Here is a 72,089-nt window from a genome sequence, read left to right as displayed (position 1 = left end):
CTTTCAGAAGAATTTTGTGCCCTCTTTTGAAGCATATTATGATTATAAAGCCACTAATATTATAATAAGCTTATTGCAAATGGCCAATCTTTCTGTTTCACACTTTATCGCACTGAAATCACACTGAAGCATACTAATGAAGATAGAACATATCCAAGAATATCTTCAAACACAACTTCATATAATGGCCACAAAAACAAGAGTCTTCTCACAGTAGTCTGACTTGAGGTTATCCTTTTACGTTTTAGTGGGATACGAATAGAGCGAGAGAGAAAAACAAAGTTATATAAGTTAAAATGTATGTCCAAAGGCTCTAGACCATCCCTCATCTTTACTCGTCTATTTAGCGACGATAATACATAGTACTTAAGAGCATAGTAGTTAGTATCTTACGATTCACGATACGTATCTTACGAAACGATACGGTTTCACCTTCCCACGATACGAATCGTGTGAAGAATCTTTTTCGTCCCTGAATCTTAGTTGTATCATGCGATTCGCACAAAGAATCGCTGAATCCCGAAACGAAACGATTCCGTATTGTGTGAATCAGTGTGGATTTTAAAAAATAAGTAAATAAAAAAAGATAGACATAATTTGTTTAATAACATGTATGCACCATGGAGGTTGTTTTGGTGAAATTGTGTGGTATATATATATATACATATATATAATTTATATAATTTATTGTATCTTGCATGTATACATATCTTATATATTTAAGTATATATTAAATTTTTTAATGTTTATGAATCTTACGATTCACGATACGAAACGATTTACGATTCATAATATCAGCTCTCCGATACACTACTTGTATCTCGATTCTACTACCATGCTTAAGAGCATGATCCCATATATCGGCATTGCTAGTATATCTGTAACCTCACGTATATATACTCAGACCCTAAACCATTATTTATTTTTAGATTACTATGTCTCAATACATATCTTTAAGTAATAATATAAATTTGATAGAATAAAATATATTATAGTATAGTAACCTACTCATCTGAAAATTGTATTATGAACATCTTACCCTTCACCACTTTCTTTCTTCTTGCGTTGAATTCCAAAACGAGTAAACTATAATTAAAATCCATCTTAAAAATATTACCAAAAGAAATCTTTAATCATGCACATTTTAAAATTTAATAAATTTTGTTCATGTTATTTTTAATTTAATGTGTATTCTTTTTAATTTTTTTCATTTTAACAAATTGTTAATTAATATTATTATTTTAATCTAAAATATTATTATTTTCATCCATGTTAATTTTAATCTCAAATATTATTATTATTTTAATATTTATATTATTAATATTATTATTTTAATATTTATATTATTAATATTAATAATACTTTTTATTATAAATATATTTATATTTTAAGGTATATAAGTATTTTTTATTAAAAATATATTTAATATTTTTATTTTTATTATGAATATATTAAATATTTTTTGATATCTACAGTTTATTTGAAATAAAATTAAGTAATTTAAATTATTTTCTATTAAAATTGAATTCTATTATTTATATTTTTAGAATTTAAATATTTAAATGGATTTTGTATTTTCATTAATAAATCAAAATCTAGATTATTAGAATATATAATTGAATTCTATTATTTATACATTTAAATTTAAATGCACAGGAGCCCTATGTGGCTTTCTCTTCTCCCGTTGCACTTTCTCTTCATCCATGAGAAGCACCAAAAAAGCTTTATCTTCTTTTTTCCACACACCTTCCCCCTCTCCATCCCTTGAAACAAATGTGGGGTGCACCCCTCAATCCAAACGCACACTTAGACTTCATCAAACATAACTAAGTCATTCGACTATACTCACTAATAAATGTTACAAATCACAATAATTCATTGTTGTAACCTTAGAGAACCCCATATATCATAGTGAATGATCATCTTCAGGGGAGGCATTACATTCTTCCTTTTGTTCGCTTTCTTCCAATCGCGCCCCCTGCAATCCACTCGTGGAATGAGTGCTGCCTTTCGCACATAAGGTGGGCTCCGTCAAAGGCCCTGAGCCACACCCACCCGCATCAACCTGCACGTGGCTTGGACTGGGGTCCCGCTCCTTGCCAAGTTGGGCCTCCCTTATCTCTTCTTGGCCCAGCCCATAACGGTTAAACGTAACGTCCAAATTGGATTCAATTTCCACCACGACTTTGGCCAGGTCAACAAAGTCATGGCTGCTTTTGCAGGCGTGAGCGTAGGCTTTGACAGAGAGTGCCCCTAAATCAAAGTCTGCTACAGCCGTCTGACCCATGCATTCCTCTTCCGTGATAGGAGGATAACTTTTCCCCTGGCTATCCCTGCTACCTATATGTGTTACCTTAAAAAACAAATTTGTCATATGTGCTCCCACTTTACCACCTGCCTCTGACTGGCCGTCGTCCTCCACTCATTTTGACCGGGAACACTATCCTCCCCATTGCCTGAGTTCCTCCTCACAGCTCTTGACCGATAGCATAGAATCTTCAACATAAGTTTCTGATGACGAAATGCTATCAGACGAGTCATAGAGGCTACATTTACAGGTTCCACCATACCCAGTTGGGGGCTCCTCTTCCATGACAATGTTGTACTTAAAGTTGTTAAACCTCATATTATTCATCCATGTGCAGCTGCGGCTCTGGAGAATGCGTACCTGTAATCTTGCGAATTCTAGGTTTTCCCACGATAACGTAGCCACATCAATTGACACCAGTGATGCCTCCTCCCCCACCACCTTTTCGAAGCAGTCTTTGTTCCACAAGGAGATAGGTAGACCATAACACCTGGTCCACACAACTCTGTGATCCGCTACAATGGTTTCCGTCCATGTTTGAGTGCTGACAAAGACACTATCGAACCAATCTTTATTGTGCAGGATCAGAGCTTCCATAGCCACCCCTTCCTTTGGGGTTAACAATACTAAGTTATCCCCCATGTACCTCGCACGTACCATATTCATACCCCCTTTCACTAACTTTTCTCCCAGCTGATCAAACCAGATACCTTCCTTGAGCTGTCCAACTACACTTCTTTTCATCCAGGGCAGGGCATGCTGTTGCACTCTATCTACTGCCCCTCTCCTTAACAACCCCTTTAACAGCTTCAGCGTAGGATTTTTGTCTTTTCTTCTCCACCCATACTTCTTTCATATTCTTCTTCCCATGTGACCGTTGGTCCTTCTGCTTCGCCTCCCTGTTCTCCTTCTTACTCCCCGACGCGTGGTTCCTCAGATCCCTCCTATCATAATTTTTAGGTTCCAGCTAATTCCTACGGTACTTCGGTACATTCACAAAGAGCTTCATAGTTCCAACATAGATTTGATCTAACTCGTTCTCCAGACGCCTCACATTTCTCACTGCAAAGAATCTCACAAAGCCAAACCTTCTCCCCCATCTGTTAGGTTTTCAAGCAATAAAGACTTTTTTCACCCTGGCCCATCTCTGGAAAACCTTAAACATGTCTACTTCTCCATAATCGTTTGGGAAATTAGAAAAAAAGAACGTTGTGAAGTCCTGTGATGAACCGTGTCTCCATGCCATCTCGAGCCCGTTCTCATGGATATCATTACCTGGTTTGAAATCAATATTTAAAGTTGAAGGGCATGAGTGATAATTTCTATGAAACAGCTCAGTTGAAGGAATGCGAATATGTTATTCCGTTAAAGCTTCCAGGCCTAGACCATTGCATTCTCTTTGGTGATAGGAGTCATAATTCATTGTGTGTAGGCTCTAGAAAAAACCTCTTTGAAACATGCTTTCATTCTGAGCCTAACGCATCTTCGATTCCTCCCCTTGCCATTGCTGCTTGTATTGAAACAAGAAACCAGTAGTGCAAGGTAATATTTTTCACATCCTTTTTTATTTTATTTTAATTCTTTACTCACATAATTATTTTATTTTTATCACTCCTTTTTTATTTTACTGTAATTCTATACTCACATAATTATTTTATTTTTCTCACTCCACTTATGACAATTCACCTAAACAATTGCACCAACACTTTGATCAAAATCAGAAACCAAAAAAATTAAAACCAGAAAGCAAAAGAAATCAAAATCAGAAACTAGTAGCATATCTGTTAATCTTTACAATAAAGTTGTGTGAAACTACTGTTTATTTTTGGATTTTAATACTTTCCATCAGTTGGTCCTATTCCCCTGTATTTCCAGTTATCATCGGTGGTTGCTCTTCCCGCCGAAATTTCCGGTTTCTATCAGGGGTTCCCCGCCTAAATTTCCAGTTTCTATATGTAGTTGTTCCCTTCAGTTCCTATCTGTGGTTGTTGTTCCTTTTTTTTCTTAGCAGATCTCACGAGCTTCCTTAGGTAAAGGAATTTTACTTTATAAACCACCAGAGAAAACAACAAAATAATACCTGTAAATTGCGAAACTATAAATATGAAAATAGTACAATAAATAAACATTAACTCTCGAAATGAAGTCATACCTATTAGGGAAAGCCTCTAGTTATTTCGAGAGTTAATGTTTATTTATTGTACTATTTTCATATTTATAGTTTCGCAATTTACAGGTATTATTTTGTTGTTTTCTGTGGTGGTTTATAAAGTGCATCACTGCATGGAAAAATTCCTTTACCTAAGGAAGAGATCGGTTAAGAAAAAAAAAAAAGAACAACAACCACAGATGGGAACCGAAGGGGAACAACAACTACATATAGAAACTGGAAATTCCGACGAGGAACAACCAAACCGGAAATTTCGGCGGGGAAGAGCAACCACCCATGATAACTGGAAATACAGGGGAATAGAACCAACTGATGAAAAGTATTGAAATCCAAAAATAAACAGTAGTTTCACACAATTGTAAAGATTAACAGATATGCTACTGGTTTCTGATTTTGATTTCTTTTGGTTTCTGGTTTTAATTTTTTTTTGTTTTAATTATGTGAGTATAGAATTACAATAAACTAAAAAAAGGAGTGATAAAAATAAAATAATTATGTAAGTAAAGAATTAAAATAAAAAAGGAGTGTGAAAAATATTACCTTGCACTACTGGTTTCTCGTTCCAATACAAGCAGCAGCAACCTGCCATGCCTTGATTTAGTCTTGATTTAGTCTTGATTTAGTATTGTATAATCACACCTTCTTTAATTTAGTCTTTATTTGTAAACTTTCTTACGTATATTGTTTTGAAAAATGCATGAATAATTCACTCCACATGTTTTTGATCGGGTGACCTTTGATGTTAGACAGATAAAAAAATCTTAAACCTTTATCACAAAAACTATTTCCAGAGTCAATGACAACAAATCCATTATCATTGGAGAAGGAACTGGCTTTATTTCAAACAATTTGAACTTTAATATTATTGTTGTTCCTTCTCTAAAATATAATTTATTGTCAGACTCTCAAAACTCTATTATCTATTGTACTCTTCTTCTGGTGTAACTCTTGTGTTTTTAAGAACATTCAAACGAGGATGTAAGTTTAGGCACTATAATACCTATAATGTTGTATCCATACATGCAAAAATTTAGGTAAATATCTATACAGGATCAGATCTATTGCAAGAAACTTTTATTCATACCCATCAAATTCGAGTTTGATTATCATCCATATTTCCATTCCACTCTTTCATTCCTAAGCACAAATTGGGTTTTCTTGATATCGCTAAACTACGTAACCAGAGTAACAATATCTCCACATCTACTTATTTTTAGTCTGTAAAAATATTGACGATAATGAATAAACAAGCATCAGTATCATCAAAACTGAAATAAATCAGGTCCCAAAAACAAGACCAAACAGAACAAACATATTCCGAATTTGCTAGATATATATCTCACTGTTCACTGTAGGGGCAAAGCAACATTCGGTAATCAATGCCCTGACCAATCTGTTTTTGACTAGATGTTCAAATGTTGAAATTCGAACTACAGGTTGAAGGAGTAATTATCCATTTACCATTAACCCTAAAAAAGGGAGCTAGACCAAATCTGAGCATGACAGCTTGAACGTACCAACAACATTCATTAGATTTTGGGTCCAGTTGGAGCTTCCAATTTCATGGTCACGTGTTTTAAGCAGAGAAATAAACCACACTCAACCCATGCATTAAATCATCCTAGAAGTCATAGTCTATGTCAGAGATTACATAGTCCATTACTCCATCTGCATAACCTCCCTAAATCATCAGCATTCCACAACATCTTAATTCCCAATTTTACATAACTCATTCTAGAAAATAGATGTCAATATAAAACCATTCCCTAATCTTCAGTTAATTACTTACAACTTTTGAATTAGTCATATCACAGAATGATACCAGAGCTAGTTCCATGAGCAAATGGTCTCGTTCTTAGAAAAACTAAAATTCATTTTCTCTCGATACTTTACCACCGCTAATTATTTCCATTCTGTAAGTAAGCGCATAATTCACGTACGAAAACGAAAAAGAAGTGAGGATAGGGAAATTCACGAGTTCAGACAAATTCAGACTAGTAGAATAGAATTCAATCAATGAGTTAAAATTAAACACTAATCGAAGAATTTGAATAGAATGAATCAACCGAAGAAACCTGTTTGGCGCCAAACAGCATTTCGAACCTGACGCAGGTCTCTCCCTTTCAGCGTTCTCCCTATCCCTTCCATAACAGAATAAGCGAGCATCGGCGATTGCGCTGAGTTCCGCGCCACGAATTCGTGCGGCGGCACTATCTCGTCTTCTTCGTCCTCCTCGTCGTCATCGTCGAAGTCGAAGTGCCTCCGCCGCCCCTGCGCCGACAGGATCGGGACGTTCACCGGCGCGGACTGGTGGAACTTGACGGAGGACGGTTGCGCCGGGGGCGGAGGCCGCGGGATGACGGGAATGACGCGCGAGGAGGAGGAGGAAGAGGAAGCGGAGGATATGGAGGAGATTGAGGCCTTGTGGCAGTGCTGCGAAACGTTACGGAGGTTGTGAGAGGTTTCGTTCTCGGGGAGCGCGGCGAGTATGCCTTGAGAGTGGTGGTTGTGGTTCTGGTGGTGATGGAGGAGGTGGTGGTTGGGAGTGGGGCAGGCAGAGGAGGACGTTGAAGAGGAAGGAGTGGAGGCGCTGTGGTGGTTTGAATCGGTGTGGAAGTCGCCGTTGAAGAAAACGACGTCGTCTTCATGGAGCTCATCGTTGGTGGCGACGAATGGAGAGTGCGGCGGCGCGTAAGACGGAACGCCGAGGTAGCGCTCTGTGGCGGAGGGCTTTCTGATCGGAAGACGGTTCGGGGCGAATGGATCCATGCCGGTTCGGTTCGGAAAGGTGAGAGAAACGGAAAGAAAATAGGAATAACAGAGCGGTGAGGTGAACGGTGACGAGAGTGAAGGGGCTAATGGCTAGGCTTTTTCGTTCCTTTCTAACAAAAATTATTTTTCTTACATATTAAAATCATTTGGTAACTGAAATGGACGGTTAAGATTTTTTTAATATAGAAAAGGAGTTACCCTCAATAATTTTATTCCACATACATATGAATTGATCTACAACGTGTGTTAAATATTCAATTCAAATGCAGAAGTCATGACAATAAGTAGAGATTTTTAATGCGTTCCATTTGGTAAGAAATGTGATAATTGTGAATGTATTTTGAAATATTTTTAATAGTATAAAATATAAAATTACAAATTTATCCTTTGTATTTTTAGAAATTATAAGTTATTTTTATGTAGATTTTAGTTAAATAAAATAGTGTACAATTAAAAGTATAAATAATTAGATATTTTTGTGTTATATTAAAATTTTATTTTATTATTTATTTTATGAATTAATATTATTTAATTTTACTAATAATATAATTAAATATTTGTGTTTGTTAAATTCATGTATTTAGAGAATTTTAATATTATTTATGATTTTTTTATTTATATTATAATATATTATATATTAAGTATATATATTTTATTTATATAAAATATTAATATTAATTATTATTTTCATTATTATTATTGTTATTATAAAAAAATAATATATTTTAAAAGTAAATAAATATTTAAAATTTGAATAACATATTTTTTTATTTTTAAAAATATTATGATATATGAATTAATAACATAAAAAATGATATTTTATATTTAATTTGTCATGCATAAACACGGATTGAACCCAACTAATACACAAACAAAAGTATAATTTTTAAAAAAAAATTATACACCTAGAAAAGAGCACAAGAAGTTGATGGATGAAGATGTGTATGAAGAATTCATATGTGTGTGACCACAAAACACCCATATGAAACTAAAAAACCAAACAAAAATCATTTAAAAACCTGAAAGTGAAAAATCTAGAAAAAGAAACGGTTTTCTTAAAATATAACGATAATCGATTATCCGCAATTTTTAACAACATAATCGATTATATTTTGCTTTAAAAAATAATCATAATCTATTATCTACACATTTATAACATCATAATCGATTATGCTTCTATTAACACACAAAACTTGAAACACAAAGAAGGTAATCGATTATGAATTGTTTTTTTATGTGTTAATTGATTGGTTGAGATGTCCAACAGAAACCACATGGTTGTTACTTTTGATATGTTGTCTAAAATATCTACGTTCAAACAAACAACCAAAAAATATTTGAAGCAATTCATTTAGAGCAATAACACGTGGAAGTAACACTTTTCCACCCGAACAACACATTAGGTGAATCGTAGTAAAACAATAATGAATACACTACAAGAAAATAGTGATTTAGTCATCAAATCTAGCTACCAAAAACCATTGGTCGCAATTTATGATTGAAATAACCACGGATCACTCTTTAATGTCAAATGTGCGATTGAAAGTGATCAAATGAAGTATTAATGATATTAGCTAATTTTGTAACCGAAAATGAAAGTAATAAAAATTTCGATCGCTAAAGTGGTGATTATATTGAATAAATTGAAAAATATTTATATCCACGATCGAATTAACGAGCAAAATTGCTTATATAGTAGTAACTCACTAAAGAAAAATGCTAAGTTATGTCATCAAATTAGCGACCAAATCTATTTATTTTTCAACGATTGATTTTCTTTCTATAGTTAAAAAGAATTGCTTATTTATGTAACCGAATTAGTTAATAAATTAATATCTATATTTTTTTTATTTAACTATGCGTATATTAAGATAAACAATATAATAATTATATTTTAAACATATAATTGTATTTGAATAATATAATTGAAATTAAAATCTGTAAAACGTAACGTGAAATAGAAAATTCTTTATTCGGTTTGCGAGAAGGGAATTTTGGTTTCCTGCTTCCATCTTCCATCATTATGCGAAAAAATCCCAAATATTAGTTTCCATCTTTCATCTTTCAACCGTTTTTTTACAATAATAGGTGAAGTTCAAAGGTTAGTATATACATTTTTGTTTGATTATGTTTCCCCAAATAACGAAACTTTAACCTACATTTTTCTCTTTTCTTCTCCATCATTGCCAACTTCTCCTTCTTCTGCAGTCTGTGCACATCATCTCCAACAACATCGTCCTCGGTCGAATCCGCACTACAGAATGGTGATTTCCTCTTTCTTCCACTCGGAGCCCTCCTTTTGAAGGTATTATCCACGTTCTATGTGTTCTGCATGTTCTCCGCATACTCTGCGTTCACAACTGTGTTTTGAAGTATGAACCCTAAGGCTAGCCACACAATCTGCTTATCTCTGTTTCCTCATTTCCATTAGTAGTGATCAATTCTCACTCCACTCAACTTTTTATCTAACTCTCTTGCAATTAAAGTCATTCCATCTACCGTTGCTAATGTTAAATTAAATTGAAGCCAATGTTGGATAACTGGTGCACTAATTATGTAAATTAATTTTTATAAAGTGACTTACATGACATAGAATTTGGACTTTGGGTCTGAATGTGATTTAATAATAATAATAAAATAAATGACTCATTGGTTAACGTGAGAAATATATATGATGATACCTAATGAAAACCGACATCCAATATGTGATGAAGATTGAGAATTAAGAGCAATAGGGTTTTGTCTCTGCAAATAAAAGTTGTTACACTATTAATTATCAAGAAGATGTGTGACAATAACGGAATTGCCAAGAGATAGATTGAGAATAAAAGACTTCAAGAAACTGCACACGTAGGATCTCTCATGGATCAAGGTAAGTGCCTATCTCTTTCTTAATTGTATGAAAAGCATGTGAAAATCATAGACTGATAAGATTTATATGTGAACATTATTGTATGCGTTCATTCATGTTTAAATTTACATGTGGTATCAAAGCCTCGTTGCTCATTTTATGATTCTCCAATGTTTTTTCAAAAATCTTAAAAACCCTAATTTTAAAATATCCCCAATTTAAAAACCCTAATTAAAATTAGGTTTATGGATCATAGTATCCATTCCTCAATAACAAAACCCTAATCTTACTGCACACAACGCCATTAACGGCGTTAACACCCTGTACACAAACCCATTATCGGAGTCACTGTCGATGTAGAACCGCAAGCCACCGTCGCTCATGTAATCTTCATCGTCGCTCGTACATCTCCGTCGCTAGTAATGCTTGCAGCGACGAAACGGTTGGCCACGACCTGGTTCGGCGTCAAGGATCCAGATCGAACCCAGGCGTGGCAGTTCGTTGGTTGGCGCGGTGGTTTTTGCGCCCTTTGGCACGCCAAGGTTGAAGAAGGAGAGCGCGGTGGCGTCGGGGTTGGAAAGGGAGAGCAACGGCGTCGTGCGGTGATTGTTTGGTGGTGCGGTGGTCGTCTCCCTGAACAAGATCCAACACCTTTTGTTCGTGCGGCACGCGGTGGTTCATGGCTAGCGACGCGCAGTGGTTCGTGGTTGGCGGCGGTGGTGGCTGTGATTATGTTTTAGGGTTTTAGCAAGAGGGGAAAAGAAACCGTGTTTGAATTATTTCCTGCACCTTAAGATTCAAGTTAATTTAATTTAGATTAAATTATAATATAATGTTGAATCCAATTTATGAATCGCATGTGTGAATTCCCTGCACCTTACATCATTAATTAGCTGCATCTTTGATTGTGAATAATATGTGTGGTAGCAATTTGGTTCCAATTTTTTGAATTCAACCTTACGTCATCATTTGTTTAAAATTAATTTTTATTTTGTTATAATGTAATTCAATTTGCATTAAATTAAAGGTTAATTAATTGATTGAAAGTGTGGAATGGAAAATTATTTTTTTCGCTTTATGGATTAAACTTTAAATTGATATTATTTGTGGAATTATTTGTATGATAGATTTGTTAATCACCAAAGTGATCAAATCTTTATGTTTTATTTATTTCCAAATTACTTATGATTTTTTATTTCAATTACTTATAGAATGGATGTTAAATTGTTTATTTATAAATTGAAAATCATTATTATAAGGCATTTTGGATCACCCAAAGGTTGATTAGTTGTCCTTATAATTAATGGATATGATTGTTGGTAGTGAGTATGTGTTATTAGTTTTGCTTGTATATCCAAAGATAACAAGTATTTCTAGTTAATGCATATACCTTGCCAGATAATGTTAATATTACTAGCATCATTATGTTTTGTGTATCAATGTATCTCCCAAAGGAAAACATTAATATGCATAGGATGTTTTCTGAATCTGTATTATATGTTTAGTTTATGACTCAAAGTATTAATGTTTAGTATGTGTAATCGAGTATCTGTTCATGTATCTTTATGCGAATGAGCATAGCCAGAAATATCAAGTTCGTTCTTCCCAAAACTGATAATGCAAAAGAATTTATGAAATTTGAGGAAGAACGCTCCCAAACTACTGATAAGTCTCTTGCTGGGACATTAATGAGTACATTAACCACCATGAAATTTGATGCTTCTCGTACTATGCACGAACTTGTCATTGAAATGACTAATATTGCGGCAAGACTTAAGTCTCTTGGAATGGCAGTGGATGAGAATTTTCTCGTGCAGTTCATCTTGAACTTTTTACCGTCTGAGTATGGTCATTTCCATATGAACTATAACACCATGAAAGATAAGTGGAATATGCATGAATTGCATAGCATGTTAGTTCAGGAAGAGACTAGACGTAAGAGTCAAGGAAACCACTTCATACATTATATGAACAATCAAATAGCTGGAAAGAAAGTCTTCAAGAAACATGGAAAGGGTAAAGAACCACTGAAGATAAATGAGCCATTTACTAAGCTCCAAAAGAAAAATGACAAATGTCATTTCTGCAAGAAATCTAGACATTTCCAAAAGGATTGCCTGAAATGTAAGGCTTGGTTCAAAAAGAATGGTAAGCATAATGCTTATTATGTATGTTTTGAATCAAACTTAATTGAAGTTCCACATAATTCTTGGTGGATTGATTCTGGATGCACAACTCATGTTTCTAATATGATGTAGGGATTCCTTTCAACCCGAACCATAAAGCCAAATGAAAAGGTTGTCTTCATGGGAAATAGAGAAAAGGTTCCAATGGAAGTTGTCGGGACTAATCGTTTAATTCTCGAAACTGGATTTTATTTAGACTTGATGAATACTTTTTATGTACCTAGTATATCTAGGAATTTAGTTTCATTGTCTAAACTTGATGTTGTCGGATACTCTTTTAAATTTGGGAATGGTTGTTTCAGTTTATATCAGTGTACCTATTTGATTGGATCTGGTACTCTTTATGAAGGATTATATAGATTGAATCTCGATAATTTATATGCTGAAACTCTTATGATCTCGCATCTTAATGTTGACATTAAACGTAGTTTAGTGAATGAATGTTCTGCTTTCTTGTGACACAAACGTTTGGAACATATTTCCAAAGAAATGATGGAGAGATTAGTAAATAATGAAATACTTCCAAGTTTAGATTTTATTGATCTAAATGTGTGTGTGGATTGTATTAAAGGAAAACAAACAAAACACACAAAGAAGGGAGCCACAAGAAGTACTCAGCTTCTTGAAATTATACACGTTGATATTTGTGGACCTTTTGATGTAAATTCTTTCAATAAAGAAAGGTATTTTATCACCTTTATTGATGATTTTTCACATTATGGTTATGTCTATTTACTGCATGAAAAATCGCAAACAGTGAATACCTTGGAAGTTTATATAAATGAAGTGGAAAGACAATTAGACAGAAAGGTGAAAATTGTCAAGTCAGATAGAGGTGGTGAATATTATGGAAAGTATGATGAAAGTGGACAACACCCTGGTCTGTTCGCTAAGTTCCTTGAGAGACGTGGTATTTGTGCTCAATACACAATGCCTCGTTAAAGAAGAAGTTAAAAAACATAAAGTGTCAATAAAACATATTAGCACTGTCTTATGATTGTTGACCCTTTAACAAAAGGGTTACCGCCCAAAACATTTACTGGTCATGTTGTAAATATGTGCATTATGTCTACTAGTGAATGATGAATGTTGTTATTAATGCTTATTTGACACTCTGAGCTCATTGATAAATAAAGTTTCTGAAATTTATGTTTTCTACTTTATGTATATGCATGTAAATTATGTTGTTATTGATGAAAAATGACATTATGTTTGAACCTATTATGGATTTCACATTATAAAGTCATATTAAGGAAAAAAAATGATATAGTAGTACATGAAAGGAAATGTGTTGATTGAAATGACATGTAACCGCCATGACTCTTATTATTTATGTATCCTTGGCTTTGTGGTTCGGGTTGAAAAGAATCCCTGCATCATATTAGAAACATGAGTTGTGCATCCAGAATCAATCCACCAAGAATTATGTGGAACTTCAGTTAAGTTTGATTCAAAACATACATAATAAGCATTATGCTTACCATTCTTTTTGAACCAAGCCTTACATTTCAGGCAATCCTTTTGGAAATGTCTAGATTTCTTGCAGAAATGACATTTGTCATTTTTCTTTTGGAGCTTAGTAAATGGCTCATTTATCTTCAGTGGTTCTTTACCATTTCCATGTTTCTTGAATACTTTCTTTCCAACTCCCTGATTGTTCACATAATGTATGGAGTGGTTTCCTTGACTCTTAAGTCTAGTCTCTTCCTGAACTAACATGCTATGCAATTCATCCATATTCCACTTATCTTTCATGGTGTTATAGTTCATCTGGAAAGGACCATACTCAGATGATAAAGAGTTCAAGATGAACTGCACGAGAAAATTCTCATCCACTGTCATTCTAAGAGACTTAAGTCTTGCCGCAATATTAGTCATTTCAATGACATGTTCGTAAATAGTATGAGAAGCATCAAATTTCATGGTGGTTAATGTACTCATTAATGTCCCAGCAAGAGACTTATCAGCTTTTTGGGAGCGCTCTTTCACAAATTTCATAAATTCTTTTGCATTCTCGGTTTTGGGAAGAGCGGACTTAATATTGTTTGCTATGCTCATTCGCATAAATATCAGGCTAAGTCTGTTTGACTTTTCCCAAGCCCTATAATGAGCTTTCTCCTCATTGCTACTATCATCAGTAATGGTAGTAGGTTTCTCAATTTGAATGGCCAAATCAAGATCCAATACACCTAAGTGAAATTGGACTTGTTCACTCCAATCAAAAAAATATAGACCATTAAATACTGGAACAGACGTAACTTACGGATGTAAGGCTACAGGAATAGATACTGCAATCACACGTACTTAACATTAATATTTCGAGTCATAAACTAAACATACACTACAGATTCGTAAAACATTTTATGCATACTAATGTTCTCCTCTGGTAGATACATTAATACACAAAACATAATGATGCTAATAATATTAACATTATTTGGCAAGATATATGCATCAACTAGAAATACTTGTTATCTTTGGACATACAAGCAAAACTTATAACACATACTCGCTACCAACAATCATATCCATTAATTATAAGGACAACTAATCAACCTTTGGGTGATCCAAAATGCCTTATAGTAATGAATTTCAATTTACCCATAAATAAATAATTTAGCATCCATTCTATAGGTAATTGAAATGAAAATCATCTGTAATTTGGAATTAAGTAAAACATAAAGATTTGATAACTTTGGTGATTAACAAATCTATCATACAAATAATTCCACAAATTATATCATTAATTGAAATAAAATTCATCATTTATTTGGAATTAAATAAAACTTAAAGATTTGATCATTTTAGTGATTACAAATCTATCATACAAATAATTCCAATATTTCAATTTAAAGTTTAATACATAAAGTAGAAAAAATAATTTTAAACAAATGATGACGTAAGGTTGAATTCTAAAAATTGGAACCAAATTGCTACCACACATATTATTCACAATCAAAGGTGCAGCTAATTAATGATGTAAGGTGCAAATAATAATTCATACATGAATCTCATTAATTGAATTCAACATAATATTATAATTTAATATAAAAATAAATTAACTTGAATCTTAAGGTGCAGGAAAGACACAACCACGGTTTCTTTTCCCTTTCTTGTAAAAACCCTAAAACATCAATCACAACCACCACCGCCCTGTACCATGCAGTAGTTGCCAGCCACGAACCGTCACGCGCCACTAGCCATGAACCACCGTGTGCCGCACGAACAGCAAGTGTTGGATTCTGTTCAGGGAGACAACCACCGCGCCACCAAATGATCACTGCCCGACGTCATTGCTCTCCCTCTCCAACCCGAACGCCACCGCGCTCTCCTTCTTCAACCCCGACGTCGTCCACACCGCCAAAGGGCGCATGAACCACCGCGCCAACCAACGAACTGCCACGCCTAGGTTCAATCTTGATCCTTGACGCCGAACCAGGTCGCGGCCAATCGCGTCGTCGTTGCAAGCAATACCAGTGGCGGAGATGGACGAGCGACGGCGGAGAATACACGAGCGATGGTGGCTTGTGGTTTCGCGACGACAACAACTCCGATAATGGGTTCGTGCACAGGATTTTAACGTCGTTAATGGCGTTGGGTGCAGGAAGATTAGGGTTCTGTCAGTGAGGAATGGATACTATGATCTATAAACCCTAATTTTAAATTAGGGTTCTCAAATTGGGAATATTTTAAAATTAAGGTTCTTTAAGATTTTTGAAATAACATTGGAGAATCATAAAATGAGCAACTAGGCTCTGATACCACATGAAAATTAAAACATGAATGAATGCATACAATAATGTTCACATACAGATCTTATCATATTATGACACATGTTTTACATACAATAGAGAGATGATAGAGACTTACCTTGATTCATGAGAGATCCTACATGAGCAATTTCTATACCTCCTTTATTCTCAATTTATGTCTTGACAATTCCGTTATTGTCACACACCTTCTTGATAGTTAACCGTGAGACAACTTTTATTTGCAGAGACAGAACCATATTGCTCTTAATTACCAATTTTCATTATGTATCATTATATATATATATATATATATATATATATATCATTCGAGCCCATCCAAAATGTCTTATTAGGGAGATTATTTTTTTCTTAATTCCTTTTATTTCTCCATTTTGTTCATGTTTGAGAAGGCAATACCTAATAACTTCGGAGTTTTTTTTTTAATGTTTTTCCTGTCTTGTAATTTAGCTTTAATACCCATTTATATTACTTTTATGCTCCATTACTCTTTACTCTTTTTCCATAAGCATAAGTTTTCAAGCTGTGCAAATTTTATGAATTATTTTGTTTAATTTTGAATGTTTGTCATTTTTGCCGATCTTCAATGTTTCATCATATTTCTATGGGTTTTGAGTGTATATGTTCTTACAAAAAGGGACCAAGAACACTCGAACTAAAACAAGATGGCCTTTTACACAAATCTTCTGATTTCGGGCTATACTCTCGGGTTTCTATTGGGCTGGATTACTTCTTGGGCTGGACTCTCAACTGGGCTAGGCTCGCGGTTGTTCCTCTCGGCTGCTTCTCTCGGCTATTCATCTCGGCTGTTCTTCTCGGCTGCACCACTCGGCTACTCCTCTCGGTTGGTATTCATCACAGGTGGGGGGATGTACCTGCAAGTCGCTCCGATGCCAAAGTCAGAAACAATGTAATGGTTTTTCAGATAAAATCACTCTTACCTTTTTCTTGTGCTAACCTCCTATTTATAGAGTTTCGTTGATGGGCCTTCTACAGTATTTTTGGACTTTCTTATCACACCTTTTTATTACTTTTACACCCCCTTGTGCAAGTTCCTTATTTAAATTGGGCTTTATTATGATTTTTATTATCCTTTCAGGTTTCGGTCCAGACCTTTCGGTTCTAATTTATTGGACATGTAGTTCTCGGCCTATACCTCTCGGTTTTAGGCTACCAGTACACTGGCCCCCGAGACAAAAATAATTGATTTAGATTGAAATGATTTGTGTCTTAATATAATATAATAGTTTTGAGTGTTGATTTGATTTGGTATTTAATGCCTTGGTTTTCGTAATTTACTTTTCTGAGAATACATGATTTGACATGAGATGTCCATTTTAACCGTTAGATCATATATATTTTTGAATAATTTTGTGCGATCATAACGTTTCAAATTCTAGGGTTTGCGTGGGTTATAAATAGGTTCCTTTCTGAGTCTTTTTGTGATTGTGAAACTTATCGCTATTAACAGAAGCTCATTTTTCATCTTCAGTTGATTCTGGAAAGGTAATGTCTCTTTCAAGCTTTTCTGCTAGTGATGATTGTTCGAGCGCGGGTGGTGAATCAACTGGGCGAGTGGTTCGGGAAGAGGATCATCCAGACTCAAAGTCTTCATCTGCTACCCCTTCTTGCATGAATGATTCTAATGGAGCTCCTACTGTTGATGTTCCTCAAGAAGTCGATTTTATGTTGCCTCGGAAAAACCTTCGTCCAGGTTATCAGTGGGTTAACCCTAGGGTTCGGGAATATTTTTCGAAGTATCGTTCTGCTACCGAACTTCGTAGTTTTCTTTCTCATTCTCAGATTTATTATTCTGATATTGAAAACGATATTATTTCCTTTCGGCGTGTTGGGGATGTTGATAATGTTTGCCATGGCCGAGAAGATGATAGTTATGAATTTTTCTATTTTTATGCTTGCTTTTTTAGAGACCTTCATATTCGATTGCCTTTGAACAACTTTCAAATAGGCGTTCTTAATTTTCTTAATGTTGCCCCTACTCAGCTTCACCCTAATGGTTGGGCTGCCATGCAAGCTTTTAGTATTTTGTGTAAATTACTGTCGCTTTCTCCTAGTCCAGCTTCGTTCCTGTATTATTATAGTTCTCGGCCTGGTAAACGACCAGGATGGCTTTCTCTTATTAGTAAATCCAACGTTTGCTTCCTTAAACCTTTTACATCATCTTATAAGGATTTTAAGGGAGGTTTTTTCAAAATTCTAATAGAGCCGATAGGGAAAGAGTATTTTTTCAATGGAGAGTCTCCAAAATTTCCTCTTTACTGGACAAGAGATCCGGTGAAGTTTAATTCAATATCTTTTCACTCAATGGGGGCGGCCGATCGTCATGTTATTGAAGTTTTCAGTCACCTCTCGTACCAAGTTCCCACTCGCGCCTTGCTACAATTGTACACTTCGTCCCATCCACGAGAAGATCTTATTGGTAGGTGGTTGTTCTTGATGTACTTGTTTGATAGGATGTGTTTTTTAACTTTGCTAAGTTTTTTATTGATTTTCAGCTTTGATGGCAAGCACAAATCCGAAAGCTCGGTCTTATTTTTCGAAGCTGCTAAACAAAGTAGGTGATGTAACTCCTCGGCGGGAAAATGTGGTGAATCCTGTTGTTGAAACGGAAGAAGCGGAGCGTGTTGCACCTGTTGAAATGGTTGAAGTTGCGCATCATGTTGATGTGGCTGGGCCTTCGAAAAAATCAAAGAAACGAGATAGAAGCAGCAAGAGATCACACTCTTCTTCCCGGCGTCATCGTCGTGTTGAGAATGTGTCATCGGAACCACTTTCTGAAACTATTTTTTGTGCATCAACTAAGTATGCGAAGTTTGTCCAAACTTCTTTTAATGAATCGTCTTACAATATGTTGAAAAATATGGATGCTGCTTCATTGGCTGATTCGATTATTGAATTGTCGAGTAGAAGTTTGTTGATTGGAAAAATGATGAAGGAGAAAAATGGAAATTGTGTGTCTTTATCTGAATTTGAGAAATTGAGGATTGACCTTGCTGAATACAAGGAGAAAACGAGCTCTTTGTTCGAGCAACTAGAAGAAATGAAGAAACAAAAAGGTGAACAAGAAGTTGCAAAGGAAGAGTTTAAAAAAGAAATTGTTGAATTGAAGAATGAAAGCTCGAGGTCAAGTGAAGAAAACGCTCAACTCCGTAAAGAGAATCAACTGCTGAATGAGAAGGTGTTAGCGTTATTGTCTACAAACGAAGCCGACAAAAATGCCATCAAACTCATGGATGAAGAGATAAGTCAGCTGAGGACCAACGTTTTTGAAGCCGAAAGCTTTATATTTGAACAACATCAACTTGGTTTTGAGAAAGCACTTCAACAAGCCAAATATTTTTATAAGATTCCACTTGATGAAGGCAAGTTTGATGTTAAAAAGGATTTTTACAAGGGTGAATTGGTGCCGGCTAACGAAATCCCAGACACAGATGCTGAAGATGTCAATATTGAGAGCTAGAAAGGCGTAGGTGTGCTTGCCGAAAGTAGATTTATTTTGAACTACAAATCCATGTATGGATGCTTTTTGATATGCTAATCCATGTGGGGGGATTCATTTTGTTAAATGTACTGTCTTTTTGAAAGCTTTAATACATATAAAGTTTGTTAGATTGTCAACTGTTATATTGTTTTGCATTATTGGTCGTATTCTACATAATTGTCACCTACCGAGTTAATTGTACTATTTTTAATGCAATGATGTTTTGTTCATACGCCGAGTACCTGTCGGTTTTATCCGAAAGTGGCTTCAAAATAACGGATTCTTTGCGGATTTTGTAATCTATGAACGCATGAAATCAACTTTATGTAAAATATCATAATGGGTATTGATTCATAATTTATTAGTGGTTTTATCCAATTTATTATCAACAAAAGTATGGTATGCGAGTGAATTTTTTATTGGAAATGGAAGCGTCCGAGATCACAAGTTTTTATGAATATGCGAATTTTCGGGTGGATTTTCTCTTAGAGTGAAATCATCTAAAGCCGAAAGTTTTATGAATACGTTTCTTTTCGGGTGGGTTTTCACTTAGTGAAATCATCCAGGACCGAAAGCTTTATGAATGTTTCTTTTCGGGTGGGTTTTCACTTAGAGTGAAATCATCCAAAGCCGAAAGATTTATGAATACGTTTCTTTTCGGGTGGGTTTTCACTTAGTGAAATCATCCAAGACCGAAAGTTATGAATACGTTTCTTTTCGGGTGGGTTTTCACTTAGAGTGAAATCATCCAAGACCGAAAGATTTATGAATACGTTTCTTTTCGGGTGGGTTTTCACTTAGAGTGAAATCATCCAAGACCGAAAGATTTATGAATGTTTCTTTTCGGGTGGGTTTTCACTTAGAGTAAAATCATCCAAGACCGAAAGATATGAATACGTTTCTTTTCGGGTGGGTTTTCACTTAGAGTGAAATCATCCAAGACCGAAAGATATGTAAATGAACGACACATTGTTAATGGATAATGCTTCTTCATTGATGGATAGATATATATACAGCCTTCTTTGTACATCTTCGAATTTCAACTAAAATAAAACTTTAAATGACTTGTATTCCATGTTCTCGGTACTATTTTTTCTTCTAGAGTTTCTAATCTGTATGCTCCATTTTGCAAATTTTCGAGTATCCTGAATGGACCTTCCCAATTAGAGGCCAATTTTCCGTGTCGCGGATCTTTTCGTGCATCAGTTCGCATTCTCCATACTAAGTCCCCCTCCTTAAAATCTCTGAATTTTACTTTCGCATTGAACCTTTTCATTGCTCTTCTTTTTACTGCTGCCTCTTTTATCTTTGCTCGTTCTCTAAGTTCTTCAATGAGATCAAGGTCGGTTCTCAAGCATTCATTGTTAATATTCCAGTCTTCTATCTGCCTTCGTAACGTTGGTTCATTCACTTCTACAGGTAACATTGCATCCGTCCCATATGTGAGGTTGAATGGTGTTTCACCAGTTGAAGTTTGTGGTGTACATCTATATGCCCATAAGATCTCTGGTAACTTCTCTGCCCACAAACCTTTGGCATTTCCTAACCTCTTCTTCAATTGTCCCAAAATAACTGTTTGCAGCCTCCGCTTGTCCATTCGTCTGCGGATGTTCAACTGAAGTGCTTGTTGACTTAATTCCCAAATCTGCATAAAATTCCATAAGTTTTTTGTCAATGAATTGTCGGCCATTATCAGTTATTATGGTGTGTGGGATTCCAAATCGACATATTATATTTTTCCATATAAATGTTTGAACTTGCTGAGTTGTTATCTTAGTCAGTGCTTCTGCTTCTATCCATTTCGTAAAGTAATCTACAGCGACTATCATGAATTTAGTTTGTCCTCGGCCAAGTGGAAATGGACCGAGTATATCAATTCCCCATTTTGCAAAGGGCCATGGAGAAGTAATTCCTTGTAACGCCTGTGCTGGTATATGGTTCAAACTTCCAAATTCTTGACACTTCTTGCATGTTTTAACATATATTTCACAATCTTCTCGGAGTGTTGGCCAATAATATCCAGCTCTGCAAACTTTTGTTGCCATTGTTCGGGCTCCACAATGTAAGCCACATATTCCTTCATGAAGTTCTTTCACTACATACTGAGCTTGCTCTTTTGAGAGACATTTCAACAAAGGTATCGAATATCCACGTTTATAGAGTTCATCTCTAATTAACACAAAACTAGCTATTTTTTTGGTCATTTTTGTATCCAATTGAACACCTTGCTCTTGATTCTTTATGGCTTCCAAATATGTTTCTATCCATTCATCTGTTGTTGTGGTGACGTTGCAACATTCCTCGAAACCGACTGTCGGGTGACTGAGGGTTTGTTGTATAACCGAATTGTGTTGGAGTTGCCGCTGCTGACTTGCCAATTTGGATAATGAATCTGCTTTCATGTTTAGCTCTCTCGGAATATATTTTATTTCAGCTTGTTTGAAACATTGCATGACATTTAATACCTTATGATAATATTGCATCAATAATGGATCTTTTACCTGATAATCTCCTCGTACCTGTCCCACTGAGAGCTGAGAATCACTTTTGCAAATGACGTTTTCAACTCCCATGTCTCTCGCCAGTAGTAGTCCTGCAATAAGAGCTTCGTATTCGGCCTGGTTGTTGGATGTTCTGAACTCGAATCTCAATGCCATCTCTATTTGGAAGTTGTCTGGTCCTTCAAGTACTATCCCTGCTCCGCTTCCTTTTTTGCTTGATGCGCCATCTACATACAATATCCACTGCTCCTGCTGTGCTGTTGTCGGCATCTGGATGATGAAATCTGCAAGGGCTTGAGCTTTGATTGGTCCTCTCGGTTCATACTTGATTCCATATTCGGAAAGCTCCATTGACCATGTCACCATCCTACCTGCAAGTTCTGGTTTTCTCAAGATTTTTGATATTGGATAATCTGTCCTCACAATTATCTGATGATTCTGAAAGTATGGCCGAAGACGTCTTGCGGCGTACACCAAGGTTAAGGCGACTTTTTCTACTTTGGGATATCTGGTTTCAGCATTTTGGAGGGATCTACTTACAAAGTATATTGGTTTCTGGTCTGGATTCTCTTGGATTAACGCTGCTCCTATGGCTTCATTGGAAGTTGCTAAGTAAACTATGATGGGTTGGGTCAACTCAGGTTTGATTAGGATTGGTGGTTCAGCTACCATGCTTTTGATTTTAGAGAAGGCTTGCTCACATTTTTCATTCCACTCAAAGGTTTCAGATTTTTTTAACAGGCTTATTATCGGTTTAGTTTTTTCGGCTAAGATCGGTAAAAACCTTGACAATGAATTTAGCTTCCCTACTAGCCTCTGCACCTCTTTCAGGTTTTTCGGGTTCCCCATCTTCATAATTGCTTCACATTTATCAGGATTAGCCTCAATCCCTCTGTTGGTCAACATAAAACCTAGAAATTTTCCACCTTTGACGCCGAATACACATTTTTCTGGGTTGAGACGTATATTGTACTCTCTTATGCGTGAAAACACCTCCTCAAGATCTCCCAAATGTTTCTCCACTTTCTCTGACTTCACAACCATATCGTCCACATATACTTCCATGTTTCTTCCAATTTGATCTTTGAACACCTTATCCATCAATCTCTGATACGTTGCTCCGGCATTCTTTAAGCCGAAAGGCATGACTTTGTAACAATAATTTGCCGTATCTGTGGTAAAAGCTGTTTTGGGCACATCTGGCTCATACATCTGTATTTGGTTATACCCTGAATAAGCATCAAGAAAACTCATCATTTCTTGTCCAGACGCCCCATCTACCAATCGGTCAATGTTGGGCAATGGATATGTATCTTTCGGACAAGCCTTATTTAAGTCTGTATAATCTGTACACATTCTCCACTTTCCATTCGGTTTTTTGACGAGCACCACATTGGACAACCATGTCGTATATTGAGCTTCCTTAATGAAACCGGTTTGCATTAACTTCTCAGTTTCTTCCATTGCTGCCTTTCTTCTCTCTTCACCCAACTTTCTTCGTTTCTGAGATATCGGTCTTGCTTCTCGGCATACCGACAACTTATGACAAATTACCTTTGGATCAATTCCAGGTATATCAGACGGTGCCCAAGCGAACAAGTCTTTGTTGTCGCGTAACAATGTGACAAGTTTGTTTAACAATTCTTCGGGCAAACTTCCACTTATATAAGTGCATTGCTTCTCATCTCGGCCTAATACCACGGCTGTAGTCTCTTCTTTCGGTTCCAACCTTTCATCATTTAATCTCGGGTCCAAATCCGCCATTGCCACCATTCTTTCGGTATCTTTGTGTGTTTTTAAATTCATCTTTAGACCGGCTGCATAACATTCTCGAGCATCTCTTTGATTAACATAAACTGTTGCTATCTCCTCCTTTTCTGTTGGAAATTTCATTGCTAGATGCGGCGTTGAAACTATTGCTCCCAACTTATTCAAAGAAGAACGTCCTAACAACACATTATACGACGTAGAAGCATCCACCACCAAATATCTGATTTTAATCTTTTTAGTCTTACTTCCTCTTCCGAACATAGTCATCAAATCCACATACCCTTTCGTGCTGACTCTCTCCCCTAAAAAACCAATGATTTGTTCTCGGAAAGGTACAATGTCTTCTTCTTTCAGATGCAGTCTTTTGAAAGTATCCCAAAACAGAATATCAACTGAGCTGCCTTGATCAACCAAGGTTTTCATGACGGCATATTCGGCTATTTCAACTGTTATCACCATAGGATCGTCGTGATCGGGATCAATTTCTTGGAAATCTTCATCTGTAAAAAGCATTGGTGGCAAAGTTCTTCTTTTAAAAATGTGGTTAATGGTCCTTATACTTCTCCAATGTTGTTTCCTTGCTGATGATGATTCTTTTCCAGAGAAACCACCTGAAATAGTGTTTATAAACCCCCTGACAGGTCTCCCCAAGCTTCGTTCCCTACTTCTCCTTACTGATTGTGTGTTTTGATAAACCCTGTCATTTCTTCCTTCTGATCTTCCACCTCTTCTATCATCTCTTTTTTCTATTCTTTTTTCTCTTTCAAATCTGTCTGCCCTTCTTCCCCCTGTTTCAATTCCTTTCAATCTTCTCTCCGGACTGGTCCTCAGTCTAACATTTCCTCCTTGAACAAAACGCTTCAACTGCCCAGCCTGAATCAATTCTTCTATTCTATCTTTCAACCCGACACACTCCTCTGTATGGTGGCCGTGATTTTTATGATATTCACAATGTTTGGTGTGGTCGGCCCTTTCCGGTGTTCGCACTTTTCTAGTTGGTGGTATTATCTCTGCCGCCATGGCTTCTTCTAAGACTCTTGTTCTGTTTGTATTTAAGGGTGTGTATTGCTGGAACTTTCGGCTTCTGAATTCTTCCCTGGCTCTTCTAGCCATAGGTCCACTTTCTTTTTCTATCACCTTTTTTTCACCTCCATCCATCCTTGCCTGGTTCCGGAACTCTCTCAGTTCTTCCATTTGCATGAACTTTGACGCTCGTTGTCTTAGCTCATCTAAACTAGTCGCAGGTTTCTTGCAGAGACTATCAGCAAACGGTCCCGGCTTTAATGATGTTATCATATGATGCATGGTAACCTCTGGGCTGAGGTTTCGAATTCCCAGGGCAACCTTCCCAAAGCGTTCCATGAACATTCTTAACGACTCTCCCTTTTCTTGCCTTATATTCACCAAAGCAATTGAAGTTAAACAATGAGGACGACTAGTTGCGAACTGAGCTCCAAACTTTTCCACCAATGTATCAAAACAATCTATGCTCAATGGCGGAAGGCGTGTGAACCAACTTAACGCTGTCCCTTTTAAGGTTGTAGGGAACACTCTGCACATAATAGCATCGTTCCACGTATATAGACTGATCTGCGTGGTGTATACCGCAACATGTTCATCAGGGTCTGTGCTTCCGTCATACTTGTCAATAGTTAAACTTCTCCAATTGTCAGGCAATGGAGTATCAACTATAACATCACAGAAGGGATGTTTTCTTGAAGATGTTCCTGCAAAAACTTCAGAATCTCCAAGGAATCTTCTTTTCGTTTGGGAACTTTCATTATGATAAATCCTCTCATTGACTTGTGTTCTTGGCTGAACAGTTTCAAATGATGCATTCAAAACTGTCTCCTCTTGTAGTTTTCTCCTCATGCGTGCATTTTCGGCTCTTAACATACTCAGCTCTTCTTCATTACTCTTTTTTAACGTCTCGAACTCTTTTTGCAGCTGCACCAACATTGTCATTGGCATACTGACGTTATCTACTTGCTCTTCGTCTTGTCCTTCTCTCTGATCCATCTTGTCTCCTACCTTTCCTTCTAACTAGTTCTCGGCCCCACGGTGGGCGCCAAAATGTTCTTACAAAAAGGGACCAAGAACACTCGAACTAAAACAAGATGGCCTTTTACACAAATCTTCTGATTTCGGGCTATACTCTCGGGTTTCTATTGGGCTGGATTACTTCTTGGGCTGGACTCTCAACTGGGCTAGGCTCGCGGTTGTTCCTCTCGGCTGCTTCTCTCGGCTATTCATCTCGGCTGTTCTTCTCGGCTGCACCACTCGGCTACTCCTCTCGGTTGGTATTCATCACAGGTGGGGGGATGTACCTGCAAGTCGCTCCGATGCCAAAGTCAGAAACAATGTAATGGTTTTTCAGATAAAATCACTCTTACCTTTTTCTTGTGCTAACCTCCTATTTATAGAGTTTCGTTGATGGGCCTTCTACAGTATTTTTGGACTTTCTTATCACACCTTTTTATTACTTTTACACCCCCTTGTGCAAGTTCCTTATTTAAATTGAGCTTTATTATGATTTTTATTATCCTTTCAGGTTTCGGTCCAGACCTTTCGGTTCTAATTTATTGGACATGTAGTTCTCGGCCTATACCTCTCGGTTTTAGGCTACCAGTACCTTTTTAACAATTTTTATTTGTTGACCTTAATGAATAGGATATGATTCCGAATATATATATATATATATATATATATATATATATTACCTTCTTTGAGTAATTATCTTGCTATAATTCCCAATCAACGTAGTATCACTGCAATAAAAATGCTTTAAACTTGGTAATCATAAAAAAAGCCTAGTTAATTGACTTTATGGTTGCATTATTTAGTTTTCTATTTCTTTAGGTGTGAGGCTGTAACTATAAAGAATTTGACATTCTAATGGTAAGTTTTCGTTCAAGATTTATTATGCTCTACCAATTTATACTTCAACTTAATCACCAATCATTTGCCAAAGAGTTAACATTCTTAGCCTGAGGTCGTTATTCCTATAAGCATAATAAATTTGACTTTTTGTGATCACTTTTGTAATATATTTGATTCTTTTAATTTGTTTACAATACTTTGAATTTTGTAATATGATTTACCTTTACTTTCTATACTACTATTTCCTACATAATATATGGAAGATCATTAATATTTAGTTATATTGAATTTTGATTATTTATAAGAAGGTTTGTAAAATATTTATAAACAGGTAAAAACACAATTTAAAATATAAAATATTAGTGCATATAAAATTAGCAACCAAAATATTAATTATTAAAGTGATATTTTTAAGTATGTAATTTATGTTGGTTAAATATTATAATTATTTTAATTAATAAAATGATTTCAATATTATTATTGACGTTATAATATGACATTTGTATTGGTCATTATTATAATAAATTATGAAATATAATATTTTAGTTGTAACTATCGTAATTCGAATATTATATATTATAATATTTAATTAAAAAAAATTCATAATTTAAAAAAACATGTTTTAATAATTACTAATAAAATAATTAAATAATACACAAACTTATAATAAGAAAACACATTCATTCCATGTGAAAGTATCAAAGTTCACATCTATATGTAAAATATATCGCTTAAATTTAAACATTATATCATTACAAACAATGGTATATATACTTTTACTGTAAGATATATCTACCTTCATACACAAAATATCTGGGAAGATATAACTATTTTATTAAATTTTATAAATAGTAGTTTGATGACTATTTTACAGCAAGTGTACCGTGTCAAAAGTAATAAATTTGTTTCTAAGAATAGATATCGAACCCACAAGGAATAATTGAATTTTCAAGTATAATATTTATTAAATAGAAAACAATATTATAAAGTTTGTTGTGTATGAAATTGCAAGAATTAAATAAAGCAAATTAAAGAGTTGTTTGATTCAATTGGAAAAATTGGGATTGAGGATCATCCTTCTCACTTTTTTTGTATTTTGAAAAACATAATAATATTCTATTGTTGATTGATATTGATGTCCATATAAAATCAATTTATATTGATTCTTCGCATATTTATACAAACTCCTATTGTTACGAGCAGATGTTGATAGTAATTAACATTTCAAATTTATTCCTAACATTCAAATATGTTAGGAATAAAATGACAATATCAATCATCAACCAAGAACATAATATTATGTTTAAATATAACATCAATACATAAGAGTTTGAACACATTACTCCTAACCCGAAAGGATGGAATTAGTCACTCATGTTGGTCATTACAAGCATGGAAAGCAAGAAAAGAAGATCCAGGATGTTTCTCCTTGGCGGCTACCTCCTCTAGGGTTTTCTATTACCTTCTATTCTCTCAATAATGTCTAGAGTTATGCCTCACGCCTCATAACCTAGTTGGGCTTGGACTAAGTGACTTCTCGCTTGGGCGAGTTTGGGGTCGCTTGGGCGAGTTGGACGAGAAAAAGCCCAACTTCTCTGGAGTGATCTTGCTTGGGAGATTTCATCTGGAGTGATCTAGCTTAGGTGAGTTTGGGCAACTTTTAAGCATTCTAACTTTTCCTTTTCATCTTGTATATTCTCCTTTAGCCCTTTCATCTTCATTTTCCCCTAGAATCCTGAAACTAACACAGATTTGGGAATAAATTGTTTTTATTCATATTATAATCACAAAATATGCATAAGTGTTTGTCTTTTAATATGAAAAATTACTAAAATATGACACTTACTCAATTCATGGTTTGTTGAAATTGTAATTAATAATCAATATGAATTGATTGTTTGAATACCATTTGTATATGCAATTGTGGCAGCTACAATAAAGAGTAGATTTAACACATCTCCCTTTAAGAACTACTGCAACAAACTTTGTAGTTTTCCCCCTCATGTTCTTGGACCCAATTCCAAACTATCCAATTAAAAATTAACTATGAATTGACTAGCTATCATATTGCCTTATAAAACTAGTGACTCATTTTTGTTTGACTTGCGAGACAGGCACAAGAGGGGATTTGAATATTGGGTCCAAAATTTGTTGAAGTATGAGGCACTCCCCTATTTTGCTACTTTATTCGTTCTTGACAACATCAACATGTAAGAATCTTTCCTAGTTTTTAGATTTTGATGTCCTTTTTGAACAAATTAGAAAATGCAAGAGAACAGAGTGTAAATGCATAATTATAAAAAGCAACATCATACTAAAATTGGAAAAGTAAACTATACCTGAAAAGGAAGATAAATAAAATGTAAAGTTAGAGTCTAGAATGAGAAGTATGAATGCAGAATTATAAAGGGGAAATGAATGGAAAAACATAAATAATGCAGTGAAAGTGTAAAATGCAGGGAATGGAAAAACATAAATAATGTAGTGAAGATGTAAAATGATTGAAAATCAGTTAGGTTGTGATTAGATTTTAATATCAAAAACAAAAAAACTAAATTGGAAATTGGAAATGACTGAGTTGAAAAGCAACGAAAACAAATCTCAAAACAATAAAAGAAATTAAAGAATGTAATGTAGTGCACTGCTTGAAATTGTAAACTACACAACGGGAAAGGTAAAACTATAACTAGAAGAATTGAAACTAAATGAGAACAAAATTGCAACATTAATACAACCAAACTAATAGAAAAATTTTCATCCTTAAAGGCAAAGAAATCATTCGGTCCATACATTCAAAGTAAGCAAATTCTAATGAAGAATTGAATACTAAAAGTAAATCACGTTGAACAGATTGTGTTTCATCAGTTCGCACTATTCAACTGATTTTGTAAAATTCATTAAAAATAGTTAAAATTTCTTTTAGTGTAAACCAGATAGAGGAGTTCTCACATTACATAAAATAGTGATATATTTTGAGTTGCCAAAATTTAGTAGGAAAAAAGTTGAAATAGTTATAACTTTTGATAGAGAACTTGGATTGAGACGCGTTAAAATAAAAGTTGCTCGAAATGAGGTAAGCTGCTTAAAGGGAATTGATGGTCTAAAATTTCAAAAAATCAATCATTTACTAATATTTTTTTTTTAGGTTTTTCCCTATATTTTAGGCTTTTATTACACTTGTTATAAAATTGTAAATTTTGTGTGATATTTAAAAATTTATCAAACCATTACACAGTGAAATTTTATCCTAGGTAATAGCTAGAAGTTTATTATAAGTCAAACATCTCGTGCATAATCAATAGATATTAGCATGTCTAGTCATGTTAACAACATCAAAAGTCTTATATCCTGCAGAATCTCAAATAGGACCTATAAGTGTTAACAAATTACTTGTTCCCTCAGAATCTATCCCTGATTGTATTTCTTCAATCGTGTCATCACCATTTTCTAACCCATAGTTTAGGAGTGTAGTAAGAAAAGGTTGGTGGTCAAAGAGAGAGGGTTTAAAAAAGAAATAGAGTTTCAAAGGTTTTGAAATCATAAATTCTTTTTGGGAAATAAATTTTCAGAATTCACGAAAATATAGTCTATTTATAAAATGACAGTTGTAAATACCATTTTTTTAATATAATTTGTGAGAGTTATAAAAATATCGTATTATAAAAAATTAAGACAATTTTTAATAATTGACATATTAAAATGGTTACTGCTTACGTAGTTTTTTTTTTTTTAGTGTTTCAGTTAAATTGAAGTTTGATGATAATCCTTAATCTTTCCTTTAATAAATTTTTATAGAGAGAAGCCTAAATTATACTTTTTTATTTATTTTAAGTATAAAATCTTTTAAAAATTATTTTTGTCATTTTTGTAGAGGAAGCATTTTATCACAAATAAGTTCTACTTTGGAGTCAATTTGAGATTGATAACAATAAACTCTTAACAACTCAAGAGACTATAATATCACTTTTAATCCAAAATTTTAATACAATAAATTTATGAATATTCTTTTTTATATATTGTTATTTAAATCTTTTTATTTAATGTATAAAAATTTAAATATAATAAAATTACAATTTTTTTTCCAAAATTTTAATACGATAAATTTATGAATTGTTTTATATTTTTTATTTAATGTATACAAATGTTAATGTAATAAATTTACGATTTTTTTTATATGTTGTCGTTTAATATTATTTTTTTACTCAGACTCAAATATATAGTATGAGCTAACTTCAATAATAATTTGGTTCAAAACTGTAACAGAAAAACATAATTCCAAATCCTACTTCTAAATCTCTAAATGTTTTCTTCTTTTCATTATCAAGAAGTATTCCATTACCAATGAGTTCAGATTTCATGTTTCTGCATTTGAGATTATCTGTTTTTTAAACAACTTTATATATATATATATATATATGTATATATATATATATGTACTATGTGTGTGTTATAGTATAAGTTGCTTGAATTAAAAGAAAGAATCAGTAATGGAAGAAACACGCAGGCATATATAATATAAGTTAATGTAATGTTGATATCAAAACCAATTGAAAGCAGAGCTTGCAAGTAATGGAACACATTTGGAAGCATGTGAAGTTATTCTACCTGCTGATGCTGCTTCATCATCTTCTTCTTCCCGTCAATTCAGAACAGCAAATAAACTCTTCTAATATAGGTATTTTCCTTCTCATCATTCCTTCTAATATCATAGTGTTTATGCAGTTTTTGTAATTTCTCATATGTTTTGGGTGTTCTTCCTTATTGGGTAGTTCACTATCTTTTTGAGTATTTCGGTATGATGAAATGTTAGTTTTATGTAATGTATAAATGTTCCTTTTTTTTTATAGGGATTGGTTATTTTTTAAATAATTTATTTCTATTCATTCATTTGTTATCAAGAAAAAATATATTGACTAAACTTAATTTTAAATACGTTCCTAAGATCGACTTAGCATGCTTGCTTTTTTAATTGGAAAATTTAGACCAATTGATATTTCAATTGAAAAATAAATATGTTCTTAGTGAGATTTTTTTTGGTAATATATACATTATCTAAAGTTTAATTCTCACTTAAGTATTTCTTATTTTTTTATTTGTTAAGTAATTTAGTTTGGAATTATTCTTGTTTTCGAGAAACTATTTCTGTGCAAGCAACACATAATTCTTACTTTTTTTTCTTTATTCTCAACTTGAAAACAAAGCAACTAATTTTCTGCTTTTAATAATAAAAAAAAGTTCTTCCGTTTAAGGGTTATTACGTTGTGCCTTCGTTGTTAATTAACTTCATTAATGATTTGATGTTTTAATTTGTTTGATTGAAGCCCTATTTTAACTTTATAAAACATTTTTAAATAGTAATCTAATTTTTCGGGTTTCATGACAAATTACTTCAATTTCTTGTTTAGACAAAAAAAAAAAAAAATTCTTTTATCAGCCATGTATCTATGCGTTAGACCCTAATTTTTTTTTTATCTTTCTAATTCACTTAATCGTGGTTGGACATAGTTAATCATTGTTTAATAATTTATTGGAGATCTTAAAATGTAAAAATATTTAATATATAGATAAATACAAATCTCATCTTATAAAATAAATTTATTAGATTAAATTAAATTTAAAATTATTTTTTAATATGATATGAAAGTTATTTAAAATTTATTTAAATAAAAAACAATTTATTCATCTTTATTACTCAATTGTTACTGAAAATTGAATTAAACTTAAAATTTGCTTCTTAATATATCTAGAATACATGCATACAATGCAATAACATAACTTAACCATCATTCACTACCTAATTAACAATCTACATTAAAAACATATATATTTTTAAGATTAGGGTTTATCAGATACTCCATTTGTAACAAGTTCAACAAATATTGTAGCATCAGTTAATAGACGTGGTGGTGGTGGAGGCCATGGATCTGGTCATGCAAGCAGCATGGGAATACACGGTGGTAGTAATGGTGAGCATGGCAATTTACCACACCCAGAAGATGGCAGAACAGTCCCTTTATATGGTGCTGCTGCTGCAGGTTCTGCTCTTGATCATAGAAACAATAATCATCACCATGGGGAAAGTAATGCCACATTAACTTATGTCTGCTTTTATCATTGCCTATTCTTTTCTCTTTTTTCTGCTGCTATGGGAATTTTCCTATGTACCTGACAATAACCATATTGTCTAGTCATTTTATGCGATCATAATAAAAACTTATAATGAAAAAATTACTTTATATTAATTCTGCAATGATCCAATTTAACGATTTTAAAAAGCAAGAAATTAATTTACAAAAAGAAAATGAAATTTGAATTGTCCAATAAAAATATATTCAAATGAGAAGCTTCTACATGAAAACTTACGCTTTTGTTAGGTAAATTATTATAGTACACAGTGAAGTCAAAACGTGATAAAGAAAATAGGAACAATTGAGAATGGGAGAATAACAGTAAGTAACTATATATGAGAAGAAGAAATGGGAGAATAACATAAATGAGACGAGTAAGAAGAAAATGATAGAAGTTATGAGAAGTATAAAAGGAACATTTTGATAAATTGTAATTGTTAGCAACTGTTATGTAATTACATCTGAATTTTCAATAAATTGTATAAGCAAAAAAAGTATTGCTTATATATATTGCATAGATAAAAAGTATTTAAGAAAATAAACTTATTTGGTGAGTTAATCACAGTAATGTTTGACTTCATAACTAATTATCACATTTTATTTTTTCTTTTCAATATGTTAATAATATTTCTGATTATCTTTGCATTTAATATTATAATTTATTTTAATTTTTAGTAAAACTATTTTAATTATTTTAAAACCAAAATAATAAAGAATTCCCTTAAAAATGTACTTTTATTTATAAAATAAAAATATAATTTATATAAAAATATTTAAACATATTTTTTTATTTGTTATTGGTAGTAAAATTTATCAATATTTTGTAATCATAAAATAGTTAAGACTTTTCACTTTAACGGGACAATATAAAACATCATGAAAAAGATCACTATGATCATTAAGGTGAGTAAATAAATCAATCTAATCCAATTAAATTTCATTTGTAAATTTGCATTTTAAATTAAATAGTTGGGTACACTACAAGAAAAAATAGTTTTAATGGGGTTTATTTTTACATTATCTAGGATTAAAATCTCTATTAAGTCATTTACCCAGTGTTTCAGTTTCTCCTGCTAAACCATCACTGTAGAATGTTTTTTCCAGAGTTTTTTAAATATCAGGAAAAGCCTTTCAGAACCCTTGTTAAATATCGTGGGTTTAATAACCTCCGTAAAATACCATAAGTTTCAAAACCTCCATAAAATACCATGGATTTCAAAACCTCCGTAAAACACCATGGGTTTAAGAACAAAATACCATGAGCTTCAAAATTTTCGTAAAATGACTTGCCGTTTGAAATAACCTTCAACCCCATTTTCCACCATCTCTAACAATCATCCTGACTTTTCTCTTCTACCATAGACACACTACTCTCTGACAGACTCAATGACCATCAATGACAGTCCTAACAAGGAATCACAATTCAGCCACACTTATGTATATTATCTCTAAGGAGAAGAAACACTAAAGAAGACATTATCTTCTTCTTACTTCAATATTGCTTCTTTCATCACCTTATTGCCCCCAACTTGGGTCACAAACCACTGTTACCTAACATGATAACAACTGATGTTTATCACTGTTTTATATATCCCAAATAATTGCATTATATATCATATGTGGGCTTCAAAGCCATATGTTTTCTTGGCTAAAGATTGCAAGAACATATTGCAACGAGAAATTAACTTTATCCAAGGTTATTTTGCTGAGTTTTTAAAATAAATTTTTGAAACTTTAGAAAACTTATTTGTAATGTAAAGTTACACTTTCCAAATTTTAAAGAATTTAGTTATAAAATATATTAAAATTATGTAGTTTTTAATTATTTATTTATAAATAGATTTAATTATATTTATTTATTGAAGTTTGGAAATCTTAAGTTATTGAGGTTCTACAATAAATCTATAAAATTTAACGAAAGTTAAAAAAAACTCCGTTATTTTGCTGAGGTTTTAAAAAAAACCTTTGAAATTTAACGAAGGTTAAAAAAACCTCTGTTATTTTGCTGAGATTTTAGAATAAACCTTTGAAATTTAACGAAGGTTAAAAAAATCCTAGTTATTCTACTAAGATTTTAAAATAAACCTTCGGAATTTAACGAAGGTTAAAAAAACCTTCGTTATTTTGTTGAGATTTCAAAATAAACCTTTGAAATTTAACGGAGGTTAAAAAAACATTTATTAATTAAATCAATTCTTAGGACTATATCAATTTCTGCTAAATAACCTCCGTTAAAACCTTTTTTTTCTTGTAGTGGTAATCTAGTCTAGTAGATAAAGTATTTATCGACTCGTTCATGTTTCCAAATAATTATTCAAAAAATGAAAAAAAAATCATTTAAAAGAAATTTTTTCTTTTCTTCCATTTGTTAATATAAAGTATATTAAAGTAAACTCTATCAAATAAATGTTTATTAAATTAAAATGTGCCATTAGGAAGGAAGTACGTCACTCTAACATTTTTAACATCAACATCTTCTTAAAAACAATTAGTATCAATAATATAATTAATTAATTTTTCTTTAGATTATTTTAGTTGATTATTTGAATACAATTTTCACTTTAAAACGTTGTATGTTCAAGGGAAGACATGTGAGTCACAACAATCTTTCAAGATTATTTCAACGCTTGATTGGACGAAGCAATGGGAGACAATCTTTGTGGTTTTCATACTTTCACCCTAGAAATCATGAGCATCTTGTATCCTCACAAATGAGAGTGCCCTACTATAGAGAACTATGATAGATCATCAAAATAAAGGTACATGTAAAACCATACATGACCCAGGTCAACCTATTCTCCAAAGATTTGGCGGGCTTTTCCTAGTTAGCCTTAAGGGATCAACTCTCAAATGGTACTATTCCTTAACCATAAATTAGATAAATTATTTTTGAACATTTTATGCAAAGTTCTTAGCTTGGTTTGCATATAACAAACTCATGTTCGTAAAGTTGGCCTCCCTCCACAATGTTATACAAGGGACGGTCGAACCGCTCTGACAATACATGGCTCCCTTGACAAAAATGTCCCTCAACATTCCTGGTCTCCATCTAATGGTGTCGATGCATCTCCTAGTGGGTAAGGAACCAAGTGAGCTCCTCAACATTCTCTATGTCGACCCACCAACTTACATGAACGAGCTTTGTATACATTAGTATAAAGGATAACTCAAAGATAAGAAAAAAATCGATGAAAACTATTGCACAACCTCTCTTTCCACTGCTCTGAGTGCCTCACATGCTTTTAAGCATAAGCATATAAGTAGATATGAAAATTATACCTACTAAACGCTAGTTGAGGGTAGGTGATCTAATAATTTATTCAGTCTGATGTCTTAACACATTTTGCACATAATTGATAGACGAAACAAGGTAGATTATGAGGATAATGAATAGGAGGCTAGAGATTACATTTTTTTTCATTTTATTATTAATATTTTAAATTTTATAATTAGTTTCATTTGCAATCAGATAAATTTAGGTTTAATTACCTTTTGTGTCCTTGCATTTAGGATCAATATTCAATTTTTTACAGTGGTTTTAAAAAAATCAATTTGGTCCCAAGTTTTGTTAAAAAAATATGCAATTTGGTCTCTTTTGTTAAATTGGCATGAACGTCGTTAATTAGTGAAGACGTGATAGGTTACGTGGCATAGAGAGTGAAAGTTTTATTTACAGGTGTAATAACACCTTTCTTGATTATGATTCCAATTAAATTAAACTCTTTAATTGAATTAATTTCATACATAACAACCACTAACCAAACCGCAAAAAAAAGAAAAAGAAAGAGCTTTATATCTTAACCAATCAAAATTGCATCCCAAATTTTATTTCTAGTCGTGTTAAATACAAGAGAAAAGGTGAAAACTAGCTAATTGATGAATCTGAGAAAAATTTGTTAAGGAAGACACAAGGATCCACCCACTAAAGAAAAAGAGGGGAAAAAATTGATGTGAAAAGGAAATTGAATTGGAGATTTTCAATTCCGCAGTTGGTATCATTACTTAAGAGAGTGTTGTTGAGTTCCAATCCATAGTGGGTACTATTGCAATTCGGTCTTTCCAACAAATAAAGAGCCTCACGCCAAAAGCATTTTTGCATTTACGTTTGTGTTTCACTTCCCCGCCCATAACAAATAAAAAAAAAAAAAGCAATCCTATTTTGCCCTCAATCCACACTCCATCAAGAAAATTAACAAAAAAAAAAGTTTGTTGGTGAAGAAGTATAACAATGGAGGAAGAACAACAACAACAAAAGCTTCCAAATCTGGTGAAAGAGCTAGTCCACTACTTGCTCTCCCAAAACCTCCCCTCCAATTCCCTATCGCTAAACCCTAACTGCCCTTAATTCTGCAACTCTCTCCGCTACACCCTCCGCCTCGCCACCCACACTCGTTCCGTGGACATACTCCGACCTCTTCTCCAAATTCGTCTCCAAAGCCCAAAGCGTCAAAAATAAATGGGCCTTCAACATCAACATCATATTGTTTGACAAACCAAAAGACAAAAAAATGTGAGAAATTGAAGTTGCACCCGTGATTTTGCTTATGAGATTGAAATTAGGATTTATGCAGAGAAGAAATAATATTCAAAAGTTAAAAATAAATATAATTAATAATTAATTATAAATGTGCATAATACGTGAAATTCATGTATGCACAACTGTGTCATATAGTGTGTCATGTAATCACCACTTAACGCCATCCATACTAATTTAAAAGGGACCAAATTGGACTCAATTCCTCATATAGCACTATTTACATTTTTATTTCCCCATCTAGCACCCTTTTGTTTTTATTTCCCTATCTAACCCCCATTTTATTTTTATTTCCCTATCTGACACAATTTTAAAAGTAAAAAAAAAAATTAAAAAAATTGAATGCATTAAAAAAATAAATATTTTTATTGTTTAAAATAGTTATTAATGAATAGATAAATGAGTTTTTACAAAATAAAAAAAAAGAGTAATAAATTAAAAATGTTTAGTTTATTTCTTTTAAATGAAGAAAATAAAAAATTAAACCCTACAACAACATAAAAGTTGAATCTATAAACATAAATTAGTATTTATTTTTATTATTATCGATGATGTAATCATGTTAAAGTTAAAAAACATGACATAATTATAAAAAAAAAACAAAGTCAATTAGTATTAATTAGTAGTGGACACAAAAATAATATTAAAGTGTCTACCCTAAATGCAAAATCCTAAAAAAAAAAACAAAACTAATGTAAATGTTACACTTAATGCTTAAAAATGTGAAAAAATTGAAAAATAATGTGCATTGTCGCATCACTCATCCACAATTATTTCTCCTTAGGTCACAAGAAAATAATAATGTGCATCGTCACATCACTCCTCCATAATTATTTTTTCCTTAGGTTGTACAACACAATAACATGCATTCTCACATCACTCTCCATAGGTTCTTCCCTCGGGTCCGACAACACAATAATGTGAATGGTTACATCACTCCTTTATTATTGTTTTTCCTAAAATCATACAACACAATAATGTGAATGATTATGATCTTTGAGGATAATACCTACATCAACCATATTGACAAATCAACATCTACACTTTTCTAAATTAGTAATGTTTTCATTGTTATTATATTTATGGTATCATATATTCTCTTTTTTCCATCTTTAACTAATATATAATTTTTGTTATTAAACCTAATAATAAATTTATTCACTTAATTTTTATTATTATTACATACACATATCAATGAATAACTTAATTTTATTTATAATATTTTAAACTAAACATTTTTAATTTATTACTTTTTATTTTTATTTTGTAAAAAACTGTTTTCTTTCTTCAATAATTATATTTCTAACTATTTTAAACATTAAAAATATTTTTTTTACAACCAATACATTTATTTTTTTAATACATTCAAAATTAAAATTATCAATTCTTTTTAATTTAACATAATTTTCATAGGAGACTTTTATGTTTTTAGGATTTTTTTTTTAAAATACTAAAAGTAATAACTTCCAAAGAAATTATAGAAAACGATTTTTTTTTAACTGGAAGAAGTCGCAATGCATCCAAAATTAAAATTATTAATTATTTTTAATTTTTTTTTACTTTTGAAACGGTGTTAGATAGGGAAATAAAAATAAAAGGGTGCTAGACAGAAAAAAAAAATAGTGTTAGATAGGAAAATAAAAGTGAAAATAGTGTATATGAAAAAAAAATATCACAAAATTGCATATTTTTTAATAAAATTTGGGACCAAATTAATTTTTTAAAAATTACTAATTTTTTTTAATATTAATCCTAAATATAAGGATAAAAAAGTAATTAAACCATAAATTTATTAACATTCACGTTACAATGATTTAATTACAACTTACTGAAAGAACAGTAGTATTTTTTTTACTAATTAGACGTGCTTATTATAGATTGACACCTTGAAATTTAAACACCGCATAAATATTATCTTTTGATGATATAGGTTTTTTATATCCTCAAATATGCAGGTTCATATATGCACCCTCGTAAGTTTTAGATAAATAATCTAAATATAGAGATCAAAGTAGGTTAAAAATAACTTTCAGAACAATAACTATTTTCACCATATCATTTAATTTGATGTAGTGAGTTTTTAAAGTAATTAATATTGTTTTTTCCCTTAAATTTATGATTAAAATAAATATTATATTCACATAGATTTGCAGTAACGTAATATTTGACAGTGATTTTGTTTAAAACATATTATTTAATTTATCATATACGTGTATATAGTATACTAAATTTGTTATAGATCAATATTTAATTAATTAATATTTTTAAAATATATAATGATATTTTTTTGTATTACAATAACGAAATAAACTCTATATATTTTTTAGTCCCCATTCTGGTTATCTCTCTACATAAATCCCTGAATAATATCTGTAAGATGGACTTCAATTCGAACAACAAAATAATGTAGATGACTACTATTTCAAGTAATTAACATAAATAAGAAGCACTCTTTAAAATCATCTATATATACTGCTTTAATTAATTTTTTTTTAAATTTATTTTTTAATAGATTGTTTACATGAATTTCTTCATAAATAGTTTTTAGAAAAATACAAAAATTTAAGTTATGTTACTTATTGTTCTTATTTGTAAGAAGTATTTACGAAAAAGTTATTCTAAACGCTTTAATTTTTTTAAAATATTACTTTTTGAAAATTACATTTCCCAAATATTTGTTTGCAATTTCTGCCAAATAGAGTTTGAATAAAATAAAAAGTTAGAAATTATTTATTTATTTTAATTAAAAAAACATCATCTTAAGGAAGGAATCCGAATACCTGGTGCGAATGTAAAGGTGGAATAGAGTAATTCCAAACGGTGCCGTATATGAACCCTCTACTACAAGGGAAGGGCTTCAACAACAAACACCACTCACATTGTTTCTGCTTCCTGAACCCTCTCTGCGCTCTACACTGAATCCAGTCAGGTAATTATTCCGATTTTTGTTATCATGATTAATGTTTTCTATACAAATTTTTCCTAATCAAGTTTAGATCGGATTTTGTATCTCTCATGAATCGGTGTGTAGGAACTTTCGAAAAAATGCGATGTTCTAAACTAGCTAGAATCACGTTTTCGCATCACTTGTTCATTGAACCAAACCACGAAAACGAGAGATTTTAAGTTCTAGACTTAATATAGCACCATTTCTTGGAAAACCCGATGCGATTTGTGTAGCACTTTTAGGCTTTCTCCTCGTTATATACACAATCTGAAATTGTTGAGATTTTTGGGAAATGTTTGTAATATGTGGAATTAAGCTCTGATTTTAATGCGGCTTTGTTCATAATTAATTTAAAGTCGAGCTTATGATTTTTTGTTTTATTTACAGAAGAGAAGAAAATATAACTAATTGCAATGGCTGCGCGTGTGGCTGCAAGGTACGGATCTAGAAGGTTGTTTAGCAGTGGTTCTGGAAAAGTACTCAGCGAGGAGGAAAGGGCTGCTGAAAATGCTTACTTTAAGGTAACCTCCAAAGTTTTCTATTATTGTGCTATGTATGGATGGACAGTTTGTGTATTGTGGTTCTATTCAAGCACATTCGCGAGTTCAGAAGTTTTTCCTTCGCATTTTTCTTGCCGTGTCCGTGTTTTTTAGGATTGAGGTATATCTTTATGCTAGAGATATGAATACCTTGTATAATTAAGGTTTGCTTTGGTTTTCTAGGGTTCCGGAAGTTTAGTGTGACATGAAGTGAGTTATATTACCCTTGTACTGTGATGCAATCGTTTCTGTCATTTTGCTCAATGCCTTAACGCTTTTTGAATAATTGGTTCATGGTATATGGAATCAGAGCCCTTGTGATTAAGTGGGTAATCTAAGCACAAGGTAGGGTGGGTTTCTGCATTGTCTATACCTAAGGATCTGAGGTCTTTTTGTGTGAAGGGATATGTGATCTGAAACTATTTATCTGCTTTCACTCAACAGCTTAAGCTTTTGGTAATTGGGACAGTTGCTGCATAGCATGTATGATGAGTTTTTATGCAGTCACAATATGATTCTGAAACATTTTTAGAATTCACGTTGAAGCCAGATCTTGGGAAAATTTGCTTCTAGCATGCATTGCTAATAAAAAATATGTTCAGTTCTGTTAGTACAGACAACTTTATGCATCATTGAATCATTATTTTCTAAAATGCGTTGAAATTTTTTGTTTGTTTTAAATGATATCGCTTTGGCCTTTACTAGTCTATTGAATTATATTGATAGTCTTACCAATGTGTTGTTAGAATCACTCATATGGTCTCAGGCTCTAGCTTCTAACAGAAGGAAACAATTGTCTGTTCATTTTTGTGCTCTGCTAATATTCAATTATACTCTAGCAGATGCCTAGAAAATAGATTACCATTCAACATCTTCGTCATGTTATTAAAAATATGAAGGTTTAGATCCATCTCTTTTGCCAATCCAATCTATTACTGTAGAGAAAGTTGCTACCTCTGGTTTCTACTGTTTCCTTACATCAGTGGAGGTTTGTGCTTGACAGTAGCATACATGTTGGGTGTTTATTTGTTTTTCATTTTTCAGAAAGCTGAGCAAGAGAAGTTGGAGAAGCTTGCTCGCAAGGTATGTCTTAAGTTATACCCTTTTATACTTTATGATTTCTGTACAATATTTGATGAACTTCTTGAAAGCATTTAATCACTGGATCAACCATATTTCTCTGTATATTTTCTGAATGTGGATGCTTACTGCTTTTATTTGGTGGAAAATAGATGGATTAGGCGCAATGTGGGGCTGACTTTTTTACATATTTGAAAGCTATTACGCCTGCCCAAAAAATACTAGAGCCAATCAGCATATATGCCCCATCTGTTTTTTGTTTTATTTTTAAATTCAAATGCTAAGCTGTTATTTGTATAAACCTGCGGAAATTGTAATTGGGATGTTGAACACATTTTATAAAAAAAGAAAGTTGTCACCCCTTTATTTGGAAAATTCATTGTTGTCTGCTGTAGAATCAGCATAATTTGTTGCATCTTCATGAAGATTATTCTGTATACACACAGATTATGATATCCTTGGTTGCTCAATAAACATCCATAAAGAAATCCTGTCGACATTATTTATACACCTTTTCTTTTTTCAACTAACTTTTGGGTTAGATACCTTTTTTATGTTAATATGAAAGCCCATTGCATATTTTATCCCGCTCATGGCTCTATCTTAAAGACCAAATAACTACAATGTTGATTTTACTTTATATCCTGTCATTTCTGTGTATTTGTGACTCTCTGTTTCTGTAACGTTTGCAAGAAATCATTCTCCAGTTGCGTATGCATTTGTTTGTCTATCCGATGTCTTGCTTTGAACTTAATGGTAACTGTATCCTCTGATTTAGGGTCCTCAACCAGAAGCAGGCTCAGGGGGTTCAGTAATTGATGCCAAACCAAGTGTCTCGGGACACACTGGAGCGTCAGCCGAAAGAGTTTCAACCGACAAACACCGGAATTACGCAGTTGTAGCTGGCACCATAACAATTCTTGGGGCTCTAGGGTGGTACATTAAAGGCACTGCAAAGAAGCCAGAAGTGCAGGATTGAACATTTCAGCGGAGCTTGTTCTTATTTTGGTATTGGTTGCAGCAAGTTGCACAAAAATAAATGACCACACTACTAACTATTTTTATTCCATCGTACTATTATCACGAATTACTACTTTAATGTTTCATGTTTTACATGTCAGTTATATATCCTCATGCTACTTAGCATGACGAGCATCAATTTTTTTTCCCAATAATGCTGGTCGTTCAAATGTCATGTGATGATCACTTGCATTTGCCATTCATTAGCAGCGGGGTGAGATGGTGATGAAAGGGAGTGGAGATTGTATGACCGCAATTAGCGTATGAATGTAATGTCAAGAGTGAAGGATATTTGGAATGGTCCTCCACATCTCCTTGATTCCATGATTGGTGGCCCTCGTTTGAATCTTAATCTTTAGGAAGGTGGGCCGTTTGCATAATTTCTTTTCTTATGTAGTTTCGATCCTAAGCATCAAGGCTATGAAACGACATAAATTGAAAGCATTAAACGATAGAATAAGTATAAAATTATAATTATTAACGAAGGTAGACGTAATGGCTACTGGTGGAAGACAAATTGAATATTGAGGAGTGGGGAAGTTAAGGTGGACAATCGTTTTAGTTAGTAGAAAATCGAGATGCCAAAAAAAAAAAAATTAGACCATAAAAAGTTTAACACTACTGTATTTGTTAACGTAACTTCAATTTACTCTTTCCGCCCAACTCTTTTCTTGTGTTTAGTTAGCAGTTGTGTCAATTAAGTGGAGGATATTATTGATATAATATTCAAAGGTAGTGTATAATTGAATGACATTGTAAAATCATATTTTGGATGGTTGAAATAAAAACTATATACATACTGAAACACATTTTATACATGCAAAAATTAGTAACCTTTTCTACATCATAAAATTTGCTTGTAAACTGAAATATTGTATAAAGCTTAAAATAAATGTATTAAATTTATACGGATTATAAATATTGATATCTATCTAGTTTTCACTGTATCCTCATCCATCACGGACCTAGTCGACTAGAGAATCGCAGGACGAATTGCAATGGGCAAAAAGGTGAAATGGAGCTGGAGTTCGGCGATAATCGGTGCAGCATCTGCAGTAGCAGCCACCGCCCTAATCTCCGCCAAACCGAAGGACCCAACGTTCCACCTCATATCCATAAACTTCACTTCCCTCAAACTCAACCTACCTCTTCTGGACGCAGAGGTTCTACTCACCGTCCACGTGACCAACCCCAACATTGCTCCCATCCACTACTCCTCCACCTCCATGTCCATCTTCTACGAGGGTTCCCTCCTCGGTTCGGCTCAGGTCCAAGCCGGCTCCCAGCCACCCCGCTCCTGCCAGCTCCTCCGCCTCCCCGCCCGCCTCCACGCACTCCAGCTAGCGAACCACGCCACGCGCTTCCTCCACGACGTCGCTCGCCGCGAGATGGTCCTCGACGCCGCCGTTGACATCGCTGGCGCCGCCAGGGTCATGTGGTGGGACCACAACTTCAAGGTCCACGTCGACAGCCACGTCACCGTTGATCCCGTCTTTCTCGACGTCATTGATCAGGAGAACACCTCCGAACTTGAAGTCTTCACCACCACTGCGGCGTAGGCAAGTGAGGAATGTAAACTCTGTAACTGTAATTATTGTATTCTGCAATTGAATTATATCTTTCAGTTTAGATTCTGTTTATGCCTTCGAGATTCAACCAATTCCTCCCTCTCTCTCATTTTCTGCAGACGCAATATTGTATATGCTTCAGAAGCGAGCTTAGATTCTATTTTGAAACCTATGCTTGTGGAAAGTTGCTTATAGCAGGCGTTGTTTTCAAAGAAATACGATGCTCAGCTACGATAGCACAGGCAACTTTGTGAATCCTTATCCTATGTTCATTGCTTTGAATGATTTCGTTGCTTTGATTAATTTATTGAAATTCTATGGATTTGGGCCATTCGTATTACTGTTGGCAGTATCTACTAATACAAGAAAACGATTGTTTTTCACTATTGTGCTCTTCTCTTTGTTAATCTTCAATTCCAATATACCTCGCTTGTCAAGAAAATAGATTGTTGTTCATCATCTTCGTGTACTGTTGGTAAAAGTATAAAAGAAAGTATACATCCATATGCTTTGACAATCCACTCAATTATTGTAGATAGAGATGCTAACTTTTGTTCGTAGTGTTTATCAATATCAATATCAGTAGAGGTTTGTGATTGATGATGGCAAGAGAGGCAGGATAAGCTTGCTCTCGAGGTATGCCCTTGAATTTTACTCTCTTATTCTCATGATCTCAGTACAATATGTGATGAAGTACTTGAAAGTTGAAAATACTTAATCGATGGGTCATCAAAGCATTGCTCTGCATTTATTTTCTGATCGATGATTTTTACCAGTTTTATGTGATAGCAAATGGATGCATTGTGGGTTGGGTCTGTTCAATGATCTAGGACTGAATTGTTTTCCCATTTAAAATCCATTATACTCACAACAAAAGAACTCTAAAATGCTGAAGGCAGTCTGCCTAACCCCATTTAGGGCCTACTTGGACTAGTTTGGTTATAAGCTTCTAGGAGAGAAAAAAAACTTAAAATTAGCTTCTTTGTAAGATAAAATGAACTTATGCATAAGTTAATTCGTATAGTTCTTTCATGTAAATTTTCTAAATTTTTATTGTTAACTTATGTGCAAGTTAATTTTTTTTCTTCTTATTTTTCTCTCTTACATGGACTTATGGAGAAACACATCTAAAAATACTATTTTACTTTTGAAGTACTATAAGCTATTATGGATAAACAATAAATAAATTTAACCCGGGAGGAAACTTGTAGTAGGATCTAGAACACGTTAGAAAAGCTGGTTGACCATGTGGTTCGCTGTTAGGAGTCACCTTTCCAACCACAATCACCTAGTTTCAAAACCTGAATGCAGAGGGAGAACACCTTATAAAAAAAGAAAAATCCACTACCTCTTCATTTGGCAATTTCAATTTTGCGTATAATAGATTCAGCATAAATTATAATATGGTAGCATGAAGAGTATACTGTACATACACAAATTATGGATATACTTGGCTACTCATTAAAATCCATAAAGAAATACTGTCAAGTTATTGAGTTAATTAGTCTATTAGTGAACATATGTATAGTCTGATAAAATAATCATTCATCATCTCGTTTTTATAGGATATAGATTATTTCCCAAAAGATACAATCTTGTTGAGTATCTTGCAACATTTTAGAATCAAGTCAATAATTAATTTATTGGCAGTACCTTCACGAGCTTAAATGTGCTAACAAATACTACTATTGTTATCGAACTTTATTACTTTTTGCCAGTGCCGGAAAACAATTGCATCATGTATTGTGTGAGTCAATGAAATGTAATTCTAGGTAAGGTCCCATAATGAGGAAGGAACGACGTGTTTTTTTTTTGCAATTGGTGATTGGTAAAACGGGAACTTAAAAAATTAGTTAATTGACATAATTTTTGCCAGAAAAAAGAAAATCCTATGTGAGTCACTTTCTATCTCTGCAACTTGTATGCCAATAAATGTCCTCTATATTATGTGTATGCATTTGTTTGTGTATTAATACATGCTTTGAACTAAATGGTAACTAATCATTGTAAAACAAAATTAGGTTTTGCAAAATAAAAACAGAAAAACAGTTTAATCTCCCATTGCCTAGTCAAACGTGCAGTAACAAATAAAATTCTGTTTTGGAGGTGTAACAACAAATTGATTTTTGTTATGGAGATACAAAATATCTTTGATTTCTCTCCCTATATAAAGAGGGGTTCCATCCTCTCCAAAATGCACATCTCTCTCATTCACTCTCTTCATCTTTTCTCCTTTCTTTTTTTTCCACTTTCTCTCTCCTCACTTACTTTATTCTATTTCAAGTTTTATATTGGGTTCCATTGGGTATTACTCTTTTAAAGAGTAACTTGCTAGTTTTAATCCTCGAAAATCTCCGGAAAGTTCCTGTTGTATCCTGGGGGACTTGCGCAATACACTGCGGATAAGTCCTTACGGACAGTGATTACTCACGCCTCGGCAAACCAATTTTGTTCATTTTAAAGCCTATTTTACTACAATCATAAGGACTTATGGCTGAAAATACGAACAACAACGAAAACACTGCTCTGGGAACATCAAATGTTGTTTTCGCAACGCAAACCATTTTTGCAAAACCATTTCCGGACGTCTCTAAAATTGAAGTCTTCACCGGTCAGAACTTCTGACATTGGCAAGAACACGTGTCCACCCTATTGAACATGTACAAAGTTGCTCATGCACTTACAACTGCCAAACTCGACTCAATCACGACTGCGAAACAAGTTGACGACTGGATCCATGCGAATAAGGTATGCCGTCACACTTTACTCAGTGTGTTATCTAACGATCTATTCGATGTTTATGCTTCTTATAAGAATGCGAAAGATATTTGGGATTCTCTTATCCTCAAATATACTGCCGAAGACATCGTCAGACAAATGTTCGTAATTGCAAACTACTACCGTTGGGAGATGATCGAAGGCAAAGACATCAAAATCCAAATAAACAAATATCACAAGATGATTGAAGATATCAAAACTGAAAGCATAACCTTGCCGGATGAATTCGTGTCCGAACTCTTGATCGAAAAGCTCCCGCAATCTTGGACGGATTACAAACAACAACTGAAGCACAGACAGAAACACATGTCTCTATCAGATCTGATCACCCGCATCATCATCAAAGACACAAACAGGAAGGAGTGCGCTGCTGCAAAGGCCAAAGCTTTGTCTGCCAAAGCAAACGTGATAGAAGACAAACCAGCTCCAAAAAGGTATGAGAAAAAATTTGATCACAAAAAGAAATTTAATAACAAATTCTCTCGTCCCAGTGAAACTAACCCCACTTTCAAGAAAAAGGGCAATTGCTTTGTCTGTGGAAAGTCAGGTCATCATGCACCTCAGTGCAGACATAGGGCCAAAAACGACTATCCTCCTAAGACAAATCTAGGCGAAGGGGAAGATACTATTGTGGCAGTCGTTTCACAAGTAAACCTTGTGACAAATGTGAGCAAATGGGTGGTAGACTCTGGGGCTACCAGACACATCTGTGCAAACAGAAATGTGTTCACCTCCTGAAATGTATATCTCGGTGACTCCAGGACAACTCCTGTCCTAGGAAAAGGAAAAGTTCTTCTGAAGCTCACATCTGGTAAAATTCTAGCTTTGAATGATGTGCTACATGTGCCATCAATTAGAGTTAATTTGGTCTCTATGACATTACTAAGCAAAGTTGGGGTTAAAGTGTCATTTGAATCTGACAAGATTGTTATGACAAAGAACAATGTTTTTGTGAGAAAGGGATATTGTGATCAAGGCCTTTTTGTATTAAATATTTTTGAAATTATGAATGAATCTAAATCTTCTGCTTATATTGTTGACTCGTATGATATATGACATGCTAGATTAGGACATGTGAATTCTTCGTATGTTATAAAATTGCAACGACTATGATTAATCAACATGCATGACAAACAATGTAGTAAATGTGATGTATGTGTAGAATCTAAAATAACGAAGAAAACATGTTACTCTGTAGAACGTCAAACTGAAATTCTTGGTTTAATTCATACCGATCTTGCTGATTTAAAACAAACCATGTCTAGAGGTGGTAAAAATTATTTTGTAACCTTTATAGATGATTTTTCTAGATACACCAAAGTGTATTTAATTAAACATAAGGATGAAGCTTTTGACATGTTTTTAACTTATAAAGCGAAAGTAGAAAATCAACTGGTGAATATGTTTTATTTAATGACTATTGTGTAAAAGAAGGTATTATTCATGAAGTAACCCCACCATATTCACCTGAGTCTAATGGAGTAGCTGAAAGGAAAAATAGGACTCTTAAAGAAATGATGAATGCCATGCCTATTAGTTCTAATGCTCCTGATAATTTATGGGGTGAATCTTTGCTTACTGCATGTTTTTTGCAAAATAGGATACCACATAGGAAAACTGGTAAAACACCCGATGAGTTGTGGAAAGGTTATCAACCTAATTTGAAATACCTAAGAGTGTGAGGGTATTTAGCGAAAGTAATGTTACCTGATCCTAAGAAAAGGAAAATAGGCTCCTCTAAAACATCTGATTGTATGTTCTTAGGATATGCAGAACATAGTGTTGCTTATAGGTTTCTAGTTCTTAATAGTGATATAATTGAATGCAACATTATAGTAGAGACAAAAAACGTTGAGTTCTTTGAACACATCTTTCCGCTAAAGAGTAGTGGTACATTTGAACAACCTATAGATAGTGTTAGTGATACCTTGAGTGAGGATGTTAGAAGAAGTAAAAGACAGAGAAAGGAAACATCTTTTGGAGATCACTTTTATACTTATCTAGTTGAGAATGATCCAATAAGTTTTGTAGAAGCTACTAGTGCTCCTGATGCTAAACATTGGGATAAGGCCATTAAAATTGAGCTTGATTCAATTAAGAAAAATAATACGTGGACCTTAGTAGATCTGCCTGAAGGAGCAAAACCCATTGGTTGTAAGTGGATCTTTAAGAAGAAGTACCATCCTAATGGATCCATAGAGAAATATAAGGCAAGATTAGTAGCTAAAGGGTTTACTCAAAAACATAACATAGATTACTTTGATACTTTTGCACCTGTTACTAGGATTTCCTCTATCCGTGTATGCTAGCCTTAACATCTATCCATAAGTTAGTAATTCACCAAATGGATGTTAAAACAACTTTTCTGAATGGTGAATTAGAAGAGGAAATTTATATGACTCAATCTGAAGGTTGTGTAGTCCCAGGTCAAAAGGAAAAAGTATGCAAACTTTTAAAATCTTTGTATGGTTTGAAACAAGAACCAAAACAATGGCATGAAAAACTTGATAATGTTTTACTTTGTGAAGGTTTTTCTACCAATGATGCTGATAAATGTGTGTATTCTAGATCTGAAAATGGTGAATATGTCATTATATGTTTGTATGTGGATGACATGCTAATTTTTGGTACATGCAATGATATAGTTTTTAAAACAAAATTGTTTCTTGGATCTAAGTTTGAGATGAAAGACATGGGTGAAGCAAGTGTGATTTTAGGAGTTAAAATCACAAGGAATGGAGATAGTATATTATTATCCCAAGAAAAATACACTGAGAAACTTCTAAAGAAGTTTGGTTACTATGACTTTAAGTCAGTGAGTACCCCTTATGATGCTAACTCTAAATTAAAGAAGAACAGAGGAGAATCTATTTCTCAAACTCAGTATGCCCAGATAATTGGGAGCTTATTGCATTTAATGAGCTTTTCTAGACCAGATATTGCTTATGCAGTAGGTAGATTGAGTAGATACACTCAATGTCCTAGTCAGGATCATTGGGATGCACTTGCGAGACTCATGAAATACTTGAGAGGTACAATGGATTATGCCATTGAATATAGTGGATTTCCCGCTGTGCTAGAAGGGTACAATGATGCTAATTGGATCTCTGATTCAGATGAGACAAAATCCACTAGTGGTTATGTATTTACACTTGGGGGTGGTGCAGTTACATGGAGGTCAACCAGGCAAACTATTATTGCAAGATCAACAATGAAATCTGAGTTTGTTGCTCTTGAAATGGCTGGTAGTGAAGCTGAGTGGTTGAAAAACTTCTTAGCAAACATTCCTTTAGGAATGAAACCAACCCCATCTGTATCAATGCATTGTGATTGTCAATCGGCAATAGCTGTAGCTAAAATAAAAGTTACAATGGAAAGAATAGACATATACAATTGAGACATAATTTGGTGAAACAACTGTTAAAGAGTGGAACGATTTCTATTGACTATGTCAAGTCAGAACAGAATTTGGCAGATCCTCTGACAAAACCCCTAGGGAGAAAAATGATTTTAAAAACATCGAGGGGAATGGGACTTAAGCCACTTGTAAACAAACAAGTGATGGAAACCCAACCTTTGTGATTGGAGATCCCATGAATAAGGTTCATATGGGTAAAAAATAGTCACTTGTTAGTTCTGCTAGCACTATTCAAAATCAATTTTGTCCATTCCTATGGTGTGTGTGTGAAAGTGCTATTTACTGCATTATCGAGAGGATAAACTTTGTGGTTAAAATTCAGAGGTAAAAGAGTTTTAACGATTTACAAAGTTTTAATGATTTTCATATCCCTTATGGGTGGTGGTGTGTGATTTGCAGCATACACTTGATGAAATCACCTATATGAGTGTCAAGTGGGGCCGCTTGCATGAGATATTGGCAAGATCTCTATAGCACTCATGAATACCGGGCACGCGCATGGCCTCGTAGCGCAACACAGCGATAACAACAAGTAATGTGGGGGTGTATTGTGATTGATAAACCTCTAACACATACTAAGTGTCTTGGTTCATATAGCTTGCTATACCAACTACACTATGTGTTACGTTAATCAATCTAAGACTGGTTCATATAGCTTGCTATACCATATTTGATGCATTACATCTTAGATGTACCCAAAAATTTTTTATCTCTATGTTTTATCTTTTGCAATATGTGGGAGATTGTTAACAGAAACACAGTTTAATCTCCCATTGCCTAGTCAAGCAGTAACAAATAAAATTCTATTTTGGAGGTGTAACAGCAAATTATTTTTGTTATGGAGATACAAAATATCTTTGATTTCTCTCTCTATATAAAGAGGGGTTCCATCCTCTACAAAATGCACATCTCTCTCATTCACTTTCTTCATCTTCTTCACCCACCGTGAAACTTCTTTTCTCCTTTCTTTTTTTTTCCACTTTCTCTCTCCTCACTTACTTTATTTTATTTTAAGTTTTATATTGGGTTCCATTGGGTATTACTCTTTTAAAGAGTAACTTGCTAGTTCTGATCCTCGGAAATCTCCTGGAAGTTTCTGTTGTATCCTGGGGGACTTGCGCAATACATCGCGGATAAGTCCTTACGGACAGTGATTACTCACGCCTCGGGAAACCAATTTTGTTCGTTTTAAAGCCTATTTTACTACACTATTTACCCAACTTTAGGATCCTCAACTGAATAGAGCTAGATGTAGGCTCATGGGATACCAAAACAAGTGACTTAGTACATGCAAAAACATCAGTTGACAAAGTTTCAACTGATAAGCACTAGATTTATGCAGTTGTAGCTGTGAACATAACAATTCTAGGGGCTTTTGATTGGTATTGTTCCTATCGAAAATGAATTCGGAGGGTATCTCGACAAGGATTGATATTCCTCAGAGAATGAGCTTTCAGTTGGTCTCCAACAAAAGAGGGAGGTCCATCTGAAAAAGACTATCAGATACTCAAGTTAGTAGGAGCACAAAAATGATAATAAGTTCTTAACAATATGAGAGTTAAGAGTATGAGATAAGATAGATTGTACTTTCGGTAGAGTATGTATTGATAGATCTCTTAGGTGGCAACCTTTGGTTTGGTCGTGTGATTGTGATTTATTACTTTATAAATAGTCGCTCATTAGTAAAGGCTCATTGAGTAGGTCGTTTTATTCATAATTGTCATTAATGGCAATGAAGGCTCAGTTAGAGGATGTACATAGTCACCTGAGTTCTTTGACATTCCTGACCTTACGACGAGTAGGTACACAAGCCCCTCAGCTTGAAGGTTGAGGTGATAATCGAGCAAAGAGTGAACGAGCTATTGAGTACCTGAGTTTTTAAATATCAACCAAAACAATATGTCGGTTGAATTCCTCTGATCTATTAGGATTCTAACCTTACAGTTTGCGACAATGGCTGTTATTACCACGGGATTCTGCTTAGGGTCCCAAATGGTCGATCCTCATTGTTAAAAAGGATGTGTAGCAAGAAACGTGACGGTAAGAGGTTGATCAAGTTGACACTCCTGAGGTGTCTCTTCCTTGTCAAACTTGTGTGATTGTCGCCCGTAAAGCCACTGGCTATGGTGTTGATGTCACCCCTGTCAATGCTTACCTCGGGTATGCTTTGGTTTTTTAGCTCACGGTAGCCCAACTCCTCTCTGGGGTTCCAGCCCGATATGAGACCTTTGCTCTGCCACCGCGTCCTCCTCTCTACCCTTGCCCACGACCTCGGTGTGATCTCATGTCGTAGTTGTTGTCAGTTTGGTGTATGAAACGATTCAAGGCCCCTGATCTGACCAGTTCCTCTAGGAGGTCTTTTGCCTTGAAGCATCCTCTGTGCTATGATCGTGATTTCGGTGATAGTTGCAATGCTTAGTTGGATCCCCAAATGAATTTTTTGGGGCATGTTGGTAGTCAGACAAGCTCTAAATTACAAGCCTCCTAGAGTATTGCCTCCCTTCATGCATTGAGGGGGTGTAACTTTTAAATTTCCTTGATCTCTTCCTTTTAAAGGTTGAGAATATTGTTGGGGTTGGTGCCTTCATGGCCTTTCTCCGGACATCAACATTCTCCTCGATGTTGATGTACCTTGTCATCTTGGCTCGCAGTCGGTCCATGTCCTTTGGTGATTTAGGAGTATAAGGTATCTAATAACTTTTCGGGCGTGCATGGCCACTGTCGGATGCAGGTCTGGGATATTCAAGGTTGTTTAGGTAAACCTAGCCATGTACTGCCTCATGCCTTGTCCTTCTCCTTGTACCACATTATGTACAGACGTCGAGGTTGCTACTATTGGTTTACAATCGGCAAATCTGAACAAGAAGAGTCTGCATAGGGTGTTGAATGAATAAACTGAGTTTCAATGCAACAAGTAGTATCATTCCAGGGCTATCCCCAACCATGTAGTTGAGAACAACCCGCAGTGCACGACCATGTTCTCTGATAATAGGTTTGCTTGTGTTATATATGCTTTAACGTGGGCCTTGGAATTCGAGGTTCCACCGTACTTCTCCATGCTGGGCCATTTCCACTTTCTTGGTAACTGGGTCTTCATGATCCCTGGTGTGAAGGGGTGGAAGCCTTCTAGGTTGGCCTTCATCATTTTGTTGAGCAACGGGTTAGGCATCGCCTTAAAAGGTTGATGCTCATACCTTTGACTTTCCGTCATGTTGGGCCTGGCGTGGTGTTCAACAGGGTTCCTCTACAAGACGACCTACGCGTATAGGTGTAGGAGGATGTCCTTTCCCAACAAGTTGAGTACTTGGGGGAACCTTGTTGAGATTTGTCGTGTGTCCAGTGAAGTCCTGATCGTCTTGGGTGCGGTCCTCATCCCTTCAGGCAATCTGGTCTTTTACTGCCTATAACTCTGCCCTGTATTGCTCCTTCAGAGATGCCATGTCTTTCTCCATCTTGTTTTGTATTTACGTTTTCTGCAAGTTCTCCTTGTTCTTTCGAAGGAAAGCCTCAAGTTGTTTATTCACGTTGTTTTGTGAAGATTTCATGTTGATGACATATGCCAAGCTATTAATGGTGATCTTCGGAAAATGTTTTACTAGGACTCCACTGTAGGCAGAAAATGTTACTACCGGGAATGAACTCGGGGGGTATCTTGACATGGACTGAATATTCCTCAGGAGAGCTTTAAGTTGGTCTCCAACAAGGGGGAGGTTCACCTGAAAAAAGACTCTTTGATGCTTATGTTAGTAGGAACACAAAGATGATGATAAGTTTTTAAGAGTATGAGAGTTAAGAGTTTGAGATAAGATAAATCGTACTTCCTAGAGAGTAAGTATTTATAAATCTCTTAGATGACGACCTTTGGGTTGGCCATATGATTATCATTTATTGTTTCATAAATAGTCGTTCATCAATAAAGACTTATAGAGTAGGCAATTTTATTCATAATTGTCATTGATGGTAATGAAGACTCATACACACACCCAAACTCTTTGACATTCCTGATCTTATGGTGGATAGGTCACATGTACCATAAATGCTTTGCAAACAAAAAAGATTGAACATTTCAGCTTTGAACAATTGTTCTGGATTTTGAGAGTCAATGGAAAACATATAGAAAACAATCCAATACTCTCCTTACCAAGATATTCCCTAATAAACTAAGGTTACAACACTAATCACAAAATTATTTTCTCTTCTTTTTAAATAGGGAAAATAAAAAATTAGTTAATCATCAAATCTACATGCTCAAGGTTATAAGGTTTTGTGTATTTAAATGAGAAAGTTTAGACATAATAAAACTAGTCAAATTTACAAGATAAGTAAATTTGATTAACTTTTGGTAGGGAAGCAGGGCAGATTGTACGGGCTAGTCCGCGACTTGTTGAAAAAATTGCAAAGCGAGCTGTCCATTCCAATCCATGGTCTGCTTAGGCCCACCCTGCATAACCCGTAGTTTGCGGGAGCTAAGTGCGGGGGTGGACTGACTTGCATAACTTAAAAATCTTGAAATTTCTTTCTACACTCTCCATATGTTTTTCATCAACATCAACTCACATTCTATTACGCATGTGTCGTGAAAATAATATTGTCAGACCATCTAAAAAAAGAATTTTATTCAAAATGTTTATTTAAAAATTATTTTTTATTAATTTAAAAAAAAATTTATGCAAGCTGGCTCGCAGTCCCGTGGGCCAATCCTTATGTGGGACCAACCTGACTTGCATTTTACAGACCAAATGTGGACCGATTTATGTAGGGTGGACCAACTTGTATTGTCATCCCTAACTTTAAAAGTGTAATAAGCTAGTTAGTAATTTATTTGACTAGTTCATTTATCTCCCAAATATTTATTTTAAAAGTTTTTAATTTATAAATTACAAGCTACATAAGTTAGCTACATAAGTTAGCTTCTGGTTTATAATTTATTTAATTTTCTTCTATCTCTTATATTTTTAATAAATTTCTTTATTATCTTTAATTTCTTTTTATATTTAGTATTACCTTTTCTTTATTTTATTGAGATTATTAATTATTATATTATTTTTAGTATTTGTTGAGTTATTTTTTAATTTTTTTTATATAGCTCAAATTTGAAAAGATTTAATATTACAAATCGAACAACCAATATTATTATATAATGTTATGTCAAAATTACACAAACTAAATATTGTGAAAAGAAAATTTAAAATAACAATAGTTTTTTTTAAATATATTAAAATTTAATATTAAATTAACTCTTTATTAGATAAAATAACTTAACCAAATAAAAAAGCATATATGATTTCTTTAAAAATAATTTAAAATATTAAAAAAAACAATAAAATTTGTTTAAATTTTTTAAATTATAATTATACAATAATATATTTTTTTCCATAAAATATAAATTTTATTTATATAATAGAATTATACCATTATATGTTTTACATTTATTTACTATTTTATTAATTTATTTAATTAAGTATTTCTAATCTAATAAATTAATTTATTAATTAATTTTATCAAATATTTCTAATTAATAAAATAATATATAAGTTAGTTTTTCGAGTAACTAATGAGATCTGTATTCTATGAGGTTCCGACACTTCTCTTAAATGGCTTATCCGTGTCGGACACGTATCGGACACCAACACTCGTAGAACACGTATCAGTGAAGTGTCCAATTCAAAAAATATTTGTTGAATTTTTGATAATTATAACATAATTCTAACACAATTTTAGAAAGGATAAATACATTAATTTTTTACAAACTTAAATTTATTATATAAATTTTTATTATGATAAAAATAAGAAACAATTTTTTTTGAATTAATCATAAAAATTATTTTTTTCTAAAGAAAATAAAACATGCTTGTATTATAAATATTTATTATCAATTTATATAATTTATAATTATATAATATATATAAATTCATATTTATTATCAATTTATATAATTTATAATTATATAATATATATGTGGTATCTTTTATGTAATCTGTGTTTATGTGTAATGTAATCTGTGTCATGTGTCGTATCTTTTACATTCAAACCAACTGGAAATGATATCAGTAATATATGATGCTTCTAATAAATTGAAGAAATGTAAATTTTTTGTTTTTCTAAAATTAAAAAAAAAAATTGTAGAATTTAGAATATAAATAACTGGTAGTTAAAACTTTAGTAGTTAATTAAATATTAATTTAGAAATTATTTAATAATAATAAAAATTAATTTAGAAATAAATAAAAGAATTAGTCTTTAAAAATGTGTTTAATTTAACCACTAGTAACTAATTATTTGTTTTCTTTAAAATTGATTTTTATTTTGTAATTTTCGATATAATAAATAAAATATTTATACTGAAGTAAAAATTGTTAAAATAAAATTACATTAAAAAAATTCATGTAGATATTGAGAAAAGAGGAGTTATTAACGTGTCATATTCCTAAAAAGAAAGTTCTAAAATTATGTCTCAAAAATGGAAAATGGTCACTTTTTTAAAATTAAACCGATCTAAATTTAAAAGATAAATGGGCGAAAAACAACTCTTTCAAAAAATAAATACAAACTAAAATAAATTCTGAAGATAAAATAAAATACTAAAAAAGTATAATTTAATCTGCAATAGTTTATATATATATATATATATATATATATATATATATATATATATAAAGTTACCACACTCATACCATATTTGTATACTCATATCCTTTTCAGAACAATATGAACTATACAACTCAACTATATATACTTATAATCATAATTAGTTAATTGACGATGACATGATTCGACATGAAATAATTTTTTTCAATGTTCATCATTCATTTGTGATTATATGATTCAAATTTATACATTTATACATGTAAGTGTAAAACTGTTTCCTATAATCATTACACTCAATTTTATATATGGTCTTATTTCATTTTCGGATTTTGGGACACCTACTAATTACAAAAACACGAACGTGATTCTTACTTAATAGATAAAGTAAACATAGATACTATCTGAAATTGATAGTCATAATTGTCGTTGGTATCTGTTTCTCTTTTTGTAATGTTCCCACACGTTCCTCCTTCGTGCCTTTGTTTTTCAGCTTTTTCTACTTTTTTAAGAATTCAACCTTTCAATTCCTTAGCGCTCGGTGAGAATTAAACTTTTAGAAGATTTTCCGGTGATCAAATAACTACTTATATTGATAATGTATGATACAAAATTAGGAGTGACAAAGTGGGACAAACCCTGAGTCGACCCGCGGTAAAAAAACACAGGACGGGTTGACGTTTTCAACCCACTAACCCGCATTAGCCCGTCTCGCAAAACCCGCAGCCTGCGTGGGTCAGTAGCGGGGCGGGACGAGCTGGCCCGCTGGCCCGAAAAAAAAAAAATAATTGACTTGACAGCAATGGTCCAATGTGTGATAACTTTGAGTGAAAGAAAATTAGGTTTTCACTTTGTCCAGTGGATAAGTGACAACTTTGAGTGAAAGAAAATTAGGTTTTCACTCAAAACACAACGCAGTTATGTTGTTTGTAGTTATGTTGTTTCAAAAAACGCACACAACACACGACGCACGCTCCTTTGTAGCGTTGCTCGCTCCGCTTATGACTTCGTGTGGCTTCGCTTGCAATTGTCGCACGCTACTGTCACTCTGCTACTACACACCGCTACTGCCTCCACTCCTCCTCTACGTTCCAAAAAAAGACATGGATCGGCTCGCAAGCCCGCGGGCCAATCCGCATGTGGAGCGGGTCATGAAAACCAGCCCGCATTTTACGAGCCTAAATAGGATGCGGGGCGGGTCGGTCCACTTTGTCACCCGTATACAAAACTGATAAAAACGTATCTTACTCCTTGTAGAAGATTTATTTGTAGTGTTTGGTAATGAATTATTCAAAAAGACCAAGATTTAGCTTGTCCAGATTTATAAGAAAGTTCTCCTGATTTATAGGATTTTTTTTACTTAAAGTTTATTATTAATTATTTTTTAATATGGTGACTCATTTGACCTCGTATAAAAATATCATATCCCTAATTATATCCATCATTTATCCTTCTTCTATTTGTTTGCTTTAGGTGTTGAAAGGCAACTATGATTTTCCTTTCCATTGATCGAAATCACAAAAATAAGGATGCAATCTATATCACTATTAGGAAGAACAATAAATACACAAAGTATAGAAATTTTCCCTTATTTATTTATTTCATCTGCAAAGTGGCTTACACACGAGTTTCCTTTTTCTTGATCTTCTTCTCTCATGTCTACAACTTCATAATCCTCTTCTTCTTCTCCATGGTTGCCACCATCAGCATCATCAAAATCATCACCTTCTTCCCTATGAGGTCGCAAAAATTCTTGAGAGGGTGTCCTTATTTCCTCAAGAACAAACCTTCCATTGTCCCTATAATTGAGAAGGAAGAAAGAAAAAAAAATTCAAAGGGAATATTCTATTGCTAAGTATCTATTTACGATAGAGGAATCTGTGATTTTTGCTATCTTTTTATCCGATTATGTGGACCTGAATATGAGTGGTTACAGAACTATAGACTTGTGGACTTTCAGCACAGCGTTGTGAGATTTACCATCTCATATTTTCAACATTCTGAATATATCGTCATTAATTGAAAGAGTTTGTAAAAATATCTTAATAAAACTCACATGAGACAAAATAAGACTTTGTGTATTATAAGATTGTATTCACAGCATTATTCTATTCAGATTATTGTTAAATTTGGCATCATGTATGGTACCAAGTAGCAACCGGAACTAGTTAGCCTTCACTTCGCTATCATATATGCAGATTTCTACACCACTACCTACCACTTGTAGTAATCCGTGCTGAAAAGAACATCACAAGTTACTTCATTTTTACACTTCCTCCTTCAATAATGGTTTATTCTTCTCACTCTCACTATCAGATCTTTGAGATGTAAAATGGAATGTCAAAATATCAAATTTTGTGTTATGAGAGCAAACAAAACCTTCAAGATGCTAAATGTGTTTTTTTATTTCTTTATAAATAATAAGAGAATTATGCATGTTACTTAAAAATTAGAATAAAATACAAAGGATAAACAAAATGTAGCCTCTTCTGAAGTAACAACCATGAAAGCACAAATTAAAACAAAAAAGAAACCAAAGAAAAGGAACACTTAGCTTGGTTGGTAACAATTCACAGTTAATGAATGTTTCCAACCTTACACAATTTACTTATGTTAGAAAGAAAGGGAAAAGGAGGAATTCATGATCCCAAGTTATTCACAACTTTCAAACTAACATTTTTATACTAAAAGTAAGAAAAGTGTTAAAACCATATTACATGATGATCTCTCCATTTGTGATGCAGAAACAAGAGCATGATGCAGAAAAAAGCCTATTCATTTCTCACTCGATGCCCTGGTAAAAGCATAAACTTTTGCTTCTGTGGGTCCTACCCGTCCTATGAATTCTTCCCACTTTGAAAATGGGAGTTCCATTGTACAGTTCTAAATTGATAATCTGACATGAGTTGAAAGGGGAAGGAATAATGAGTTATGATTGTGTCTATTATATGTAAACTTTAGAGCCATGATGAATCAAAATACTCTAGTCATCACCTTTTAGGAAACCAATTTGTCAATATGTATGGTAATCAATTCCCATAGGCTGCAATCATTGCATTCTTTCTGAAGAAAAGTTGAGGTTAAATCAGCAACATTGATTTTAGGGCAATCTTCCTTCATCAAAGTTAGATGATAGACCTGAAGGAATGGATGGAAGTAGGAAATTATATGTAAAACACAAGATAAAAGTGAAAATAAATGGATGGTTGGATAAACATCATCTTGATGAATCCTTTGAAAAAATTTAGTAATATAGTACCATTTTAATGTAATATAGTAGCATTTTATCTCTTAATTATTGAAATGGTAAAACTTTTAAAATTATCAAAATAAATAAGTAGTATCAAAATGACATCATTTCATAATATAAGATTTTAGTATAATTAAATTTTAACTAAAATTGCTGTATAATTAAATTTTAACTAAAATTGTTTTAACTAAAATTGTGTGAAGGTGACATAATTTTTAATAATTTTTTAAAAAATTTACTCATTTTCATAATTAAGATAAAATTGTACTAATTAGTAAAAATTTGGAGATTAACTTATTATTATTATTATTATAGATTAGGCACCCTATACGAAATGTCTCATTTATTTTTCTTGAACCAATAATAATACAATGTTGAGATTTTTCACTAAAATTGTTATAGAGGATCTTTAACTATTGCAAAACAAAAAAATCAAATTTATATACAATTTTTTTAATAGATATAAAATGTCATTGTCTTGTCTTTATTTATATATACCAAACTATTGTGAGAAATGATTTAGGTATTAATTAGCATACCATACTACCAGTAGTACCTTAGTATCACTAAATTGATAGAACAAGAATCCAGAAGTTGGCATTTATACATTGCAACATTGACAGGTGAATGGCCTGCAATTCAGGAATAATTATGAGAAGTTGGGAACCCAAATAAACACACATAGGAAATGTTATCTTGGTATAGTGTCAGTGTGATTCTAGAATCCAACAAGTTAAACAAACCAAGGAACTAAAATTTGAACCACTTCACAAACTTGTACTTGAAACAAACTTCAATTACAATGCAAAATGTCAGAATCAAACTGCATTCCATTACAGGGATGCCTCTTTCACCGCCAGGCTTCTATTCTCTCTGATCTTGAATCTATGCGGCTCAGATTGCTGATGCCCTTTTTCTCAGCAGCCACTGTTGCATGGATCACAGGTTGCAGGCCTCTGGTTTTCTTGGACCCCTTTTTAGCACTGGAATTACTTGATTGTCCACTCTTACTCTTCCCAATGTTTCCTTTGGTTGGAAACTCACAATGTAATTCCTCCTCAAAATCCAGATTCTCAGAAGAGCCTATCAAACTGCCACATTCTCCTTCAGTTGAATAATTGTTTTGGAGAGAATCAGGGGAACATTCTAACACAGTTTTCTCAGAAACAAAGGTTTCCCCAGATCCTTCACTTTCAGTGGAAACATCATCTTGTTGACAGGACTCCAAAAGACTGTGATCCCCATTCTCATCAGAAGGCTCTAGACAAAACCCAGGAGACGATTCTACCACACAATCCTTTCTTTCTCGTAGTGTCCTTAACACAAGTGTTTTCAGGAAGTTCATAACTTGAACTGCATACATCAATGCAATCAAAGGGTCTGCCATCTGCAACCAAAAAGATTAAATTATGTGACTGAAACCTACCATAATAAGATACATCAACTATATCATACTGGCCTCTTTATCACTCTGGCCAAAAAGGACACTATCAGAACTTCATTGAGGTAAAAGTATTGTGACAAATCACAATGACCCTGCAATGTGCCAGACACAAAAGGCCTGTTTGGAAAACTTTTGCATAAACACTTTTAGAAAAGAAAAATGAAATCAACTTCTCCATAAACTAAAATTAGCTAATGAACAAGTTAAATATCAAATTTTGGACAAGCTAATAGGAAATAGCTTCTACAAATTTTAGTTCCTGCATAAATTAATTTTAGCTGATTTTATCTTTCTTTCTTATTTTTCTCTTCTAGAAATACTTTTTCAAAAGTTTCCCTAAACATATCCAAAGAACTAAAGCTTTTAAAACTTCACCCATTTACATGACTACAACAAACAGATAGCAGAAGAAATACTTTACTTTGAGAATAAAACTTGATTTGGATCTCCAGGATGTCTACATGTAATGTAGTAGTAAATTAGAGAATAAAAATTATCTGGAACTCACATGAGTCATGTTTGGGGCAAAAACCATGGCGATGTTGCGTGCATTCATCTTATTAAGGCGTTCCTCTTGGACAACATCAGCCATCAGATTGATAGCCCAGTCCAAGAGGGAAGCTTCGGTTTGAGGTAGCTGCCTCACTAGTTCAGCACAATCATCTTCAGTCTGGCATTGCATTACATGCTCTGGTGACAAAGAATCCAGAACACCAGTAGGAAGCTCCCTAAACCAAGCCTTGAAAAGCACAAGAATGTCAAAATCAAATGATCAATTGGACATGGACACACCTCTCCTCACACCAAAAAAAAAGAGATAGTAAGCACTAAGCAGCAATAATCAGGGTATTTCTAAACATGTACCATGTTTCTTTTTGATATTATACCTTAATTAGTCCAGCTAAACAATGTATATCAACATCTTCTGGGACCAATCCCCTGTTTAATTGATTCCTAACATTCTCCTCTTGAGTATTGTCTGCATTAATTCTGAAAATTCCCTCTGCCTGCATATGGGTAAATTCAATTGTTTAACCGAGAAGGAGCATACATATAGTCATTTTGTAAACTGAAGTAACGATCAAGTTTGTATAGAGAGGTGGATTACAAAGCAGGACTCTCATTTTTCATTTTGGCGTATTCTAAATTGTGCTCAGTTTTTTAATTCAGTGTTATGAAAAATTGTGAAAGGCAGAAGCAAAGCTGAGAAAGATCTAGGTGATGAACCTGCAACCCTCCGAGAGCATACAAGTGCCTTTGCATTAGTAAAAGTATGGTTGGAACACTGTTCCCTCTGGTGTCATATGATAACTGCATGGATTCTGTTGAAACTCCAAAAACAGTTGCACTGCACGAAAATGAAAGCAAATACACCAAAAACCAACAACATATTAGTTATTTCCATCATAAATCATGATAGAGACAAGTAACATATTTATTCAAACAAATATCATACAAATTTTCTAAAGCAAACTTTTTACACATTGTGTCATATAATATATCACGTGCAAGTAACAGGCAGAAATAATCCATAATAAAACACGCAATCCACAACTTAAATCCTTTAAAAGTGATTCAAAAACATTATTGAATAGTGTTGTAGACCCCTCTTTGAAGGATTCATATATGGAGAACTTTCCAATAGAGGATGAACCTCATCATCATAACCACAAATCACTGGATCATAGCCCAAAAATCTTTCAGAGGCAGCGATTCTTAGAGTTCCAACACCACCCCAAGTAAGAAACACCAAAATAACTGAATCAGGAACAGTAGAAATAGGCCAAAAGAGACCTATTAAGGTATTTTTCTCTAATTTTAACATTCAACTCACTTTCCGTAAACATTGCTTAACTGTCAGAATCATATCTCTCTAAATTTAACAATTTACTCCTATTCTATAATGATTGACTTAAGAATCATATATCTCCAATTTTAACAATTCACTCACATTCTACAGTCATTGACTTGAGTATCAGAATCCTTGCAGAAGAGTTAGGCTCATGTGTATAACAAGAGCTTATTACCATAAATATATGTCACTTCTGAAATAATTTCACTAAAATGGTTTCACTTTTTCCATAAAAGCATTACTTTTTGAAAGACAGATATCAGAAAAAATAATTTTTTTATGAGCCTAAATCTGCTGAAATTGGGGGAGGGAGAGAGTATATGATAAGCAACATGTAACATTATGACATAAGATAAATTAAAAAAGGAACAGCGTGGCCAGCACGTACCTAGCACTGGGAGACCTTGTGGAGACTTCTGGTTCGAACTCACGTGGCAAGCCCAAGAAGCCATTGAACCTGTCGAAGGTGACATGCGCAACGTGGCGCACGTTAGTGGGCCAGCCAATCTCCATGGCGCAGAGTTCACCTCTCCCCTCACTCTTGCAAGCAATCAAAGATTTCCTCAAAAGGGTCACAAGAATGGCCAGCAGCGACAGCTCCTGTTGCGTCCTGTCTGTGACCCCGCGCGCGTCACAGTCGGTGACCGTAGCAAACCCCTCCGCCACCGCAGATGAGGGTGGCGCCGGTTCTTGCTCGGCGGAGACAATCAGAATGCCGTCAGAGGAAGAAGCGGTTGGCGACGAAGAAGAAGAGAAATGAAGCACCTCGGTCATGGCTCGCACTTGAAAGGAAAAAAAGGAAAAAAAAAAAAACTCTTTTTTCTTGGAAGATAAAAAATGGAAGAGAAGAGAGTGGCCCTTAACCAAAATTAAAGAAAATGTTTGGTTTTGATAGCCAAGTTGTTGTCTTTTTGGAGTTGGATCCAAGAAAAAGTGTCCCCAACAATGTGGAACGTGAGTATCATTAACTGGGATTTTTTTAATGTTGTTTATGTTGAAGTGTGTGTGTGTTTTTGAAGAAGTGGAAGAAAGATGATGATGGTGTGAGAAAAGTGGTGGGAAAAAGAATTGAAGAGGGTGAAATTTTACAGCACAACAGTAGTTAAGAGCAATAATAGTGTTTGGTGGAGAGAAGGTGAGTGAGTTGTGTCATTTATCCAACTTCCATTTCACAAGAATCCAAAGCTCCAGCCACACTTGTAAAATCTGGTCTGCAATTTCCTCTCCATTGTCAACACCAGAGAACTCACTTCTTCATCAATCACTTCATTCAGTGAAGAGAGTAGTTAAGAGTTATTATGCATTTATTTCTATTAAATTATTAGCAGTAAATTAAATTCTGAAAGGATATGTTTTAAGATAAAACTATTTATCCTATTAATCAAGTGTTTCTTTTCTTAGTCCATGGCAGATTCAGTCTTGTCAACATTCTTTCTTATATTTTATTTATACTTCATGTGTTAGATAAATGTAACTTCTAATAAATGAATTAATATATATGTAACTTCTAGTATATTTATCCTACTAATTAACATTGTTAATAAATTATTCATAAAGAGAAGATCAGAGTCAGTTGAGTGTAATTCACATGGTATTTTATGAGTCAGTTTCCTTTACCTTACTAGCTTCCTTAACCTTACTGCTATGTTTGTTTTTCATGAAAGATTTTTGTGAGTGAAGAATATAGAAAAATACACAAAATTCAATGAATAAAAAATTATTTAAAATCTGAAAATAAGGCAAAATACTTTTAACGTTTTTCCTTCATATAATGCAAAGATTTTCTTGCAAAGCTATGTATAATAAAATATATATTTATAATTGTATGAATATATATTTTATTATATATATGTTTATATTTTTATATTATTAATTATTAATATTTATATTATAATAAAATAAATATAATTAATTGCATTTATTTAATATAAAAAAAATATTATTATTATTAAAATAATTAAAATTATAAGTAAATATAAAATAATAATTATAATAAACAAGAAATTTATGAAATAAAAAATATTATAAATAATTAAAATAATTATAAAGAATAAATAAAATTAAATAATAGTAATAATAATAAAATTAAAATTATTAATTATTTTTTATTTTTTATTTTTTATTTAGTTAAAATTAATTTATAATAATATAAATAAATTATTATATATATATTATTTTATAATTTTTAAAATTTATTATATCTATCAAGTTAAAATATATATTATATTAAATATATATTTTATAATTATTAAAAATTTACTTAATACCTTTTAAAAGTTAAAATTATCCTTAATTTTATTTGTATAAACATATATAATAATATTATTAATAAAATAAATAATAAATAATAAAAATAAAAAATAAAAATAAATATAGTTATTTATATAATAATATTATTCTTAAATATAAAAAATATATATAAATTATATTTTCCTTTTTTATTATTTATATATTTTTAAAGTTAAGGGTAAATTTGTAAATTTATATTTTACACCTTTAAAAAAAAAAAATTCTACATAATCATCACATCAGTCATAAAATTCAATAAACTTTTTTCACAAATCTAATCTAACATATCTAAATCCAAATAACTTCACTTTTCTTTCAAATCACTCTAAAACTACTTTTTCAAATTTTTTCCTCAATCGAAACACACCTTCCACTCTTTCATTGACTCACACATTTCAATTGATGACCTCAAATGGGATGGGAGTTCACATGCTTTCATCCAGAGACATAATGTCATCCACAATCACAATTTATATATAATTTTTAAATTAAAATTTTTAATAATAAAAATTTGTGTAATTTATTTCAAATGTTACGGTATAACTAATTATATACATTTTTTTTAATTAACTATAAAATAAAATTTTCATATTATCATAAGTATTTATGTAAAAGTTTGTTAAAATGGAACATATACAACAATTTATATTTTAGTATATTTTAAAAGTATATATTATGTCGATTTTATTTTATATAGTTAAAATATTTAATTTTATTTTATATTAATATAATACTTTGTGTATATATAACCTGAAATAAATTTTCCACAATACATTTTTAAAACAGCTTAATTTAGTTGAAAGATATCTATATATTTGATGTTGCATTATTTAAATTATCTCTCTCCATTCTTTATATGGATATCATTAATGAATAAATTTAAATTTGTATAAGTAAAAGAAATCCTCAAATTGTTTTGGTAAAATCTTCAAATAGATAACTAGTTAAATAAGAAGATAATATATTAAAAGTAATTAATTATTTGCCTAAAACTAGTTGTAGACGTTAATTTTGTAGAAAAGGAAATAAATTAATATATTTATTTAATTTCGTAAGTCAAAATAAATTGATCATCATAAAATAATCTATTTATATATAAAAAAAAATAAAATAAAATCATCGTGGCTAAAAATCACCATTTTGTTAGTTAGGCATGCAATATCACGTTCAAATTGGTAGGTTTTGTATTTTAACCATTTTTAATCATCGTTGTATTAAAAATAAATAATGTATATAATTTAATATACTTAGATTCTTTCAATGCGTGAAGATACTCATTTGGATAGTAATTAATTCGAAACAGGTCAAAATGAGCTCATTTAAAGATAATTAATTTCCATCCACCTAGACTAAAAGACATTTGGAATAATTTTCTTATTTATATATTAAAAAAATCAACTACAATACTTAAACATCGTTTTTTTTTCTAAAATAAATAAAATTTAAACATAATTTTCTCATTAAAAAAACTTAAATTTAAGTTTATCATCAATAGTAAAATTACTTGCAATTTTTCGTATTTAAATCTTGTAACTCTACTTTAATCAGAACAACACATCTCTCACAACACTTACAATCACATCTCACTAATATAGTTAAGCTATTACAAGATTTTTGAAACTGAAAGATTTTGCTCCTAATATTTGAGATTCTAGTATTTATTTTATTTGCCTTGTTACATAGTGTATCCATTAGATCCATGCAAAATTCACTTAAATCATTAAACAAATAAAAGATTGTATATTATTTATCCACAAGACTCTTCTATCTATTTTGAAAATTATTTTTTGTTATGTCACTCAAATCATATGATTTTAAGGCTTCAATAATGTTTGTATATTTTTTTATTGTCCAACTGCCATCTACCTGATTACACAGAGTCAATCTTATTCTTTTTGTGAACTCAACCCCTGTTAGGATATACTAATATATTTTTTTACTTATTCATTCTCACTCCAGGCAAGCTAACTCGAAAGCAAACTCGTTTTTGGGGTAAACTTGGTAAACCCGTGGTGAACTCGATTGAACTCACGAGTCTGTCTCCAAGCTGTCGAGACCAAAAGGTTTTTTGTTTAAATCCAAAACGATGTCGTTTAAAATGAAAAATAAAATAAACTGACCGCTTTCACTGACGCTAGGGTTCGCGCGTTTGAGGTTCATTTTTGTTGTTCGTATTGGTTGCCTTTGTAGTGGACACTCACTCGCCTTTTCTCTGATCATGCAGTGGTCATGTTTATGATCGTGTTCTTCTAAGTTGCTATTTGCGGTGGTCACATTCGTGGATGCGCTTGTCATCACGTGCGGTGGTGACGTTGGTCTTAGTTGCGATCTGCATTGGTGTCGTTCATCTGAGTTGCAATTTGCAATGGTGATCTAATATTAGGCTAAATAAAACGTGGTGTCGTGTCGCTGGTGCTTTGTTTTGTTTGTTGCTTTGCTACAAGGTTTTCTTTTTAAGTGGGAGAAGCATTTGCAATTTTTTCTGTTTAGGAGAAAATGTGGTGCAGAGAAAAAACTTTAAAAAAAATAATTGGGGTGCATTTGCAAATTGGAGAAATTTATAATTGGGATTTTTTTTTAATTTGGCATATTGGAACAATACATATATGCAGATTGTGAACAATTTTTTCAATTGATTTTTGTTTCCAATTTAAAAATATTTCATTTTTTAAATTCATGGTCTTTTAAGGAATGTCTGGAGTGGATCAAATTCAACTGAGGGCAATCTAAGTGCATCTTTATCTATTAAAAGTAAAAGTGGAAATGCTTCAAGAAATAAATTAGATATTGGATGGAAGCATGACATAGATGTTAATGGGAATGGGGAAAATGTGACATGTAACTACTGTTCAAAGATTATGAGTGGAGGAATATTCAGATTGAAGCATCATCTTGTTGAAACTAAGGAGGATTTTGAACCTTGTGCTTATGTTTCAGAAGAAATAAAAAATTTGATGATAAAAATTAAAAACTAAACAAGCTTCATTGAAGAAAAGAAAGTTAAATATAATTGATGAAGATCATAAAGAAAGTGAAGGGAAAAGAAAGAGTCAGTAGCAGTAGGGGGAGTTCAAGCTACCATAAATCCAATAATGAGAAAAAAGTTATAAAGAAGAAGTTGATGTTCAAGTTACTAAATTTTTTACACAAGTGTCATTCCATTCAATGTAATTAAAAATCCAGCTTTTGCAAAGATGTGGAAATGATTGGAAAATATGGAGTTGGCTATAAACCCCCATCTTATCATGATATTAGAGAGAAGCTCTTGAAGCAAGCAATGGAGAAAACTAATTTAATACTTCAAGAATACTAGGATGAGTGAAAGAGAGCAGGTTGCACAATTATGTCTGATAGGTGGACAAATAAAAAAGGCTTTCTATTTGTAACTTCTTGGTGAATAGTCCTAAAGGGACTGTTTTTATTTATTCATTGGACAACCTCATACATATACAAACATTATATAAAGTATTAAAGAATATGGATGACGTTGTTGAATTGGTTGGAGAAGAAAATGTAGTGCAAGTGGTGACTGATAATGTTGCAAATTTCAAGGCAATTGTAGAGTTGTTGATGGAAAAAAAGGGCATTTGTATTGGACCCCATGTTCTCCACATTGCATTGATTTGATTTTTTGAATATTTTAAAAATAACTTGAAGGTCCATTAAATTACTATGAAGAAAGAAAGAAAGAAAGATCACCACTTACATTTATGGTAGATCAATGTTAATTAGCATTTTGAAGAAGTTCACAAAAGGAAGAGACTTGATAAGGCTGGGTGTGACTAGATTTGCCATGACTTATTTGACTTTAGCTTGTTTTCATGAATTGAAAGCATCATTATTGACCATGTTCATTTATGAAGAATACAAAACAAGCAAGTTTGGAACTTCGCAAGAGGGGAGAAAAGTTGAAAATGTGATATTAGATAGTCAGATTTGGAAGAATGACTCCACGTGCCTCAAAGTTCCCACCCCTCTTATCATGTTCCTAAGATTGTTGGACTCGTATATGAAGCCTATAATGGGTTTCATATATGAAGAGATGGATTGTGCAAAAGAGAATATTAAATGCAACTTTAATCATCTTAAGAAAAGGTAAAAATTTTATAGCTTCTCTCTTTCAAAATTTAATTATTTATTTGTGAAATTATTTTCAATATATGATAATTGGTATTTAATGTAGCTACGAAGATGTTTGGAAAGTAATTGATGTAAGATAGGGTAATCAACTTCATAGGCCTTTGCATGCAACTGCATATTATCTCAATCCCCACTTCCATTATGAACCTAAGTTTAAAGTTGATGATTCTGAGGTGAAAGATGGGTTGTATACATTGGTTAAAGATGTTGCAGAAAGAAAAAAAAAATGCAACTTCTTGAGTTTCATTATGCTAGAAGACATTTTTACAAAGGATGATGCAAAGGAATGTAGAAAAGCACTACTTCCTGAAGAATGGTTGAAGATGTATGGGGATGGAACAACAAAGTTGAAGAGGTTTGATACCTGATGACTTTTTATGCCAAGTGCACCGCGTTGTCAGAAGTAATAATTTGTCCCTAAAACGGATATCGAACCCACAAGGAACAATTGAAATCAAGTACAATATTCACTAAATATAAAACATAATAAAAAGTTGGTTTGAAAATTTTTATAATGGCAAGAATTAACAAGAAAACAAATCAAAGAATAATTACTTCAATTGAAAAATAGGGATTAGGTTTCATCTTTTCTCACTCTTATGTATTTTGATTAACATGTTAACATTATGTTTTTTGATTGAAATTGATGCCCGTATAAAAGTCATTTATATCGATTCCTCGCATATAAAATTATTAAGAGTGTTTCTTAAATATCGATTCCTCACATATTTATAAAAACAATTTATAATCACACTCAGACATAGCAATTAACATTTCAAGTCTATTTCTAACACTCAAAGTTGAAGAGGTTTGATACCTGATGACTTTTTATGCCAAGTGCACCGCGTTGTCAGAAGTAATAATTTGTCCCTAAAACGGATATCGAACCCACAAGGAACAATTGAAATCAAGTACAATATTCACTAAATATAAAACATAATAAAATGGTTTGAAAATTGTTATAATGGCAAGAATTAACAAGAAAACAAATCAAAGAATAATTACTTCAATTGAAAAATAGGGATTAGGTTTCATCTTTTCTCACTCTTATGTATTTTGATTAACATGTTAACATTATGTTTTTTGATTGAAATTGATGCCCGTATAAAAGTCATTTATATCGATTCCTCGCATATAAAATTATTAAGAGTGTTTCTTAAATATCGATTCCTCACATATTTATAAAAACAATTTATAATCACACTCAGACATAGCAATTAACATTTCAAGTCTATTTCTAACACTCAAAGTTGAAGAGGTTTGATACCTGATGACTTTTTATGCCAAGTGCACCGCGTTGTCAGAAGTAATAATTTGTCCCTAAAACGGATATCGAACCCACAAGGAACAATTGAAATCAAGTACAATATTCACTAAATATAAAACATAATAAAATGGTTTGAAAATTGTTATAATGGCAAGAATTAACAAGAAAACAAATCAAAGAATAATTACTTCAATTGAAAAATAGGGATTAGGTTTCATCTTTTCTCACTCTTATGTATTTTGATTAACATGTTAACATTATGTTTTTTGATTGAAATTGATGCCCGTATAAAAGTCATTTATATCGATTCCTCGCATATAAAATTATTAAGAGTGTTTCTTAAATATCGATTCCTCACATATTTATAAAAACAATTTATAATCACACTCAGACATAGCAATTAACATTTCAAGTCTATTTCTAACACTCAAAGTTAAAGAGGTTTGATACCTGATGACTTTTTATGCTAAGTGCACCGCGTTGTCAGAAGTAATAATTTGTCCCTAAAACGGATATCGAACCCACAAGGAACAATTGAAA

The 72,089-nt window shown here is 33.0% G+C and overlaps 6 protein-coding genes and 1 pseudogene across 8 annotated transcripts; 4 read left to right on the top strand and 3 right to left on the bottom strand.

Annotated features, from left to right (window-relative positions):
* Positions 1-6,456: 6,456 nt before the first annotated feature.
* Positions 6,457-7,379, bottom strand: LOC137828565 (uncharacterized). Its single transcript, XM_068635189.2, has one exon. The coding sequence runs from the start codon at positions 7,245-7,247 to the stop codon at positions 6,540-6,542; it is 708 nt and encodes a 235-aa protein (XP_068491290.1). The 5' UTR covers positions 7,248-7,379; the 3' UTR covers positions 6,457-6,539.
* Positions 7,380-20,598: 13,219 nt separating this feature from the next.
* On the bottom strand, positions 20,599-25,849 carry LOC150023048 (uncharacterized). Its single transcript, XM_090297689.1, has 2 exons — positions 21,317-25,849; positions 20,599-21,204 (listed from the first exon to the last, which is right to left on the bottom strand). The coding sequence occupies exons 1-2, from the start codon at positions 25,847-25,849 to the stop codon at positions 20,599-20,601; spliced, it is 5,139 nt and encodes a 1,712-aa protein (XP_090153815.1).
* A 5,402-nt stretch (positions 25,850-31,251) lies between these two features.
* On the top strand, positions 31,252-32,931 carry LOC137825826 (uncharacterized). Its single transcript, XM_090297591.1, has 2 exons — positions 31,252-31,385; positions 32,596-32,931. The coding sequence occupies exons 1-2, from the start codon at positions 31,280-31,282 to the stop codon at positions 32,877-32,879; spliced, it is 390 nt and encodes a 129-aa protein (XP_090153717.1). The 5' UTR covers positions 31,252-31,279; the 3' UTR covers positions 32,880-32,931.
* Positions 32,932-40,133: 7,202 nt separating this feature from the next.
* On the top strand, positions 40,134-43,110 carry LOC137817818 (copper ion binding protein). Its single transcript, XM_068621065.2, has 4 exons — positions 40,134-40,301; positions 40,707-40,840; positions 41,903-41,941; positions 42,717-43,110. The coding sequence occupies exons 2-4, from the start codon at positions 40,733-40,735 to the stop codon at positions 42,915-42,917; spliced, it is 348 nt and encodes a 115-aa protein (XP_068477166.1). The 5' UTR covers positions 40,134-40,301; positions 40,707-40,732; the 3' UTR covers positions 42,918-43,110.
* Positions 43,111-43,886: 776 nt separating this feature from the next.
* LOC137816025 (Late embryogenesis abundant (LEA) hydroxyproline-rich glycoprotein family) lies at positions 43,887-44,909 on the top strand. Of its 3 annotated transcripts, none has more exons than XM_068620061.2 (2): positions 43,887-44,521; positions 44,646-44,909. In XM_068620061.2, exon 1 carries the CDS (start codon positions 43,957-43,959, stop codon positions 44,515-44,517), a length of 561 nt encoding a protein of 186 aa, XP_068476162.1. In that variant the 5' UTR covers positions 43,887-43,956; the 3' UTR covers positions 44,518-44,521; positions 44,646-44,909. The 3 variants fall into 3 exon arrangements, with proteins under 3 accessions (XP_068476162.1, XP_068476740.1, XP_068475501.1); XM_068620639.2 differs by having other exon boundaries at positions 43,887-44,517; positions 44,646-44,866; XM_068619400.2 differs by having other exon boundaries at positions 43,887-44,530; positions 44,646-44,866.
* Positions 44,910-50,221: 5,312 nt separating this feature from the next.
* On the top strand, positions 50,222-50,701 carry LOC150023047 (secreted RxLR effector protein 161 pseudogene; annotated as a pseudogene).
* A 10,431-nt stretch (positions 50,702-61,132) lies between these two features.
* LOC137829749 (Rho GTPase activating protein with PAK-box/P21-Rho-binding domain-containing protein) lies at positions 61,133-65,123 on the bottom strand. The gene is made up of 5 exons (XM_068636643.2): positions 64,242-65,123; positions 63,229-63,349; positions 62,889-63,008; positions 62,510-62,740; positions 61,133-61,944 (listed from the first exon to the last, which is right to left on the bottom strand). Exons 1-5 carry the CDS (start codon positions 64,625-64,627, stop codon positions 61,408-61,410), a joined length of 1,395 nt encoding a protein of 464 aa, XP_068492744.1. The 5' UTR covers positions 64,628-65,123; the 3' UTR covers positions 61,133-61,407.
* Between the last annotated feature and the right edge of the window lie 6,966 nt (positions 65,124-72,089).

The sequence above is a fragment of the Phaseolus vulgaris genome, chromosome 11, assembly GCF_051622355.1.
Source record: "Phaseolus vulgaris cultivar YP4 chromosome 11, ASM5162235v1, whole genome shotgun sequence".
Taxonomy (NCBI): Eukaryota; Viridiplantae; Streptophyta; class Magnoliopsida; order Fabales; family Fabaceae; genus Phaseolus; species Phaseolus vulgaris.
This window is presented reverse-complemented; position numbering and strand designations above follow the sequence as displayed.

What these genes read in the sequence shown, in the direction of transcription:
- LOC137828565 (XM_068635189.2), bottom strand. Translation starts at nt 7,247, where the DNA reads ATGGATCCATTCGCCCCGAACCGTCTTCCGATCAGAAAGCCCTCCGCC.
- LOC150023048 (XM_090297689.1), bottom strand. Translation starts at nt 25,849, where the DNA reads ATGGATCAGAGAGAAGGACAAGACGAAGAGCAAGTAGATAACGTCAGT. An exon ending in CTAAGATAACAACTCAGCAA is followed by an intron (nt 21,205 to 21,316) that starts GTTCAAACATTT and finishes AATTTTATGCAG; the next exon opens with ATTTGGGAATTAAGTCAACA.
- LOC137825826 (XM_090297591.1), top strand. Translation starts at nt 31,280, where the DNA reads ATGGAACACATTTGGAAGCATGTGAAGTTATTCTACCTGCTGATGCTG. An exon ending in AATAAACTCTTCTAATATAG is followed by an intron (nt 31,386 to 32,595) that starts GTATTTTCCTTC and finishes CAAATATTGTAG; the next exon opens with CATCAGTTAATAGACGTGGT.
- LOC137817818 (XM_068621065.2), top strand. Translation starts at nt 40,733, where the DNA reads ATGGCTGCGCGTGTGGCTGCAAGGTACGGATCTAGAAGGTTGTTTAGC. An exon ending in CTGAAAATGCTTACTTTAAG is followed by an intron (nt 40,841 to 41,902) that starts GTAACCTCCAAA and finishes TTCATTTTTCAG; the next exon opens with AAAGCTGAGCAAGAGAAGTT. An exon ending in TGGAGAAGCTTGCTCGCAAG is followed by an intron (nt 41,942 to 42,716) that starts GTATGTCTTAAG and finishes CCTCTGATTTAG; the next exon opens with GGTCCTCAACCAGAAGCAGG.
- LOC137816025 (XM_068620061.2), top strand. Translation starts at nt 43,957, where the DNA reads ATGGGCAAAAAGGTGAAATGGAGCTGGAGTTCGGCGATAATCGGTGCA.
- LOC137829749 (XM_068636643.2), bottom strand. Translation starts at nt 64,627, where the DNA reads ATGACCGAGGTGCTTCATTTCTCTTCTTCTTCGTCGCCAACCGCTTCT. An exon ending in ACAAGGTCTCCCAGTGCTAG is followed by an intron (nt 63,350 to 64,241) that starts GTACGTGCTGGC and finishes ATTTTCGTGCAG; the next exon opens with TGCAACTGTTTTTGGAGTTT. An exon ending in GTTTAGCTGGACTAATTAAG is followed by an intron (nt 62,741 to 62,888) that starts GTATAATATCAA and finishes GTGCTTTTCAAG; the next exon opens with GCTTGGTTTAGGGAGCTTCC.